General features: G+C 33.5%; 6 protein-coding genes across 7 annotated transcripts; 3 read left to right on the top strand and 3 right to left on the bottom strand.

Annotated features, from left to right (window-relative positions):
• Positions 1 to 13415: 13415 nt before the first annotated feature.
• LOC133680119 (zinc finger CCCH domain-containing protein 24) lies at positions 13416 to 22115 on the bottom strand. Its single transcript, XM_062102940.1, has 14 exons — positions 21457 to 22115; positions 21219 to 21311; positions 20800 to 21129; positions 20626 to 20698; positions 20249 to 20381; positions 20018 to 20171; positions 19755 to 19838; positions 19417 to 19539; positions 17208 to 17381; positions 17003 to 17137; positions 16604 to 16699; positions 16128 to 16460; positions 14093 to 14136; positions 13416 to 14010 (listed from the first exon to the last, which is right to left on the bottom strand). The coding sequence occupies exons 1-14, from the start codon at positions 22057 to 22059 to the stop codon at positions 13767 to 13769; spliced, it is 2619 nt and encodes an 872-aa protein (XP_061958924.1). The 5' UTR covers positions 22060 to 22115; the 3' UTR covers positions 13416 to 13766.
• Positions 22116 to 25227: 3112 nt separating this feature from the next.
• Positions 25228 to 32192, bottom strand: LOC133680356 (serine/threonine-protein kinase GRIK2). 2 transcript variants are annotated; one of them, XM_062103255.1, is made up of 11 exons: positions 31379 to 32192; positions 31159 to 31233; positions 31025 to 31069; positions 30665 to 30739; positions 28484 to 28571; positions 28216 to 28340; positions 27078 to 27173; positions 26264 to 26330; positions 26050 to 26165; positions 25868 to 25946; positions 25228 to 25719 (listed from the first exon to the last, which is right to left on the bottom strand). In XM_062103255.1, the coding sequence occupies exons 1-11, from the start codon at positions 31733 to 31735 to the stop codon at positions 25541 to 25543; spliced, it is 1302 nt and encodes a 433-aa protein (XP_061959239.1). In that variant the 5' UTR covers positions 31736 to 32192; the 3' UTR covers positions 25228 to 25540. The 2 variants fall into 2 exon arrangements, with proteins under 2 accessions (XP_061959239.1, XP_061959238.1); XM_062103254.1 differs by having other exon boundaries at positions 25228 to 25725; positions 31379 to 32191.
• Positions 32193 to 40123: 7931 nt separating this feature from the next.
• Positions 40124 to 44650, top strand: LOC133679108 (probable pyridoxal 5'-phosphate synthase subunit PDX2). Its single transcript, XM_062101618.1, has 7 exons — positions 40124 to 40314; positions 40402 to 40529; positions 40635 to 40722; positions 40841 to 40914; positions 41533 to 41724; positions 44116 to 44213; positions 44287 to 44650. The coding sequence occupies exons 1-7, from the start codon at positions 40260 to 40262 to the stop codon at positions 44414 to 44416; spliced, it is 765 nt and encodes a 254-aa protein (XP_061957602.1). The 5' UTR covers positions 40124 to 40259; the 3' UTR covers positions 44417 to 44650.
• Positions 44651 to 46811: 2161 nt separating this feature from the next.
• Positions 46812 to 48386, top strand: LOC133680565 (putative RNA-binding protein involved in heterochromatin assembly). The gene is made up of 2 exons (XM_062103579.1): positions 46812 to 47396; positions 47498 to 48386. The coding sequence occupies exons 1-2, from the start codon at positions 46964 to 46966 to the stop codon at positions 48223 to 48225; spliced, it is 1161 nt and encodes a 386-aa protein (XP_061959563.1). The 5' UTR covers positions 46812 to 46963; the 3' UTR covers positions 48226 to 48386.
• A 3223-nt stretch (positions 48387 to 51609) lies between these two features.
• On the top strand, positions 51610 to 53120 carry LOC133679648 (uncharacterized). Its single transcript, XM_062102307.1, has 2 exons — positions 51610 to 52129; positions 52247 to 53120. The coding sequence occupies exons 1-2, from the start codon at positions 51820 to 51822 to the stop codon at positions 52966 to 52968; spliced, it is 1032 nt and encodes a 343-aa protein (XP_061958291.1). The 5' UTR covers positions 51610 to 51819; the 3' UTR covers positions 52969 to 53120.
• Positions 52998 to 61543, bottom strand: LOC133679647 (beta-galactosidase 8). Its single transcript, XM_062102306.1, has 19 exons — positions 60874 to 61543; positions 60707 to 60802; positions 60467 to 60579; positions 60310 to 60376; positions 60116 to 60208; positions 59701 to 59844; positions 59427 to 59515; positions 59225 to 59330; positions 59006 to 59093; positions 58695 to 58813; positions 57944 to 58105; positions 56282 to 56481; positions 56032 to 56141; positions 55782 to 55891; positions 55360 to 55473; positions 55077 to 55175; positions 53878 to 54086; positions 53464 to 53800; positions 52998 to 53375 (listed from the first exon to the last, which is right to left on the bottom strand). The coding sequence occupies exons 1-19, from the start codon at positions 61054 to 61056 to the stop codon at positions 53268 to 53270; spliced, it is 2547 nt and encodes an 848-aa protein (XP_061958290.1). The 5' UTR covers positions 61057 to 61543; the 3' UTR covers positions 52998 to 53267.
• Between the last annotated feature and the right edge of the window lie 10330 nt (positions 61544 to 71873).

Raw genomic sequence — 71873 nt, 5'->3', positions numbered from 1 at the left:
TCAAGGACTAGAGGGTTGGTGCCCGCTCACTAGGAAACCTTTGGTTACCCAAGGCTCTTATGGATAACGGGGATAGTACCCAGACTACTAAACATATACTAAAGGTCAACTGCCTACAAGGAAGGGATTATCTAGCCCAATTCCCTATTAGATAAAAAAAGGTTTAGTAAATAATCCAGGGGTGCTCGTAATGGTTTACATGAAATAACAGCCTTTATACCATGTTTGAGTTAGGATATACCTTTCCTCTATGAGGGATATGTTTTTCCATTATAGTTTATGTGTTGGCCAACTTCATCCTAATAGATGGGTTTTAGTCAAAGTTTTTCAAGAGTATTTAGCAACTATAGGGGTGAGCCAAACCTAGATATATTTAGATATTGTTATACACCAAATTGTTGTCCTCAAAGAGGCCATGTTGTTCATTGGTTCTTCACCTTTATCGGTCACCCTAAAAGTCCTATAAAGAACATGTTAGAGGGTAAGATCTCTAATATGAAGGATTGATGTGCGAAATGTTTAATTATAAGGAGTAACAGACAGCCTATCCCAGGCCAAGTGCAAGAGTTGTGGGGTTACCTTTATTTTTAAAGAACTTTTCATCTAGATGCCAGTGAAAAACCAAGTCTTGGTAACTTTAACCGAGTGTGTGTTTAAATATGGTGAGGTCTTCCCTTCACTGTAACATCAACTGGTTGGCTAAAGGACAATACCAGGTGAAGAGGTAAGGTATGTAAGAATTTATACTTTGTATAATTTGATATATTTATCACGTTTTAACTTTGTTTTATTTTAGATTCATAGTCTCAGGGGGAGGATAGTGAATGAAGTGTTGAGGTTGAGGGGACATCCAACTCTTGGATTGTAGGGATGGAAGAGATTCGTCAAGAGATGGATATCACTACTAACACTAAGTCTCTATCCTAGCTTACCCCTTATTATGAGAAGTCAATCACCTACCTCTGGGAGAGAAGGGAAATTGTTTCCCCTAATGTTCTTTTCAAAGCAACTAGGAGGGCTAGAGTGAAAAAAATAATAGTGTTTGCTTCACAGGATGATGCGAACCTCATGATCACGTAACCCACAATAAAGATTGAGATCTGATCCTGGAAAGCTGAAAGAGGATTGATATGTATGTGACACAATGAAAACCTACCCCAATGCATCAACATTATTGGAATGAAGTCGAATGACGCCACAAAACTAGTTAATCTTTGATAAGTCAGACTCAGCTCATTCAAGAACCAAAGAATGGTAGAATCTCTCTCACGCGTCAAACTAAAAAGTTCATAAGTGTCATACTTCAAAAGTCAGTGAAACTTAAGCTTACAAAAGTTTAAATGCTTCTAAAAAATTAACCCTAATAGATCTACCATTGTGGGCTGAATTGATCCACTTACAAAACTAACTCAAAACCTATACTAAAACCCAAACCCTGATCCAAACAAGTCTTGTATCCTAGCTAAAAAAAGTATTAATTAAACCTAAAAAACCCTTAGGTTATAGCTGAAATAATAATAATATAACTTATAAGTTAATTCTTTATGCTATTATGAGAAGAGAAGAAGAAAAAAAAATGATACAAGTCTGATATAAAGCTTATTTATAGCCTATAATGCTGCCCAATGATCTTAAAAACCAATTTGTCATTAAATACCACCAGCTCACATTTCCTTATGTAGCTAGGGTGAATAAGGAATCCTCATAAAAAAAGGATTTTGAAGCATTGATGAATCATTGTCACACTTGAAATTATATTGTGGCCTATTAAATATCCTTGTAGAACTAGGAAATCTAAAAAAAAAGCCATCACATCCTTTTAGGAAAAGGATCATTGCCAAATAGAAAGTCCACAAGTCAAAAGAACGTAAATACTAAAATTTATACATTTTGTTCTGACCTTTATTGCAATGCCTTTTTGAACTTCGATTCACCTAAAAGTTTTTCCCAACATAGAAAAATACCTCTAGAATCCAACAGTTTGATTTAAAGTTATACTAAAAAATGTAAAACTAGACGGTATGAAATTTTAACATAAAATTCGATTATGACCTTGCTTGGATCATATCACAAGGGCTTTATTTTGTTGATGGAGGAGTAACACCCATGCCCGTGACTTAACACCATTTCCAACCCCTTCTTAAGTGGTCAAAGCTACAAAGGATTTTGTTGAAGTTCCTACACCCTAAGTTGTTGTTAAGGGTTTTACATCTCAGATTGGACCGTCTAATCCTGGAGCAAGTTCTTCTTATGTTGGACCATGGATTGGCTTTGCAATTCATTCTCTACTATCCTTGTCTAAAGAGAAGAGGAACATTTTGCAACACTTCATAGGGGAAATAACATTGTGTTGGGATCTGATGGCATAACAATGATGGATATGATAGACAGGTTATAAGATCTCCCTTTTGATGTTGATCAGCTATCTGATCAGATTTTTGCTCCTCACCTAACTCTTATTGGACAATTTCTACTCCATGTGAGCCTTTTATCTAGTATACCTTGTTATATGTACTTGGTTCTTGTTTTTTTATTAATATCATTGTTTTATTCAAAGTTCCCTATTGAATGCCCATTCTCGAAGATGTTGGACTACCAAGAAGGCTCATATAAAGGCAACCTTGGCTTGATTAAAAGGAAACCAGGAAGAAGTACGAAGCCTTTATGAGGCAAAACCAGAAACTTAGTTAAGGGATATCAGGGAGGTCTATGACATTTATGTCCATGATTCTCAAGAAGTTGAATGAGATAAAGATCATCAGGCTTCTAATATGAGTGTTGCCCTGGAAAGAGTTTGTTTGTCTAAGGAGGCATCATCCTTCCTAGTAAAGTCCTATTGGGTTTTAAAAGTAGAGATTGTAGCTTTGAAAACCGAGATGGTTATGACTAAGGCTAAGGCAAGGGCTTCTAAAGAGGAATGTGCTCGTCTGTGCCTGTTGAGGTACTTGTATGATGAGTTCTTGACAATGTTTGGGGGATCTCAAGCCTTGGATATATTTATTAGAGATAAGATATTCCAGGTTATGCCCAACCTTCACTTTTATCATTTGTTGAGGGGAATAATAATGGACTTCTTAATGGCATTCGACCTCAACCTTGTTCCTGATTTTATTGACATATATCCAACTTGGGTGGTTATTGCAACCTGTGGTAAGTACTTGGCTAAGAAGCTAACGAGTGATGAGAGTCTCTCAATCGAGAGCGATAGTTTTTAGGAGTTATTATCCTTGGTCTCATGGGCTTTCTATGGTTGTATGTAAGATATTGAAAGTATTAATATATATTTATGATTCCTTGTTATGTTTAATAGTTTTCATATTTATTATGCTTTAGATTAAATAGGGTCCAAATCCCCAAGTATAACCAAGGTCTTATACCTTTCCAGGTGAGGGAGTCGATCCATATTATTAATCCTTATCAATCCTTGGTATAAATCATGCTTAGGACAATGAGTTTCTATGTAGAGGTTCAATATTGATGTATAGCCTTATCACATGATGTCACGCCAATCATTTAAAAATTTGTTAAAAAATTATAAATGTCTTTGGGGTGAAGTAATCTTTGTTATTGTACTATCAGTCACCTAACTGGAACTTAAAGGAAACTCTTAATTGCAATTGGCTTTTGGTGTAGCCTAGCTAGTGAGGGCTTAGGACTCTCACAGCTAGAGAGTAGTTATATTGGAGAGTAGGGAGCCTATGGCCTTCCTACATTCTTATGGGATGTATGGCATACCCCACGTGAAAGTAGTCTTACCAGAGTGAGAGGCTTGAAGCCTCTTTGGTTATGGTGTGTGTCATAAATTTTAGGTTTCTCCTAAATTTTCTTTTTCTTTCAAAAATATAAAAAAATGAAAAAAGACCGATAACTTAGCAAAAACAAGCCGAGAAAGGAACCAGACTGAGATTTTGGACGAAACTGGGAACCAAATTGTACCCAAGATTGAAAGATAATACAGATTTAGGGTTAAACTAAATGATTATTGGGTGCATTTGCATAAATATTAAGTCTGAAGACTTAATAAGATTTTTAATAGACTAATTTAATTTAATCACATACCTAATTAAAGATTTAATTAAGTTTAAGAATTAATTTGGGTTTTTAATAAGTCAAATTAATTTTATTAGGGGGTTAATTGGTGAAAAGTTAAGTTTAGAAACCTAATCTGGGCTTAATTGAGAAGATTGAAATTTTAAAGGACTAAATTTATTTTTTAGAAAGTCAATTTGGTGAAATCAGGAACAAAATTGCAAGAAAATCAAAGCTCGGAGGTCAATTAAGGGTCAAATTGAAAAATTCACAACTAAAAACCTTTTTGAAAACTTTGCCTGTGAATTTGGGGACTTAATTTGTTGAAAACATAGGTAAAATTGAAGAAATTAAAAGTTGAAGGTCAATTAGGGTCAAAATTGAAAATATCCAAGACCAAGGACCAAAATGAAAAACATGTTGAAATCATAGGGTCATTTTAAAGCTTGGCAAAGGTGAAATTGAATTGATTTTTAAAATTAAAATTCAATTAAGGATCTAATTGAATAAACCAAAAGATTGAAGGCTGAAATAGAAAGAGAAGATTTGAACCTAATTTAAACCCAAAGCGCCAAAATGACCAGATTCTAAAAACATTTCATGCATATTTTCTAAAAAAATAAAAATGTATTTTTATCATGTTTTAAATGTACAAAGTGAATATCATAACCAATTTATGATTATCCATTAAGATTTGGTCAAAATTTCAAAAATACCATAAAAATTAATTTGTTTAATTATATTTGGGATATAAATTTTACAACGTAATGCATACTTATGTTATTAAATTAAATGAATTAATAGCAATGAACAATAGGAATTAATTGTTTGTAGGAAATAAGTGCAATGCTAAAATTTAGGCCTTGAAATAGTTAGGATTTAATCTGATAAAGTAGAGACTTTCTCATGAAAGGGGATTTGCCTTAAACCTTGATAAGACCAATGAATAGAAACACGGCTTAAAATAACAATCAATCAATAATGTAACTCACATTGGGTAAGGTGCATTGGGGGTGATGCATCTTCCCCTTACATAACTAGTTCTCTTACCCAGACTCTCGCAAACCAATAGGTTTTCTAGTGACCATAATACTAGGTAACGACTCTCTCAAATCATAACTTAATGATTAAACCCAAACACCCTTCAATCCAGAAGGCAAATCCATCATTCGATATTATGCACGTCACGACAATATGGAGTCTGGAAGTTCTCTATTGACAAATTGCATAATTTCAGGACTGTATTGGACAGTGGGAGGCCCAAGACCATCCTCAGCGATGGTGTGAGGCTTGAAAGCCCTACTAGATTTTGATGTCAGTCCGAGATTGCATTAGAAAGTATGAGGCCCCGAGCCATCCTTGGCAACGGTATAAGGGTCGAAAGCCCCACTAAAGTGTCATGCTAGTCCGTAAGGTTGTCAAAAATGTTTTTTTGACACGACACATAACATACAATACGAACTCGAATCGTAAAATCACAAGTAAAATATTTTAACTAAATTACATGTTATGTCACGGATCATTAAATCAGTGATTCATGTCAATAGCTCAATTGGATCTTATAATTGTTTTTAATACATTTATGTTTCACCTAAATAAAAATAAAAAAGAATAAAATAAAAAAAAACTCATCAACAAGCCCAAATACATTAGGTCGTCAAGCCAAATATTTAATTTTATTGATGTTGATTCAAAGTTTGTGGCTATATCAATTAAATATGTATAGTTATCTTTAAAAATGATATATATATGTTTTATTTACTAAGCATAATGAGATAAAAATATAATATTTTATCAAATATTTTTAAATAATATTATTATGTACAAATCTTTTAATTAAGATGCTAATTTATTTATTTAAAAAAAACCCACATTTAGATCCTTTGCCAAACCATGTCATGCCATTTAGGCATCAATCAGATAGGAGCTTCATAATGAAAAATTATCTGGAGAGCAAGTGAAGCATGTGGCTCAGGATGCAAGTGACTTTGTAAAGCATTTGGTTTAGAACTCAAATGTGTTTTTTTTTCCTTTCGATTTTGTTTTTCCTTCACTATTCCATCAAAAGTACATATCAATGCAAATATAAGAGCTATTTTTTAATTCAAGCGCCTCTCTCACAGCGACGTATATGAAAATAATTTCTTGCTGGTGAATTCTTTTTTTCCTTTAAGCCTAAAATGCTTTTTGTGCTACGAAAATCACGTAAAGCAAAAAATAAAAGTAATTCTAATCTCTTTGTTTAATGACAATTTGTCATGCATGAAAATGACAAGCATAACAACAAATACAGGAGACTGTTTTTTCCAAAATTAAAACCCCTTGGGAAGAGAAAGGGGAAAGGGGGTGAGTTAGTGGGTGGAGTGTCAGGCGGCGGGGGAGTGGGGCTAATGGGAAAAGAGGAGTGTTAACTCAGCAGTTAGCATTCAGCAGTTTTGATAATTTTTACAGTGAAATCGTAAAATCAGTCCGTTTTTAACGATTTTAACGTGCTGGACCGATTTTATGCGAGTTTGATCGGGTTTGATCGATTTTATGCGAGTTTGATCGGGTTTGACTAGTTTTAGAGTTTTTAACCCAATTTTACACATTTTATATGTTTTGACTTATAAAATCATACAATTTTACGAGTCAAAACGCGTTTTTAATAGCATTGCCAGTCCGAGATTGCAGTAGAGAGTGGTAATCCAGAGGTCATCTCTAGCGATAGTGTAAGGCTCAAATGCCTCATTGGAGTGTTATGTCAGTCCAAGACTGCACTGAAGAATGAGAGGGAATATATAATAAAAATACAACATATATTTCTGCAAAAGTTACATTCCTATCTATGATATATTTAGAGATGATCTGAGTTCAAGCATGATGGAGATTCTTGCCTTCCATATCTTAAAGGTGGTAAATGTTGGATTTGACTACCTTAAACACTATAAAAGAACCATCCCATTTTTGTGCTAGTTTGTCTTTGCTCTCCCTATTATCGGTTGCCTCTAACTTTCAGAGTACTAAGTCTTCAAATTTAAAACTCTTGTTTTTTACCTTGGCATTATGATATCTAGTGATTTGATGTTGATAAACTTTTTTTCTTATTGTCGTTGTCAACCAGGATTCTTCAAAAAGATCTAGATTAGCTCTCAATCATTGCTCATTATTTTCTGGGCAGTAATGGGTTGCCCTAGGACTTAGACACCTATTTTTTATAGGTATCATAGTTTTAATACCATACATGAGAAGAAAATGAGTTTCCTCGGTTGATGTTTTTTAGGTTGTTTAATTGGCCCATTAAATTTTATTTAAAAGTTCTATCCATTCTAACTTGGCCTCGTTCATCTTCTTTTGAGACCATTAATTTGGACTCTATGGTGAGCTCGTCTTGGGTTTGGCAATATGATACTAAATAAAATTGATGGTTTATATAGAGTTTTTAACATTGTTCTCTTATTTTATGGTTATCAAATTATGTTCCATTATCGGTTATCAAGATTTTAGTAAGTCCAAAACAACATATAATGTTCTTCCAAATGAAAAAGACTACTTTGTTGGCGATTATGTTTGCCAATGTCTCAATCTCTACCTATTTTATGAAGACTGTTACCAAGACAATTTGTATGTTACTTGTGGCCTTAGGGAAAAGACCCAAGATATCCATCCTTCAATAAAAGAAAGGTCATGAAAAGGCTATAACTGTCATCTTCGTCGAATGTTAGTAGGAGACCGAAGTGTATCTTTCACTTATGTCACATCGTCTAGCCAATTTAGTGAAATCATAAAGTATAGTTGGCCAGTAGAAATCTATTCAAGTAGCTTTGGCGGTGAGAGCTCTTAAACCAATATGGAGACCATATATCCCTTCATGAAGTTCTTTCAAAATATATGTTGTCTTCTGCCAATAGGCATTTCATGAAAGGAGCTAGGGTGGATCTTCTATACAAGACATCATTAATTAAGCAATATTTATCTCCTCACCCAATCAACCGGATGGCCTCGGTTCTATCAAAAGATATTTCTCTTATGAGAAAATAATGCCTAATAAGGGTTCTTTAATCTTCATTGAGGGCGACTAGGGCAATCACTAGTCCTTCTTCACTTACACTTGACTTCTTTAAAGTTTGAATCCATAGTTTTGGAGGGAGCTCTGCTAAGTTGAAGCTTTCAAGTTTGGATAAAAAGTTTTTCTAGTGATTGGCTTTCCTAAGCATACAAATGATTGTGATATCCTTACCTTCATTTTTTTTTGGAAAGATAATTTTGAACTTTCTAAGGATATTTTAGCATGGTTGCCTTCCTGGCCTCATATAATCCTTGATATTGGTCTACAACCAACTGAGAGTCCTTATGAATGTGGAGGGGATACCCATATAAGGTCTCTATAAGCCCTAATCATACCAAAAAACTTTATACTCTACTACATTATTAACAGCTGGGAATCCAAAACAAACCTCGTAGGTATAATCTTGTCCTTCTAGACTTGTGAGCATTATCCCCATTTCACCGCCTTTGTATTAGAGGACCCATCCATAAATAACTATTATGTAGGGTTGACATGGTGGGTTCTAAGAAAGTTGTTAAAGTTGGTCCCTTTATAGTAGGTTTAGGTTGGTATTGGAGATCAAACTCTCGTAACTCAATTTCCCACCTCACTAGGTGTCCTAACATGTGTTGTGAAGAATTTGTCGGAGGGGTTGATATATCAAGATGGTGATTTAGTGAGCCTAGAAGTAAGGCCTCAACTTTCTAAAGGCATTAGTCATAGTCAAAGTTATCTTCTCTATTTTTAAATATCTTGTTTCATCATCTTGAAGGGTCTTGCTAAAGTAGTAAATCAGGCATTGAATTTCATTCTTTTCTTTTACTAGCACTACACTGCCAAGTCTGTTATGCCCAAATAAAGAAAGAGCTTCTCATATTTTTTTAGTTGGGATAAAACCTTGGGAGATGAAAGGTATACTTTGATTCCTTTAAAGGCTTCTTAACACTCAGATGTCCATTCAAAGTTAGAAGTATTTCTCAAGATTTTAAAGAACGATAGTTTACGCTTTCTAAAATGAGAAATAAATCTATTAAGGGTAGTCAACCTCCTTGTGAGACGTTGAACTTCTCCACTGACTACGAAGGAGTCATCTCTAACATGGCTTGGATTTTCTTGAGGTTGGGCTCTATCCAATTGCTACTTACTAGAAACCTCACAAACTTCTCTCCCCTGATGGAAAATACACAATTTAAGGGATTGAGCTTCATTTGATATTGATTTAGCAAAGAAAAAACCTATTATAGGTCTAAAAAAATGTTGCTTAAATGTCATGCTCTTCACCAATATATCATCCATATAGCCTTTTATAATCCTCCTCAACTGATGCTTGAAGACTTTGTTCACCATCTACTGGTAGGTGGCTCTTGTATTTTTTAGTCCGAAAGGCATAACCCTGTAACAATATGTCCTTTCCTCAATTATAAATGATGTCTTCTCATCAACATCCATGTGCAAAGGGATTTGATGATACCTAAAGTTAGCATCGATAGAACTGAGAAATTCAAAACCTACTATGAAATCCACCAATGTATCAATTTTAAGAAGAGAAAAATTATCTTTTAAGTAGACCTTGTTCAAATATGTAAAGTCCACATACATTTGCCATTTTCTGGTGGTTTTCATCACCATTACCACATTTCTTAACTAATCAGAGTACATCTCGTGGATAAGTCAGGTGGCAAGTAACTTTCTCGCCTTTCTGTTATTGCTCTTTGTCTCTTACCCCCAAAACTTCTTTTCTTCTAACGAATAAAGGAAAAGGTTGGGTTAACCTTTAATTGATTTGTTGCCACCTTAGGGCTCATCCTGGGCATGTATGAGTGTTTAAAAGCAAAATTAGTTTTTTAGATGGTGAGGAGCTTTGTCAAGGCTTATTCTTGACTTGGCTTCAAGGTAGATCCCATCTTCGTGGTCACTTCCTCTTTCCTAAGAGGTACATTCTTTAACTCTTTGATGATCTCTATCATTGCTTCCACACATTCATTCTCAAGACCTTATTAGTCCACTACCAAGGCCTTCTTGCCCTTTAAACATGAAAAAGGCATATTGTATAGATGTTTGGTTACCCATATCATGTCCACACCCTTATAAGTAGGGAATTTCAAAGTCAAGTATTTAGTATTGATAAATGCATTGATTTGGTGTAAAAGAGGTCTTTCTAGGATGGTGTTATAAGCCAAACTCATGTCAATGACAATAAAGTCTGTTGGAGAGTTAGACATTTGGAATAAGTACCGTTAGTGACAAGGATCTCCAATGCGCCTTTCACCAACATGCCTATACATGTAATCCCAATAAAAGGAGTATTTATAAGAATTAATCTTAAGGGATCAATCCCCATTTGTGTCATCACGTCACTAGAGAGAATATTGATCATATTACCATCGTTCATTAATATCCTATAGACAAAGTCATTTGCCAAGACAGTTGAGATGACCAGAGCATCTTTAAGTGTAAAAGTTATCCCATCCCTGTCTTCTAAGGTAAATATGATAAGTTCATGCCACATATTTATAAGGACTTGTTTCCTATATTTCTTTTTTCCACTTTCACTATCACCTATTGCTGAGGTTCCATCCAAAATCACATTGATCTCTAACAATACTTGGTTGGGTTGACTAGACTCTTCTCTACCTTATTCAATATGGGTATCCCTCTTTACAATCTTTTGGATATAATGTTTGGTTATCAACCGCTCAATCTCTTTATTCAAGGCATAGCATTATTCAATATCATGTCTCCTGCCCTAATGGAACATGTAATACTTATTGAAGGTGCATGTATAGGGAGTGACTTTCATTGGTGGAGGATAATAATAAACAAATTCTTTACTCTTAATAATGATATATACTTCAATGATAGTGGTATTCAAAGGAGTGGACAACCTTTCAAAATATGGCAACCGGTCATGGGATAGCTCTTTCTTGTTGTTTCTTAAGGTCAAGTTCTGAATAGGGGAATGATTCCACCTAAGAGGTCCCTCAGGTTGACTATCCTTATAAAAGTAGAGGTTCATGTGGCAACTTATTTGCCTCTTCCACCCATATATAATTCTCCATGACTTGATTCACCTTAAGAAAGCTTATTAGTTGTGATATAGTCATCCCCACACTTGATGAGGGCTATATGCATCTTCTTGGATATGCTCAAAGGTTGACCTCATTTTGATCTTTTATCTACTCGGCTTTGGGGAGCTTGAGTATTCTGATACGGAATGATGGGATTGCCAATTATTATCCACCCATGATAATGAGAAAGAGCACGCCTCAAATGCCCACTTTGTGCAAAGGTATTATAGAGAGTGATTCCTTATGGGACTTTATGAACATCAAGGCAAGACATTGTCTCGAATGTTGTTTTGCCCAGACTCCTCAGAGTAGTGTAATTTCCTATAGGTGTTGGGAATAGCCTATTACGGTGTCATCAGGACCTCTGGTTTTGTCGAGGGTGTTGAGACTTGTTATGGCAACAAAGCTCAATTCTTCTCTTGAGTAGCTAACATCGCTTGAGTCATAAGTTGTACTTGATTGATGAGTTATTGGAAGTCTGGCTGGGTAGAAGTACTCACGATAACAAGTAGATTTGTTATGTGTCTAGGTCTAGATGTGTCTTGATTATCTGCTATGGAATGATCTGGAAACGTCAAAAACAAGTTGTAGAAAGAAATTTGGGCTTTTTTTTGTTTTTTCACAGACGGTGCCAATTGATGATATTCCAAAATCCAATATGCTTAGAAATAAGGTTTTACGATGATTGGATTGTGGGTTAATTAAATGTTCATTTAAATAACTCCTTCAAAGTAATGGAAACTGTTTCTTGATAAATGCCTCTAAATACCTACAAAAAGTCTTCTTTTAGAAGATTTAAAGACTCTTAGATGGTAAAGTCGATAATTTTATAGGAAAAAAAAAGAGTAATAAATATGCTAGAGAGCATTAAATTCTAAAAATAACGTTGTTCTTATGTTGAGATAGATATGTTTTTTAATGTAAAATATTAAACATGTGGGTAGTTCAAGAGCTATTTAGAGCTCATAAACCTTGTTGTTTTTTTTAGTTGAGGGATTGGAAAGTCATTTTATCCTGATAACATTAATGAGAGATAAAAATCTCTTACACTTGTATTGATGAAGGAGGATATCTCTTCCACGTGCATTAATGAAGGAAAAAATAATTGGGCTTAAGACACTCGTGGAGTCTATAAACATTATGTCATGTTATTGAGCTCAAGATTGAGGCTAGGGCCAACGGGGATTGGGCACATGCCTAGCGGCTGGGCTCGAGCACACAACCCGAGCCCAAAAGGTAATAGGTGCTCACCTAGCACTTAGGCCTAGGTGCACAACCCGATCATAAAGGGTGTTAAGCTCCCCCCCTAAAAAAAAAAAGTCCAACACCTAGGCTTGGGTACGTAGCTCGAGCCCACGAGGTCCTGGGTGCTCACCCAACACCTAGACTCAAGCGTGTTATCTGAGCCCAAAGGACGCTCAATAAAGGCCCAGTAATTAGACCCATGACTATTCTTGTAACTCATTATAGGCTTGTACCAAAAATAAACATCTTTCTATCAAATATTAAAAAATATGAATAAATCTAGGTCATCACTGTCCTTAATATATAAGTGTATAACATTTATAATTTTTCTATTTAATTCATATACTTGTCTTAAATATGGTTATATTTTTTTATTTTATATTAAATAATAAATGATATTGTAATGATAGATATCAGAATAAATATTACTCAATAAATAGGTTGGATAAAAGACACAAATTGGTTTGAAAATATTTTTTATTGTTAGAAAGAAAAAAAAATACATGGACAGGATATTGGTAAAATCCCAAATCCTCAATTGCCAGTCTCGTGGACCGTGTGAAATAAATTCGTCTGGAGTAGGGTGGGCCAAGTGATCGTGCATCCCGCGGTATTAGAATGGACAGAACCTAAGTCAAATTTTTGGTTCCGAGTCCGACCATTATTATTATTATTTTGTGGTATCAGATAAACTATATAACATAATTAATTTGCATAAAAGAAAATCTTATCGACAATTATGTTTTGGCCCACCAAAACCATATTCGTGAATGGCTTGAAAGCGGCCTGCAATTTCCAACTGGGGTTGACTCTCAAGTCTCCTTGCATTTGTCATCCACTATATTCTCTTGTTGGTAGGCAAAATGGGTAGGCTGACATATACTCCATACAAAACCTTACCTTGTGTTTTCACATCCATTTATATTTGGAAAGATCCTTGACATGTTCCTATTGGAATCCCAGTTCAGAAGATTTCCATGAACAAGTTGAATAAGATATACTATTTTCATCATAAGAGAAAATCACAACTAAAACAATCAGTACTATAAAAGGAAAATGAAGGCCAATAATGGCTTTCCAACCAATAATCAAAACAAAATGTTTAAACAAGGCTTCGTGTAACAGTAATGCAACTTTTGCGATCTTTAATTGTTGTTGGTAAACAAATTCCGCAGGGAAAAGAGTACCTTATGAGGATGAAGAACATTCGTTTTTACTCCAAATTACATCATAAAAACCTAAACAAGTAGAACAATGACTGACAAAATTGACCAAAAATTGGAACAATCAGAAGGAATCTACCAAAATCTTGGTTCGCAACAGGACTCAACAGAGCCTTTTATCGATTCTGTTAGGGTTTGCCATACAATCAGCTGTCCGACATTCAGAAGTTCTACTTACCTCTCCAGAAGCATCACCATTTCGCAATGTGAGGTATGTGGGAAAAGATCAACAGCCACGGCTTTTACAGGTCGGAAAGGCTCTGAAATGGGCATAGACTTGACTCTGTGCCGTGCCAAACCAGCGCTGCTCATCTTCCTCCATGCCCTGTTTCCATTCCCTTTTTCAACTTTCTCAGGAGAAGGGGTGCAGAGCTCAATAGCATTGGCCACTAAGGTTTCAGGATTGCAAGAAATGTAACTACAAAACACCCAACAAGGTAAGTCAAACTTTCACGAAAGTATATGTATGTGTGTTAAAGGAAGCAGGGTGTGGCACTAACACAAGTCTCCGTACACGTGAATGAGTTCTCAGAACTTTAATCACCTGCATTTTGACCAAACAGCCATCAGTAATGCTTTGAATGACATATTTATCAACTTGGTGATCAAACAGATATTCTGAATACTTGCAAGGGCACCATTCAACTCAAAGACAGATGTGAAGGAAATTATGGGAGAATAACTTCCAAATTAAATAGTCATAAATGCTGTGAGTATGCAAATACTCATTTGCAATTGATGCAGTTACTAAGTTTTGAGCGCTTCCATCATAAGCATATATTATCATCAAACCATTAGGAACAACTTTTGAAAAGGAAAAGGTGGATTCAGCGGGGAAGTATGCAGCATGACCAATTTCAACATTGATTTGCCAATCTATTAATACACTTATATTTTATTCACTGAACCAGTTCAATTAATGTAATATGCATATTGTGAAAATGCAGCATGCCCTAAGCTTTCATAAACCTAAGTTTCATTATCATATAAAAACCCAATAACAACCCTTCTTGAGCAGCAGAACAAGCGCTACTTTTCCAGTACCATAGCCAAGATAAAGCTTTTCGATGGCATCAACAGCTGGACCAATTGAAAGAGTGGAAAAAACAATAAAATGCAATTGATAGTTGTCTTTCTCAATTAAAACCATTTTCCTGATCCAGTTTGTGGATACTATTTAGGTTCAAAGTAGAACCTTCAACTTCTTGACCTTATGGTTGGACTGTGACAACCATCATCATTATCAAGCTGTGTAATGAAATTTGAGAGCTAACAAACACGGTAAGCTACCCTTTGGCTGGGTCAAAGCTGTTAGGGAAAGCATAAAAACAGTGCACATCCCACAAAAGCTAAAATTCCATGTGAAATAATCACGAAAAAACAAGGGGCCAATGACTAAAGGCACCTACTGTAGGTCAAACCATTAGTGAAGGTGCTCAAGAAAATAGAAGCCAAAAAAACTTAAACAAGGGTATAGCTTAACATGAAACCTCAAGCCAGTAATATAGGGAACATAACTGACTGAACTCTGCAATTCAGTTTCAAATGATTAACGAATAGAATAACCACCATGCCAATTTGGACAAGGCTAAACCAAAAGTTTCCCCTCTATGTGGTCCCCAATCAATCAGTTTAGCCCCTGTGTTAATAATCGAGTCAGGTGAACCCTTATAATACAATTCTAGTCAAATATGGCCAATTAGCAAAATTTTGAAGGTTGAGGACTGGTTTGTTAATGAACATATTGATAGGGAACTATCTACTTGATCATTATCCATTTATTTATTTTTTAAACATATTCATTAATATGTTACATATGATATTGACTAATCTCATATGCATGTTTATATAAATTCATTTTTTAACAAAATGAAACTTGTAAAAGATTAATTGATAGCTAAAGGCTTTTTCTAAGTTGCAATGCTAGCTTTGCAATTTATCCATGATATATACAGTTAAAACAAAGATAGAAATCTTCATTTCAATTAAAATTATTTTTGATATCATTCTTTTAGTTATCAAGTAAAGGAAATGCTAGAAAAAAGAATTGTATGTCATTTTACTTTTTATTTATCGTTATAACTAAATTAACTGATAATTTTATGTTATTCAAAGATAATATAGATTTAAATATACATATATTTATGCAACCATCATATTTTATGATTACATATGCAAGAAACGTGTTTAAATATGAAGTAGCTCAAATTAATGAAGGCAAAGTAAAAGGTTATTTATTTGTCAATCAACAAAATAAAATTTTCCATTTACATTTTTTTTAGTCGAAGATCAATTAGATAGCCCCAATATATGCTCATTAGCATATAGATAGCTATCCTTCAAAATCTTGCTAATTAGCTCAACTGACCTTGTTGACTGCAACTATATAATACGAGGTTAAATTGACTCAATAGTATGAGCTAAGTTGGCAGACTTAGAATGACAGAGAGAATAATTAGGTTTTCCCATTTGACAGATGGAAAATTTTGGTACAAAGACAATCACATGCATATAACATAAGGAGACAACACTCACAGTGGGATGCAGCCCGCCACGGGGAGGATCAACAATGGCAACAACATTTTTAAAATGCAACATTGAAGAACTCCCTTCTTTTGATGTGCAACTCTTCTGAAGTTGACTTTGGATTTCTTGTCCATCATTTTCTGAATGCCCAGAAGCACCTTCACCATTTCCAAGATCATGGCTTGGGTTCTTGCTAGAGTCTAGGACATCATCCATGGGAGCATTGTTAACTTCAACAATTGCTATTTCTTTATCCCTGATTTCAGATGCATTCAGCTGTTCACCTTCTTTCTGAGGCACATCTAGATACTCCTTCAATAAAGACCCAATCACATCCTCTGCCTGTTACCTCACCATTAATGGAAATGATAATTAAGTGATTGAAAGGAGACGTTAAGAAATTAGACTGTATTATCTTGATAAAGGCCATCTAATTGGTGTTGCATATAGTAACCAAGTCAAAAAGGGATAAAACCAAATGTCACCTTTGCACAAACAAATCTACAGTTTTTTATGCCATTAATTTCAGCATTCCGATGAGCATCTGAAACTGCAGAAGCATTCATTTCAATGCCAACAACCTGGAGAAATTTCGACATGAAAATAAGTTCAGTCGCATATTTATCACAGAGAGAAGGGTTAAGAAAATAAGAGAGGGGGAGGGAGGGAGAGTCAAATCTACTAATTTCTAAGTATAATGGACATAATGTACCCACTTATAACAACTTCAAAAAGCCTCCAGAAGTCGAGTGTTTTTAAAAAAGATTATATTTAACAAAACTGCAGTTATACGTGCAACAGGCCAGTGAATGATAAAAAATCCCAATCACAGTGTGGCTACTTTAAAACAAGAAAGCATACAAAGAAAGGCGTACGATTATTACCATACCAACACGATCTGCTAAAGTGAGGCCAATTGTTCCTGTCCCACAGCATATATCAAATAGCAAGCTATCTGGACCCAGACCAGCCCAATCTCCAGCAAGAGAGTATAGTTTCTCTGCAGCAAGGGTGTTAACCTGCAACGTGATTGCTAAGAAGAAATTCAATTTCACCATCCAAGAAAGATAAGAAATACGAGTTCCTCACCTGGAAAAAAGCTGTTGGTGATATAGAGAACCGAAGATTACTTATATAATCATGAATTCTTGCTTCAGCAACATTACTGGTTGCTTGAACCTCGGAACCACCATTTGCGTTTGGAAGGAGTAGCGTGCGCAATGGAGCATCAGCTGGTGCAACATTTGATAGTCCTTGGTGATCCTAAAATGAAACAGTCAACATTTAAGGATTTAGCGAGCGAATTATGGGATCATGAACCTAAGGGAAAATATAGTACATCCAGATTTTGCAGCAAGGTTTAAAGCATCAAGTATATCCAAAAAACATACACAACAATCATACAAATAAAGAGAGCATTATCATAGTAAAATTCTCCAGCTGCAGCTAGAATTGAAAGAATTGACCCATGTTTGTCAAATTGAGATTGACTTGTAAATCGTAAAGCTCATTTCTTGAATCATGAATCATGAGATTCAGTAACAAGTTTAAAAAACCTTTCAAAGGATATGTTTATCAAATACAAAAAGAAAATCATTATGATTCAGTTTGCAACTCCTTCATCTCTTTATTTTTTTCTCCCAAATACTGGAATTCCCTAATTTCCAAATCTGTTTTCTTTTTTCTTTTTTTTGTAAGGGGAGCACTAAAACAATCGTACAATACTTCCAATTCAATACACGAATTGTGAGATTCATGATTCTTGTACATGTCAATTCATGCACCTAATAGAAACGATTGATGCTTGAATCGTATAATTCCAACAACCATGAACCAACCTACAGAGCTAGCCCATTTTGTTATCCAATCCTAACATATTCAACTCAGTAATGCAGCATTTAATATATGTTCATGATGAATCCAATCCCATGCGACTTTACTAGTCAAATTTTATGCTTTCTGATTTCCAAATAACCCACTGAATGGTCAGGCCCAACTGGAACAGTTATGGGCTGCCTATTCAGACCATGCAAAGACCATATTGCCTAAAAACACATATAAAGTAAAGATGATGTGGGATAACAAAGGCCATTGGCAAGGCCACATACATTTGAGGGGGTCAGTTGAGCTGCATTCCAACTCCCACTTCCCCATTCTTCCATTGATCCATGAATTCCTTGAAGAGGTGGACACGGCCTTTTTTTTCCCTTCACTTTTAAAATTCCAAGGACTCTAAAATTTCTTCTTTTCTAACTTTCTTTCTGAGTGAGGCAAAACTCTTTTTTCTTTGTTGTCAATTCTCTTTCCTCGATCCATTAAAAATAACAACTTATTTTATCTCCTTTAATTCTTATGTTATTTCAAGAATTCAAGTCTCTCTTCATTTCTATCAAATTTTCAGTATTTTAATCTCCATTAACAATATAAGCCTATAAAGTCTAATAAGTTTGGTAATTTAATTTTTAAATATTTTGTATTTTATTGATTGATTTATTTATTATTAATTAAATTTATTTAAATAGAAAAAAGCTCAAGTCTATCCTTATGTATAATTTTTTATAGGTATTCTCAGAATGTCTCATCCAAATTAACAAAATTTAACATGTGCCTGTGCTTTATAGATAAATCATTAATATAATTTCTACGACTAAACTGAAAAAACAAGAACGATTAAATTCATCTGTTTGTTTCATTCTACTTTATCATTCAATAAAGTAGTATTAGTATGAAAATAATCAATATAATTTTTTAAAAGACAGTAATTATAAATTAAACTTGATGAAGAAAATCTTGGTTACGCCACTGACAAGGGACCTAAATCTACAACCTCTCCATTGTTCTCCGACCTCAATCTATCCCAATCAATCATGCTTCAACTATATATGCTTCCATATACAGTCCTTGCCAAATTTTATATGAATTACACAAAGAAACGTAGAGTATTTTAATCAATACAAGGACATAGATGTACATAGTATATAAGAACTAGTCTGCACGAATTAAAGCAATTAGCAAAACAGAACTAAATAAATCAAATGTTCTTTTAACGCAAGTAATGCCATTGTCATCTCCAGATGATAGCAAGATCTATCAGAAACTATACAGTATTATTTGGTTGATCACACAGAATATTGTGAGAAGTTTCTGTTTTTATGGGTTATGTTTTGGTCAATTCAATTATGTGAGATAATGAGACGGAAACACAGAAGCTGCTGACAACCACACTGATTTTCAGTGCAGACAGCTGTTCATCAAGTTCAGCTCAGTAAAAATAATGAACACTGCAATGAACTGGTACCTGAATAACCAAGGCTGTTAAAGGCAAAGGTGGAGCACTTCCAGCAGCTCCAGTGGTAAATGCATGAGCCAACCCCCTTAGTTCAATGGTTATCATGTCATCATCAAAGCCCACAGAGGAGACCTAAGTAATCAAATAACCGGAAAAAAATTGTAAACAGTAACCCAACATTCTATGCAAAGAAGCATTGCCAATTGACAAAGAAAACTTGAATTCGATCATTTGATTTGTGAAAAGTATACCAAAGTGAACAAAACTTAGTTATGCTGCCTGTCCTTCATCATGACATATTATCACTTTAACAAAGAAACACTTACAAAAAATCTTTAAATACAAACCTGAACAATAAGCATGACCTCTGATATGTGGGCCTCGGGAATTGCAATATCAGCAGCTTTCCTTGGTAATCTTCCTTCTCGAACCTTATAAGACATATTAAGATATAGAATGCTAGATGAGACAAATGAACTTTAGTTTCAGACATATTTCAACACAAGATTACAAAATTTATCGGAGTTGCAAGAGAGCAACAGGAAGGAAGCAGCAGCAATGCTATTAGTTGAACTTCTTCCATTGCCTCTACATGCTCTGCAACACATACCGTTAATTGACGCCAGAATCCAGTATTCTTAAATCTATTCCAAATTGGCAAGCCAGATTGTTGCAAAAATTCCTGAAAGATTGACGCATACTTGCAGGCAACACTAGAAACATTGGGGCAGCCAAGAGGTTCTTCTACAGCTGTCACACCTTCCCTGGAAAACAAATATTAGCATTTTCAAAACAATCCCCATGCCAACAAGTACCTAAAAAACAAGTGAATATGAAATACCTAAAGTTTCCTAGCATAAAACCCACAGTAGGTTTTCCTTGAAGAGAATATCCAACAGAAAACTCGCATTTATTACGATATCCATTTCTAAGTGGTGATTCAAGTATACCCTCTAGTTCACATGGAAGACCACCTGCACGGATCAGGGAAAAAAAAAAGCAGCTGTGAGAATCCATAAGAGTCTCGTGCAGCCTTGAAGTGGAATGAGAAGTAAATACAGACAGTTAGTAAAAATGTTATGACATATATGGGAGTCTTATTATTTCATGAGGAAACCCTTTGTTCCTTCCTCAAGCTTTCAGACCAACATTGTTGTAAGAAAGAAAGTAATTCTCCTGGAGTGATAATATATGCAAAGATTGAAAGGAAAACAATACCAATTTCTCTAGATCTGAGAATCCATTCTGGAAGAGAAACTCCATTAGGACAAGCTTTGCGTGCATTTCTTGTCTGTCCCAAAAAAAAATGTAGCAGTTCAGTTTGCTGAGGCGCCACATTGCAGCATATAGTACTTTACAAATATAAAGTGAAACAGAAAAAGTGTTCCTAACAAGTTTTTTGAGCATTTGCATGATAGAGTTCTTCTTGTGCTCCAATTGATCATCATAAGGCATATGAGCAAGAGGTGTTGCGACATCACGGGCACATTTGGCCTGAGAGCTTGAACCATCTTGTGTTGAATTGTCATTATTCCCATCACCATCCCCAATAGCATCTGAAGGTCTAGAGATCCCAGCATTTTCTCCTTCCAATGCAGGTTCCATTGTCTGCGGAATGTTTTGAGGGGCAGCCATTGCTGATTTGATTTTCTGCTCAAATTGTCGGGGAATGACATCGGCAACCTTTATATTCTTGTTTCCAATAGATCTTCCTTCCAGCTCCTACCACGTTCAAGTTTTCAGATACCAACCACTACAGAGTGCTAGCTACTTATTTTGAGTTCATGGGGTATATACAATATTTGGAGTACCTCGATTGCTTTTTTCAATTGCTCAGCATCCTCGAAACTTAGGAAACCCACGGACATGCCTTTCTTTTTCTTAGCAGATTTGAAAAGAATCCCCTGAAAAAACAGAGACGTTGTAATGAAAGCTTGAAATAATTCCTAGTTACATTTGATAATGACATACCACAGATAACAATCGATTATTAGGAAAACCACAAAACTTAATAAGAACAAAAAAAAAATGAAAAAAAGTAAAACGCACTTGATCACTTAGAAACTTCCTCAAATGATCAGAAAGCCACTTGCGGGGCAAATGTACCAAGCATTTACTAAGCCCAGTATCCAAACAACCCCCATCACCATCACCGTCAGCAGCAATATCAGTCATCATGATCTCCTCATCTTCATCTTCTTCCTTACTATCATTATTATTGGTGGTGTCCAGCTTGATAGCTTTCTTGGCACGCTCCGAGGTAGGATCCCAGGTGTTATCCGGGCGGGGCCTCAACTCCTCTTCGCCGTGCGCGTACTTGCACGCACTGCCGTGGCTACAGGAGGCCCCCATGTGCCGCCTGAAGTAGGAACAGAGCGAGGTTTTATAGAATGGATTGAGTGAAGGGTCTGTTTCTGTTTCTGCTTCTGCTTCTGCTTCTGTCGTTGTTGTTGTTGTCTTCTCTCGCTTTCGCTTCTCCCCAGTTGTGGTGGCGGTGTCATCTTGGTTGCTGGACGGCTGGATTTGTTGCTCAGGGGGGATGGGTGAATCTTGGGCGTTCATTGGGTTGGTCTGGGTAAGGGAAGTTTCGGTCGGGAGGTTTAGGGTTTCGGAAGAAGAAGAGAGTTGGTTCTTTGGAGATGACGATGCCATGAGTCGAGTCTGTTTTAGTCCCGGCACCCTCGTCCTTTGGTTCTTTCTTTCATTCTTTTTTTTAAGTAAACTATGTTATTTATTTTTTAAAATATTTTTTATTTAAAACAATATCAAAATAATTTTTTATTTTTTAACATTTATTTATAATATAGTCTAAAAACACTAAATATTTAATTTAAAACTAAAAATTTAAAAAAAAACAATTAAACTGTAATATCAAACACATTCATCCTGCTTGAAAATTTAAAAAAAAAACTCAAACTTAAAGAAATGTTTGTTTTCGTCATATAATCTGTTTTTTAAATTAGTTTTTATTTAAAAAATATTAAAATTATATATTTTTATTATTTAAACATATTAATATCAAAAAAAAAATATAAAATATATTATTTTAATATATTTTTATAAAAATATAATTACAAAAGCCAAGCCACACTTGTGCAAAAATATACAAAACAACAGTGGCAACTGGCAAGGGGCTGGGCAGGTTTTTATGCAGCCACACCCGATAGGATAGGGTATAATGGTATATTCATAATCATTATCCGTATCTAGTCGGGTTGGATAAAGGGTCTTTTTCACCTAACCATGTACCCACCCACCTGACCTTATTTTTTTACATATTTTTTTTTAACTTCTCTTTAATATTTGTGTAACACCTCATAATATATATATATATACATATATATATATATATATATATAAAAGTTGGTTTCAATATTACTTTTCCAGTAAAACATTTATACATTATAAGAAATTTAATATATATATATATATATATAATAATTCGGGTTATAGTCTCAACCAATTAAATAAATTGAATTTATTTAAATTATATGGGAAAAAAAGGGTAACAAACAAACAGAAAAACATATATATATATAAAAAACAAGGATCAAAATTGAAGGAAAAAAATAATGCACTATCAAGTTCGATTGAAAGATAAAATTAAAAATAATAAAATTTTTATAAAAGAGTTAAGGAAAAAAATCATAAAAATAAGGATTAAATTGAAAACACCAGAATTTGATAAAAAAAACTTGAACATGTAGAGTTTTTCAACGTGTTTTTTTACATAAAAAAATCATAAATATAGATAAAAAAAGCTATGCACGCTTCCAATTAAATAATTCATGAATCACCCTATAAATAAACAAAAAAGTAATTAACGATTAAAAAAAGATAACTGGAAAAATCAAGATATTTAATATCTCAATACAGATCATTAATCAGATTGTATTAAATAAATTTATTTATTAAAATTAATTTATAATAGAGATTGATACACATAAAATTTATTAAAAGAAATAAAAGGGAAAAAATAGTATTCAAGGTTACACATATTAAAATTATTGTAAAAAATAAATATTTAATCTATATAAAATAAAAAAATAAAGATAAATTATACCAACCCCATAAAAAATTAAACATATCTAATATAATTAAAAAATAAATTATTCAGCGAAGGATTAAAAACCCAAGAAATCATAAAGAAATAGTATTAATTAAAACATAAACTTAACAATCATTTTTTAAAAAAAAAAACACACACACACACACACAAAAAGCCATTAATATAAAAAAAATGAACAAAAAGAGAGAGAAATGAGACCAGCCACAAGTGGGCTTTTTATTTTTAAAATAAAAAAAGAGCATTAATTAAAACATAAACTTAAAAATCATTTTAAAAAACACACACAAAAAGCCATTAATATATATAAAAAGAGAAAGAAATGAGGCAAGCCGCGGGTGGGCCTTTTATTTTTTAAAAAAGTTTAATGTGGCGTGTTGTTCATCTCAGCTGGTTATAACAAAAAATAGACATTTAATTTGTTAATCCTAGAATATGGCCACTGATTTGACAGGAAAATGGGGTTTTTTTTTATTTAAAAAATCATTTTCAACCCATTTGTTTTACCAAAAATATATGGGGAACACCCTATAAATCTTGTTAAACCAATCCATGACCTCTAAAACATACAAAAACCGGTCAAAAACTCAAAATCACCTGGAACTATAAATCTTCTTGAGCTCATATGTGTTTTTTTAGGTGTTTTGAAGGTTTAAAAAACATTTAATAAAAACTTTATTATCATATGAAATCATTTGACACAAAAATCAACTGTTTTGGTGGCTTAAATCTTCTCCAACAACTTTTTCTCTTTAAACCATAATCCAACGACCTCTCTCCCTTATCCATGAAAAAAAGAATTAAAAAAATAAAAAAATAAAGTTGCATATCCAAAATCTATTTTTTAAAAATTAGAAGGACCGATTATCTAATAGTTTAATAAAAAGAGGATGAAAATGAACTTTCTAAGTATGTTACACATATTTTACTTTGATTTTTTATTTTTCAATTCAACTCTCCCAACAAAAAAAAAAAGCATTTAAGGTCTAATTTTAGCTCAAAAAAGCTTAATTCTACAAAATAAAAAATTAAAAATAAAATTAAAATTTATAAAAAATCATAATATTACAGTTCATCGTAAAATATAAGAGAGTAAACAATAATAATGTATAAAGTAAGAAAAGTCACACGCTTTATATTTTCTTATAATAATCTTAAAAAAAAAAAAAATATGATGCATGTCTCTTGTGCCTATCATTTTTACTTGATTATTATATTTATTTTTGCTCTAGTATTAGGTTTAAACTTTTAACGTCACGCAATCAACAAGATAAACCTAAAAAACTCTATTAATTTATTTATACTGACTTGCTTGCATTTGTTGCCAACATTTACCTCTCTCTCTCTCTTTGATATAAATACGTTGTTTTAAATCTTTACTATTCTTATAAAAAAATTATAATTTTTTTAAAAAAAGGTTATTCTGAGTTTTTATAATAAATATAAATATGAACTTCGTATTTTATAACTATCAATATTTTGTAATTATCAATAAAAAATACCACATATAATTGAATAATTCAGGTGTGAAGGGCTAAGTAACCTAGAAAGGAAAAGAACAAGATCAGAAGAAATCCAAAGGGCATCAAGTAAAGTTTTTTAAATCTGTAAAAACATCATTTAAGAACCCCCTGCACAGCAATTCCGAGAGACAAAGGGAGTTTTAAATGGTGATTAGTGGTTGCAATCTGGGAAGAAAGAAAAGGGATTAGTTCAAACAACTGAGATAATTTGAGTTGAAGAACACAAATACATAAATATAATCTAAACTCACTAAAACTGCATGAAGGAAAAATCGAATGTCTTTCAGTTGAAAACACTAAACTCAAGAATCATATTCCCGCTATTGGGTCGGAAGTTAGGATATTACTACATATAATCCTGACAGCTTGTCCCAAAAGCCTACATCTTTCTTGTCTCTTATTTTTCTGATTTTTTTTTCTTCAAAATCCCAACCACAGCTCACATCCTTTTTTCACAAGATATTATGGCACTCCGGCCAATCACATACGGGGAGTTCAAATGATAAACCAAAATCAAAGGAGAAACTGGAATTCCTACTATACATTATACAATTTTGCCGAACTCGCTACCATTTGATTCGGTGTGGTTGCGAATACCATTGTCGTTCCCATCAGATGGTTCCCTGCTACTGCGCTTGCACCAACACAAAAACTGAGGAATCGGCCCATTATCCCCAATAACCCAGGTATGATTTGCGACAGCATCCAGTGTCATCCTCTGAGCTGGGTCTTAACAGGACAATTTTCAAGTCAAAACAGGATATACGAGGGATAAATATAAAAGGAAACGTGTTTACCCAGTAGGGGAGCTTGCAAAGCCTATGCCCTAGCTGGAAAGGCCAAATGTTGACAACAAATAGATTTTACTCACCTTTGCAAAGAAGTCCCTCGAGTAATTCCTTCAGCTGCGAGTTCAATTCATCAGGGAGCACCAAGGGGTTGTTGACAATCTGGGAAAGAGGAAAACACAAAATCACTTGTTTAGAAATTTGTAAAGCAGGAGGCTTAAATAAGCAGAGAAGATAAAATGGAAATGATAGTTAGTTTGCTTGCCTTGTCATATGTATCCTGGAGTGTTTCTCCGAGAAATGGGTATTGCCCGAGTATCATACAGTACAAAGTCACTCCCACTGCCCACGTGTCTGCAGCTTTGCCATGGTAAGTTAGACCTGTTCAATCAGAAGGCAAATCCAGGCACAGATGTAAGCTGATCTCATGTCCTGTTAGCTTAAGCATTACAGATTTCTCAGCTTAACAAAACACCTACCAAGACAGCACTCAGGCGCTGTGAAAACAGGAGTCCCAGGAGATCTACGAAGTTCATCGTTATCATCCTACCAAACCAAATAAGGCAGTTATAAAAAACAAAAGTACTTCTAATATGGAGAAAAAGAGTGTAAAGTGGTGTCATATCACAATATCCATTTTTTGCCAGCACATAGCAAGCAATAATTTTACCATTCTAAGGTGCTGGACCAGAAAATATGCACACTTCATATAGTACTAATGCTTTCTGCATGACCACAAATGATTGTGAAGAGCCAAGGTCAACAATAGCGATGCATGTAATCTAATTTGTGTGCCAGTAGCTATTACAGGTTAAATATTAAAAAATCCCGATAAGTTGTAAATTTAACAACTCTTCCATTTTAGATACAAATAAAATCTCATACTTGATTTCTATAAAGCACTCAAATGATCTTAGCTTATACAGAGCTGCTGAAAGATAATCGACATCTTTACAAGTTGAACTTCAAGGAGTACCCCAGCAAGGTAGACGAGGAAAAGGGAGGATTCAAACAAGCAGATGCAAGCGCAAAATTCTGACTGTTCAGGATAGAAATGATATTTACAAGTACAACATTCATCAAGGCCAGCATTGTACAATTTAAACCTTTCCTTTATAAACTTTCAGTACCAAAAAACATATCCCCCATGGAATAACTCATATCTACCACCACAACAAAAAAAGAGACGGAACATCTTACAGTCTACTTTAAAATCATAGAATTTTGTCACTAGCTCTTCTTCCATAAAAGAAACTAACTGGAACTAAACCTGTGTTGAAGCAATATCATTACCTCAACTACCTGGCTGACACTGAAATCTCCTATCTTCACTGTACCGGAGCGAGTAACCAACAAATTGTCAGGTTTGATATCCCCATGCACTATATTCTGTTTAACACAAGAAGAAAAGTTCACTATAGAAGAGATATTTGTATATTGAAAGGAAATGCACACACAGCATCCATAAAACATCTTGATAAAATCAAAGAGAATACAAAGCTAATTCACATTAATTCCATAGAATCCCATTCATGTAACAAAAACTACAATGTTAATTCACATAACTTCCATAGAATCCCATTCATGTAACAAAGTTCAAGAAATCAATGCAAGGATAAATACTGTCTGCTTGGACTTTCCTCTTGTTTGTCAGTTATCTTTTCTTTTTTGGGGAAAGCTCATATTGAATTACATCAGAGTTCTGGTGGAGTGAAAACTACTAATATTGTGAATGCTAAAATCAAAAGGAGATCAAAACTAGATCTCGTATCCCAATTAGAATGCGATTAAAATAACAAGAACAAGCAAAACCAATGGTCAAAGATTTGCTTTGGCTAAAATTACCTATTGAAGTCACCATCTTCTAACTATTAGTACTGAGCAAGTCAGACTATATATACAGAGAAGATAACAAGCAGTAGTTTGAAGTTTCAAAAAGATATTCAAAATGATCTGGATTAATATCAACTATCAAATGTGAATGTAATAATTCGTCATAATCATCAAGACTAGCAGGCAGTAAATTTTCTTTTCTTCTTGTGATGAGTAAGACAATGGCAAACATTTTTAGAGACCAAATGTTTAAATAACAAGCTTGTAGTACCAGCAACCACATTGTCATTCTAGCATTCAAACATGCAGGGAAAGGAAGTTACAGAAATACCAGTGAGCTTTAAACCATTATTTTCAAATCTACTAGGCCAATTACTGTTAGTATAATAGTGCTACATGAAAAATAATGATAATATGTCTGAGTGCACGCAAGTCAGTTTGGTTATGGATAACTTGATAAGAAATACTGAAAGTGGAAGATCAAAACACAAAAATGATTCTTATAGCAATAGACAAAGAAAATAAAATAGATGAGAGAATAATCAGTTGAACATACTAACAAAACAATATCCAAGAAATTGAGCTATCAAGAACATACATGAGCATGAAGATACATCAGCCCAGATACAATATCCCGCAAATACTTTCTAGCAGTATCTTCACCAATTCCACCAGGAGGACCGGATCCTTCCCACACCCATTTTCCATCCACATATTCCAGAACTGAGAAAAGAAAAGAAATTTCCAGTCAATTAAGAAGCTGTCCATCCTACTTAATAAACATGTATTCAACACAAAATCACAATCACGAGATTGAGCACACTCAAATTGAAACGATAAGGAAAAAGAATGTGGTTACGAAATACCCATGTAGAAGTGATCTGTATTTGGGTCATCAATCACCTCAATGAGATTGACAATATTAGGATGGTCCAACATTTTCATGATTTGAACCTGCAAGGGAAAAAGAAATAACAACTTGTGTTACTTCATCCAACAGTACTTCATGGCAAATAGCTAAACAGATCAATTAATACTATAAACATGCAAAGGGCCAATCAAGTATAATGAGCACCAGGTTATTACAAAATACAAATGGAATGTTCACTCAAATGGCTACATCTGGTTCCATTAGTCTTTTGTAAGCTGTTGTGATGCTAGATCATTTTTCATCACTTCAACTCATCATCTTTTGTCCACCACCCTCCCCCCTCTTAATACTTCAATTTGATTACTCTTCCTCACCAGGGCATCATAGATCAAATAGATCAACATAGGAATAGACAAACCATCTAGAATAACTCTCCTGAATCGGGTATCACCTGCACCTTCTCATAAATGTACTCATTTCTTCCTCAATCCTTGTGCTTCCACGCATACATCATAACATCTCAAACTATACTCATTTTATGAACATTTTGATATTCACTTCCACCAATCACTTTCCTTCATCCAAGTTTTGAATTTTGTCAATTGCAACACTCTGATACAATTTCGATAAGAACCACCCTGATTACAAATAACATTTGATTCAATGAATGGCTCCCATAAGTAGTCACACTACAGCATCTTGACCAATAACAATCCCCCTTGGTAGAACAATCATCATTTGATCTATATCACAGAAAAAAAGAACAAGGAAAACATATAGAAAAGGGACAAATTACTAGAATCCACTGGACTAAACCCTTGAACTCACATGAAACTTTGTGTTTTTGCGATCCACAAGAACAAACAATTATGCAAAATCATAATACTCAAATTCATTCATCAAATGGCTTCTTGAAAAAACATTGTGTAAATGTGATTATTTAGGCAAAGAAACCCTAAAAGAAGGAAATATATTAACACCCGTAATCAATAATAACTGCTTAATATGAAATAAGATAATTTTCTGAAGATAAAAATGCTGAATAACAATTTACAATATTGAAAGAATTAAGAAAATGAGTTCATAACACATCTTCTTCTTACACTCATCACCAACTCTATATCCAATATTGCTGAAATTACAATGTATGTACTCTGTTGATGTTTTGGTAGTCTATAACTAGAGAATTCTAAGAGTTTTCTTCCATAACTCCAATTTTTTTTTGGTCCTAGTTCTAGTTTCATACTTCAAAAGTATATGATTTGCAAATAGCACACACCATTCAATATCATCTTGATACAACTTTTCAGTTCATTCACAAACAGGGCAAAAATACATTTGGACTCAAGGCTGCGCCTTGGTCCTAGTTGACTGTAATAGGAAATTCATTTGTCACCACCAGGAAATTCTCTTCATACCTACACTTTCTCACATTTAGTACCAAGTAGAATCACTCCCCTTTTCTTCAGCACCCATTGAAGGACTTTTCTTAGTACCCTGTCAAAAACCTTCTTAAAATCAATTAGGACCATGTGGAGGAGGTTTCTTTTCTTTCTGTTTCTCTCCATTAAACTCCAGAGAAGAAAGATAACCTCCATAGTCAGATCTCCCAGGAACAAAACCAAACTGATTTTCCAATTAGAAGATCTATGCTCCATCTCTCCTCATAGGTACATCAACTGATAAATAAGCTCACTGCCTCAATAGTACATGAAACTTAAGTATCACTCTTGAACTCGTATAGCAAAACAAAGGACCTTTTCTAATCATCCAGTACCTTCTTCGATATTCCGTCAACAGCTTTATCAAGCACATGACTTCCACAACTATTCATCGCAAAACTTCAATGGCAATTTTGTTAAGCCTGCAAGATTTTTGAATCTTAATTCCTTCAGAATCTCAATACGTCTGAAACCCAAATCCCATGTATATACTTAAGGTATATGCACTTTAAAGAACCTTATGCAAGCTATTGTAGACATTACAATAACCACACCACTGTAAATACAGTATGGTCTAATAAGTAAGGTGATGCAACCCCGCCAACCAATGAGCTTAAAAATAATAATTTTGTTAGGATAAAGCTAGAGCATTTTCCCAAAGGTTCAGATGTTGGTATTGCAAATTGTGAAAGCACTCGAGACCACAAAACAAGAGAGTAAGTAGAAGCAGATACCTCACGAAGAACATCAGTCATTGCAGTCTCTGAAGGAGCAACCCGCAGCTTCAACAAATGAGACTTATGAAAGGCCTGCAATTGATGAAAAAAATTGCACATGTTTACAAGAAATAAGAAGAGTTGTATGCTACTTTAACTGAGAGTTAATCTCACTTTCTTACTTATAAAAAAATTTCAAAAGGGAATAGAAAAGAGAATTCTCTACAAAAAAAAAATTAAAACTAATCCATCCAAGTAAGTTTCATAAAAAAAGATGTGACTACTCTCTCTAAGTTGTTGGTACTTCTTTTGATAAACAGTTGTTCCTACTTTATCCACCACAAAAAGAAGCATTCGGATTCAGAGAGAAAACACTACCTTAATTGCACAAAGCTTTCCATCTATACTGCTTTGATATAAAACCTGTTGCAGAAACAAGGTTGATAAAAAGCTAACAGACCAATTTCTTAACCAAGACGAGCAAAAAGAATGTCTCCCCACATTATGCTTACCACTTTGCCATAGCTACCAGCACCAATCTTATACTGGCGAACATATTCATTGATCATCTTATTACCATCTTCATCCTGGAAAGCATTCAACCAAACAATGAAACAAGAACCCCTACTCGGAACTGTAAGTTGTATGCACAAAAATAATACCCAGGAGATACAAATGGATTATAAGCAAATTCCATGTTAAAATGCAAATTCAAATGAAAAAAACGATTACCTCAGAGCGAACGAGTAGATGGGTTTCCTTGACAGGAGATTTCCTGCAAACCAATCCATTCAGTTCCCTAAGTCTTAAATTCTCTTCAGAGCGTTTGGCACGATTCGGCAACTCGGCATAATCACAATAACTAGTGCCCGTAATGTCACCATTAAAAGAACCATCATCCTCCCCACCATCATCATCAATTTCACTATCTAATAATAATTCCTGGGAGAGATGATTATTATTATTGTGGTGATGATAATTTCTCCCGCCGCTAGAAATGGGCACGGGTCTTCGCTTGGGCTTCCTAAGGAAGCCAAAACAGCTACAACAACCCATTGCTCGAGCAAACGAATAGCTCTTATGTATCATTCTCAATAGAAAAACCCTAAAATTCAGAGCCAGGAAAATAAAGAATCAAAAGGCTAGAAAAAGAAGACAGAAAAGGGAACAGAAGAGATGATCGGATTTGGGATTATTCCAAAGGATGCCATTCAGCCAAATGAAAACGAAGATAGCTTAAACTAAAAATAATATTGAATAACCAACCAAACATCGTCCTGATTGTGACTCCACTACAACACCAACATAAAACAATCAAATATCAAAATGGAGTTTTCAGAGAAACCCTACTTTTGGATACAATTTTTAGGGGTTTATTTGGTGAGATTTGAAGATTGTCAGAGAGAGAGAGATATGACACTTTATACATGAGAGAGAAAATACAATCAAATAAATAGAGCATATATGGAGCTGAAATAATGTTTTGGCTGTTGGAGACAAAAATAGGTTTTTCTTTCAAAAAAAAAAAAAAACAAGAGGAAGCGTGTCCGGAGAAGCTGTATGTTTGGTACTCCTCCACTACTATTATTAACGTTTGGAGAAGCTGGTTTTATTTATGCAATTATTATTAAAAATCTCCTATTTTTAGTGAGGAAATACCATGTATATCAATTGCAGTAATTTACTAATTAACTTAAAATATAAATATAAAATCGAGATAATATTATAAAAAATAAAAGCTAAGTCTTATAATAATTTATGATAAAAATTTTAAAAAATAATTTAAAAAAAAAGTTAAAGAAAAATATTTAAATCACCAAAATTAAAATTTAAAAAAACACAAAGCAAAAATCAAAGTTAAATCAATAAAAAAAATTCTAGTCTTCCCACATTAACTTGACTAATAATTTAATATCAAATTATAAAAGTAAAAAAAATTATTTAAAATAAATGTTATAACAAGAAAAAAACTAGAGTTAACATGGGTTAACTCAACTATTATTACTCAGGATATAAGATATAACTAACCCTACAAAGAGAAAAGCAAAACAAATAATGAAACTTAAGATCTAATAATTTAATGTTGAGTGATGAAAACAACAAATAAATTAATTTGTAAAAAATAAATTGAAAAAATTAATTAAATCAGACAAATATTTAAAATCAATTATCCAAGTCATGAGACCAAAATTAATCTCTAGAAGGCAAACAAAAAAACAAGACAAAACTCTTAATCACAAAATATTAAAAAAAAACAAATAAATAATAATCGAATCAATGAGGATCAAATTTAATATAAAAACTAAATGAAATAAAATAATTATGAGCTAAATTGAAAAAAAATAAAAAAATTAAAATTAAAATAATGATGATCAAAATTAGAATAAATAAATAAATAAAATATTGAGAGAAAAAAAACTAGAAAATATTAAAAAAACAATAATTAAAGAAATAAGTACCATGTTGAAAATAAAAACTAAATAAAATAAAAGACCATGAAGCCCCGTTAATAAAGCAATTGTTTTTTATTTTAAAGATAGATTAGTAATTTATTTTAGAAATATTAATTGAACCCGTGAAGATATCATTTTATCATTGCTTGACTTGCATTAAAAAGAATAAAAACATCAATTCATTGTAGTAATTCATGATAAAATAAATCTTTCTCCACAATATTTTACAGGTCTTTTAATTTTTTTTATAACATAAATCTAGTAAATATAAATTATTTTATATTGACATAACAAGTCATTTTACTACCGACTCGAATAACCAAAAAAAAATCAAAATATTACATGTTTGTTATTTTTTTATTATTATTCAAAGTGTTTCTAAAATTTCTACATTTTCTTCCTCCTGCCGTCATTTCTATCTTCTTCTTTCTTCACTCACCATTTTTTTCAATTTTTTTTAATCTCAATATCAATTGACAATTACATAAACACCCTTAAACATCGATGTATTATTTTATTTATTCATTTTTTTTTAACTTTAAAACCAAAACCATCCACTAATTTTTTTAACATGAAGTTGCTGTCTGAATTTGTGTTCCTAGCAAAGATTTTTTTTTTATGTTGGTGGGTTATTTATTTATTTATTTTATTTTTATTAACATGGGTGTTGGGGTTAGCTTGCGTTTACTTTGACTAATCTCAAGAGTCCTAAAATTAACGATCATATAATTATTCAATAATTATCATATTAGCAACCACAGTGTTTGAACTTGAAACTACAAATATTGGTGGGTTATTAATACACAGAGATGTGTTTATATTTTCATTTTTATTTTAAATGAGCATTCATATAAAATATAATTTATGAAAAATTATATTTGGAATTAATTTACAAGGTTAAATTAATTTTTGTATCTAAAATCTTTTCAAGGGTATGGAAATGAAATTTGATTCATAAAAAATGTGCAATAACAAATCAGACGAGAGACTTTCTGATATAAAATAATTCCATATGGATTTGACATTAAAACAACATTTAAAAAAAAAAAACCCTTAGCAACGAAAACCCTATTTTTTTAACAAAACTCCCCCACCATCTCTTGCCTTCTCGTATTCCAGCCATCGTCGTCTCTTTCCCTCTCCTATTCTAACCCCACCATCAAAGGGCTTTGTTATTGATCATAAGAAGAACACAAATGGTGTTGGGGCGTATTTCTTCCGAGAACCCTTTGCACATCTTTTTTTTTAATTGTTTGAGAATGCGGTTTAAATCGTGTTTTTTTAATTTTAAAAAAATTATTAAAAATTATTTTTTATATATATTTTTAAATTATTTTGATGTGTTAATTTCAAAAATAATTTTAAAAAATAAAAAAAAATATTATTTTAATGTATTTTTAAACAAAAAATACTTTAAACTACAATCACTGCCACAATCCCAAATAAGCTCTTTATCTTCCTATCCTTGCTCTAAGTCACATGTAAAAATAACTATAAATATATGTTTTTAAAGTGTTTTGGAATACTAGATCCCTTACTAGTTTATTCTATACATGTTTTAAGACTCCGTTTTATTTTACGTTTCAAAAATAATTTTAAAAAATAATTTTTTTATTCTTTTCTTTACTTAAAATTAATTTTTTTGGTGTTTCAATGTGCTAATATGAAAAATAAAAATTTTAAAATAAAAATACATATTATTTTGATGTATTTCTGATCAAAAAATATTTTAAAAAATAACCGCTACTACACTTCCAAACACTCAAAAAAACACTAAAAAGAAACATATTGACTATAACTAAAATGAATCAGTGTTTTACTGTAAACTGAGTTACTATGAACTGTGAGTGCTTTCACTGTAGATTGTATTGTTTGATATTGTAGAGTAAATTACTAGAGACTATGAGTTATTTCACTATGGATTACACTGTTTGGTAAGGCATAGTGAGGTTGTAGACCCGCTCCCCTGGGTCTGCAGACCCCGCAATGAATAATAACAAATTTGTTTGGTGGGGCATAATAAGGTTGGATCTACATACCCACTCTGTAGACCCTCATAGGGGTTGAAGACCCGTGCAGCTGGGTCTGCACAGAAGAAAAATGAAAAAAAGAATACAATAACAATTATTATTGTTAATAGTTAATAATTTTTTTAAAAAAAATTGTTACTATAAAAACTTTGGCCAGACAAGTTTAATATTATTATTAATATGATAAATATTATTATTTTTACCGTAAATATTATTATCTTTATTATAATTAAAAGTATTATTATTAAGAATATTATTATTGTGATATAAATATTGTGATTTTTATTATAATTAATATTAAAAATACCATTATTTTTATTATAAATATTATAATTTTGATTATATTTATTATTATTCATGTGATAATTAATAAATTTGTAGAAAATATTATAAATATTGAAAATAAAAAATAGATTTGATTTGTAAGGTAAAATTAAAAATTAATATTACTATTGTTGTTGTTGTAATCATCTAAGTCCGCGTACCCTGGACATGGTAGCCTGCCAGGTCCACGTGTACTGTGGACAAGGTTGTTGCCAAGTCCAGGTGTACCTTGGACTTGGTTGTTGCCAAGTCCATGTTCCCCTGGATTTGATTGCCTGTCAAGTCCACGTGTCCATCGTCCGAACCCATATGTAATGGGTCCATCATCCCGACCCAAATGCAACGGGTCCATCTTCGGGACCCAAATGCAATGGGTCCTGCGTCTATACTCACCTTTCTTGGGTATGTGCAGGATCCAAGGTTGATGGGTCCATAGATAGGGCCGGACCCAAGAGAGGTGGGTACAGACACTGGACCTAGGTATTTTTGATGTTGCGTCAAGATCTAATTTTATTGGGTCTGACATCATAACCCAAGGCTAAGGGGTCCTGTTGACTGGACCAGAGCTAATGAGTTCTGCAGTCTGACTCAATTCTCTTGGGTCTAGAACATATTAGCCTAAACCATACACATGTGTTCGGCAATCCCAGGAGCCTGTGTTCTACATCCTCACGCGCATAGGTCTCTCTTGACCCGTTAGACCTAACAACACTTCAAAAATGGTTGAGTCTGACTGCCCTGCCAGACTACCGATCTTAGGTCTGACTAGGCAGCTGAAGCCAATATCATTGTATTGTAAATATTAAAAATATTATTATTTGTATAAGAAATATTGTTATTTTTATTCTAATTAATATTGTTAATATAAAAAAAGTATTTATCTTATAAATATTATTATTTTATTATAATTAATATTATTAATAAAAATATAATTTTGAAAAAAATTATTATCAACATGAAAAAAAAACATAGAATTGATTTGAAGGGTAAAATGAAAAATTATTATTATTATTATTATCATTAATAAATTTTTAAAAAATATTATTGCTATTGAAGAAAAACCATATATTTGATTTCAAGAGATTAAAATTTATAAGAACTTGGTCATGCAAGTTTAATACTATAATTAATACTATAAATATTATTTTTATTTTTATTCTAATTAATATTTTTAATATCAAAAAAATTATTATTTATCTTATAAAAATTATTATTTTATTATAATTAATATTATTAATAAAAATATAATTTTGAAAAAAATTATTATCAATATGAAAAAAAAACATAGAATTGATTTGAAGGGTAAAATGAAAAATTATTATTATTATTATTATCATTAATAAATTAAAAAAAATATTATTGCGATTGAAGAAAAACCATATATTTGATTTCAAGAGATTAAAAATTATAAGAACTTGGTCATGCAAGTTTAATACTATAATTAATACTATAAATATTATTGTTGTTGTTGTTGTTGTTGTTGTTGTTGTTGTTATTATCATTAATAGATTTAAAAAAACTATTATTCATATCTAAGAAAAACCATAAATTTTTTTAAAGATTAAAAATATAAAAATTTGAGTGCACAAGTTAAATATTATTATTAATACTATAGATATTATTATCAAGTCAGACATTGCAGCCAGACTCCACCGAATCCAGGTACCCTGAACTTGGCCGCTGCCACGTTTATATTCCCCTGGATTTGGTCGCCTGCCAAGTCCACATGTCCTGTGGACTTGGACACCTGCCAAGTCCAGTTGTCCCGTGGACTTGGACGCTGCCAAGTCTTGGTTCTATGGAGATGGCTGTCTGCCAAGTCCACGTGTTTCTTAGCTACCAGGTTTATGTGTCTCTTGGACTTGCCCGACTCCAAAGTGCATGTGCCTTGGACTAGGCTACCTGTCAAGTTTAACTACTTTGGACTTGACCACTGCCATGTTCAGAGTAGTGGTTTTGGCATGCGTGTTTGACCACCGCTACCTTGAACTTGACCCACTTAAAAAAACATGGATGCAATTTAAAGGTTAAAATCAATTTTTATTAATATTATTTTTATAATCATTAATATTATTAATATAATCATTAATAAATTTAAAAGAAATATTATTGATAATTTCATTTGAAGGGTAGAATCAAATAAAAACCATAAATATTTTTTTAAAATATTAAAAAATATAAGAACTTGGGCAGAAAAGTTAAATATTATTATTAATATTATTAAAAAAAATTTAAAAATATTATTACTATAAGAACTATAAAATTTTGGACGAGACAAGTTTAATAATATTAATAATATGATAAATATTATTATTTGTATTATAATGTTATTATAGTTAATATTGTTACTATAATAATTAATAAATTTAAATGGGTCTTGCCACAAGACCCATTAGCCCTGCATCTTGAAGCAGGATAAATTAGACATGGGTCCGGACTGCGAGCCCAAAAGAACTAGATCTTGCCGTAGGACCCATTAGAGCTGGGTTCTATAATGGACCCATTCGCCATGGGTACTAATGGGTCCAGCACACGACCTAATTTTATAGGGTCTGGATGTCGTACCTAATTTTTTTTTGTCAAGACTCAAGGCTAATGGGTTCATCGTTAGGACCCATTCTCCTGAGTCTGACGTTAGGTCCTAAGGCTAATGGGTCCTAGCATTTAGACCTACGTTGATGGGTCCTGTAATACGACTCAATTCTCTTGGGTTTGCGACAAAACCTAATTTTTTTAGATCTTAAATTTTAATAATATTTTTTATATAAATAAAAGATGAACCTCCACGATGTAGCACAGATCACCTAAAAACATGGTATTGTGGTGATAACATCCTTTTTCATACTTGAAAAGAAATCCTTTTTGATTTTGGGTTTAGGTATACTTTCTGCGATCCTGTAAAGAAGTAAAAAATAAATGTGTTTTTAAAAAACAATACTGAATATAAATTGGAAGCTTTCTTTTTATAATAGCTAGGTCATGACATTTGTATATCATAGAAATCCAGGCCAGTAGAAAACAATATTTACAATATTAGTAAAAACAATATTAGTGTGTTATATATATTTTTTCAATTATTATTTACATCTCCATGTCAAAGCTATAAAAAAAAGTAAAAAAAACAAATTAATTTAATACTTTTAGGTTAAAAACAATTTGAAAAAAAATAGAGCATAACGCTTAATTGAGCCTGGTCAACCTTCATGATCTACTTGATTACAATAGCATTTAGTAGTTTAGCCAATAACAGAAGATGAGTGTGCTACACGATAGCATTTGATTAAATACAGGAGTTAAATTATTAACAAGAATGAGTCAAGAAAAAAATGGGTTGGTAGTAATATATTATTCAAGTTATAATTAATATTTATATAATCGTGTCAAATTTATTTTATATTAATTTGATCAATTTTTTGTTAACAAATATATAATTTCATTTGTTTAATAAATAATTAATATGGTGTAAGTCTATTTTCATATTCTTTAAAATGTTTATATTCCATGCCATTTTAAATAAATAAAAGGGTTCTTGTAACAAAAATAAATGATTTCTGAATCTAGAACAAGATAGTTAAAATTGCTAATTTATTTTATTTCTAAATGTATTCTAAATAGTTAATTGGATTCAATTACGTGATTTAATATTTTATTTAAGACATCAAAATTATAATAGGTAATTAAATTCAATTTCTTGTGTGATGTAGTTCTAAATAGAAAAAAATTAGTTATTTTTTTAATTAATTTTCCTTTATTTGTTTATTTTATGTTGTTCATATTTTTTTATATTTTTGTATGGTGAGATGATATCTATTGAATTATTATTACTAAAAACTATTGTATCTTTATGAGTTAAAATTATGTTAGTTATTAACTAGTATATTTGGTAATGTGATTTGCGTTGGTTTAATATTTATTTTATTTAAATTTAATTTGTGCAAAATATTAGAATTTTTATTAGAATGCTTATATAATTTGTTTTCCTCAACATTTTAATGAATATATTAATTTGATTGACTTTTTATAACAAATATATATTTTTATTTTTAAATAAATAATTAATATGACATGGGTCTATTTACACATTATTTAAAATTAACATGTATCATTTACTTTTTTAAATTAAATTTTTTTTAAAAACTTAATCATGCATGGAGGAATGAGTTCTACCTAACATACTAGAATTCAAATGCATGGTTATAAAATTCAACTTGAAATTAATATCGAAACAAGCTTTAATTACATGTTAAGAGTATCAACTTTTATTAAATTAATTATTTTTAAAGGATTAAAGCCATATATTTTTTACTATAATTTATTTTTTTAAATTAAAGGATCAGGTTTTATTTTAGATCGATTTAGATTTTTAATTAAGTCAGATCATATCACTCTTTTTATTTTTTCAACTCGGATTAATCCAGGCTAGGAGTTACTGAGATACTGAGTCAACCGCTGACAAATCCGAGTTTTATAAATAGTATGATTTTAGATTAAAAATATAAAAAATTCATTCCGCCATCAAACCTAGTAATTGACGAGCCTAAAAATGGCAATACTGAAAGAAACGGGCAGTTTGGGCCTACAACATTGTGTGGGCTCGAAAACTGCAAAATTGGGCTATGAAAGAAATAGTAATAACACTGAAAAAATAAAATAAAGAAATGAAAAAGCAAAAAACAAGAGGTGGCGGCGCTGGTCCAGTCCACTCTTTAGCGCCATAGAAAAGGAAAACAAGTGTTCCCAAATTTTACAAGTCTCTCTCTCTGTATCTCTAAGAAAATAGAAGGGAGCCGCCGTGTTTGCACAAGGATGGCCGCCGTTGGCGTTCTCGCTTTACAGGGTTCTTTCAACGAACACATTGCAGGCACTTTTTTCTTACATAAACCTAGTTTTGTATCTGTTTTTTGATGTTTGTTTAGTTACTCGAAAACAAGTTTGTGTGTTTTGACAGCGCTTGCCAGATTGGGAGTTAAGGGAATGGAGATAAGGAAGCCAGAACAGCTTCAAAATGTCACCTCTCTTATTATTCCGGGTGGTGAAAGCACTACTATGGCTAAACTCGCTGAGTTTCACAACCTGGTCTCTACTCGCTTTTGTTTTTCCTTTTTTTTGTTGATTTATTTATTGATTATATAAATGGGATTTGTTTTTTGTCTAATGGTCCTTTTCATTTCTTAATTGCAGTTTCCTGCTTTACGTGAGTTTGTTCAAATGGGAAAGCCTGTATGGGGGACCTGTGCAGGTCTTATCTTCTTGGCAAACAAGGCAATTGGTGGGTATTTCTTTCTCTCCTCCTTTTCCTGTATCCAGTTTGGATTTCTCTTTTTAAGTTAATGCCTTTATGGTTTTGTTTTCAATATAAAATGACAGACGTAATTATTTTTTTGCAGGTCAGAAAACTGGAGGACAAGAACTGGTCGGTGGCCTAGATTGCACTGTTCATAGAAATTATTTCGGCAGTCAGGTATGTGTGCTTTAGGGTTTCCTTCCGTTAATGGTATCCGCTGTGTAGGTGTGTATATATATATATTTGTTCTTCTCAGTTCAAGAGTGGCAAAAGTTTTGAGTTGGCTTACTAAGGAAAACTTGGTGAAAAAGGCATGGAGATACAATGCATTTTAATTCAAGTTTCATCTCATAATAATGGATTAAAGCCTTTCAAAGTATAAGGGTTTCTAGTTCTGAGGTGGTATGACAGGCTTCACAATCTAGAGAAATGTTGCTTTTCATCTTTGTAATATGTTTCCAGAGATTGCTCCTATTTCTGGTTCTATCCTCAATCCTCATTTTATATTATGTTATCTCCTATATGGGCACTTGCATTAATGCTACCCGATCAAATTTGTAGAGCAGAGTAGAATTAATACTCCTCTTTTCAACTGTTTTTATCGTTTTCATTAAAGCAAAATAAAACATAAATAACAAGGTCAGTTATAGGTGTAGGCGTCATATAACTCACTGCTTTCTGGCAAAAGAAATTATAACTAACTATAGGGACACATTATATAAACTTTTGAGATTAGCTTCTTCTTCTTCTTCTTCTTTTTTTTTTTTTTAAAATTTAACATAATAACGTCCACAGATTCAAAGTTTTGAAGCGGAGCTTACAGTTCCAGAACTTGCGTGTAAGGAAGGTGGCCCTGAAACGTTCCGTGGAGTTTTCATCCGTGCTCCTGCCATCCTTGAAGTCGGGCCTGGAGTTGATGTGCTGGCTGAGTGTCCTGTTCCATCTACCAATGTATTATATTCAAGTTCTGCTGTTCAAATCCAAGAGGTTTGTACATGTTTCATTCTTGAATGGAGATCTTGTGTGTAACACTGCCTGTCCCTTGGAGTGATATCGGCTGTTTTCTTCTCTGTTTGCTGAATATGCATGCATGTATTTTTTTTTGTTATTACAAGCCATGCGGTTCTGATTTCCATTAGAATGGCAGACAACAGGAAAAAAAAAAACAAGATTGAGTAGAATATGGCTTTATGCCAATATGTCTTACGTGTAAAGTGAAATTCCTCTGCCATTGTAATTAGTATTTGCAAGGGGTTTCTTTGGTTAAAATGCAATTAGTTTTTCTTGCCTTATTTTTAATGCCATCAGGAATTTCAAATTTCAGCTGGTTTTTTTTCTATCCGAACTTGACTTTGACTGTTGCCTTATTTAATTTTTATTCATGTAAAAATGCATAAAATTGTAAAAATCAAAATTTTACCACACACACTCACCAGTATAAAGTATATTGCAATACATTTTCTACGTGCATTTGTAGGTGTCTGATGCATACATTCTTTTGTCTTCAATTTCCCATTTGCTTTTCTTAGGTCTGTCTGATAATTGTGAAAAGCATTCAACAGAGGGTCTGCTATTTCATGTTTGATAAGATGATATGATCTTTAAGATTTTCGACAAAGACTTTGGATAAATATGAGACTGCAATTAGTTGCTTCGTAAAATAATCCAATTATATGGATCTCATCAGGCTATTACTGATATTGTCCCCTTGAAGTATGTTTGGGCAGAAACGCAATGTAGTTGACCTGCTCTTCAGCATTTTTTATGTAGTGATCCTCTCAGGACTTCAATCTATGCCTCTATGTTTATTCGCACCATATTATGATGCTCTTGTTTTGGATGTGTATCTTTAACATTTTATATTTGCCAAATTTAAATAATAAATTGCCTATTTATGAGCATTTTTAGCAGGCCTTGGCATAGATCACACATGATTGATGGAAATTTTGACTTTCTAAAAGGAATTAAAGTATATTTTCTATTTATGAGAATTTAATATTGAAAGTTACTCCATTCCTATTTCTACATAGCTCATTTTGACAATCAGTACTTGAGATGGTTCACTTAGGTTGACTTTGTATTGATACTTTGGAAGCAGTGCGAGTCAGGCTACTAGTTACTCCCATCCAAATTCCAGGGAATTTCTGCATGAATGCATCCCATCTGGGATTACATGTCAGGTTAGACTGTTGGAAGTTCAATTGTGTACCAAAGTCTGCATTGAAGAAATACCAAGTCATATAGATTCAACATGTGGTTGGCCAATAATTGACAGAACTTTTGGATTAGATTAGATGCCGTTTCTAATCTAGCATGCGGAATCCCTGTCCTATTTTAGCTGGGCCAATTCCTACAGTTGCAGGAATAATCTTTGAGTGTCGCAAGTCTTATGTGCTCCCTTCTAAATTATTGAAAATCATGCGTCTGGATTTGCTTTCACTGTCCAGTTTTTCTAAGCTTGTAGAGGGCTACTCTGTGATGATGATTGGTCACAAATACAATGATGCACAAATGGAATTGATATTTACAGATCAAATAAGGTGCATGTCCACCAGACACTCAAAATCTGTCCATGTAGGTCTAAGTGGATTGAAGTGTGTTCTGCTGCAAATATTTTGTTACATCATCTTCTCCCTTAATTCATATATTTTGCCAAAGATAATGCAGTGTTGTTAACAATCTTCAATAATCAATCAGTGAATTGACCACTTAACCATCATCTATGGATGAAGAGGTGTCATGGTTAATGATTTTTGACTAGGGAATTCTCTTGATGGCTTATTGGAAGATACACACAGAGCTCAGTCAGGACTTCAAGCAATGGGTATCTGTGAAAGAGAGTTTGAATGACGTGTTCTGCTTTTGAAGTAGTCTGATCATCTACATTGTCAATTATTAATTGATTGGCTATGTTGTCATGATAAAAGATATAGGAGATATGGATGGGGTGGCAGATGTTTTGGTTGCTTTGCTTTGATTGTTTTTTCTTTCCTTTTCTGATGAACTTCTTCATCTAATTTCCATTGATTTTTTTTGGGTTAATTTTCTTATAGAAAAAAAAAAAACGAGGATGCAACCAGGCTGTTTGAAAAAACTGTAGCATATGTTAAGTATTGGCGCATCATATGTCACTGAAAAAGTAACACCATCCGTTTGATCTTCTGTCAGTGCCTTGTCCTACTAACAAGGGAAAGGTCTATACAAACAAACTTTTATACATAATTTTGGTACAAATTTGATTTGGCAAATGATGTATAGCGCCACCACTTGCCATACAAGTAGGATGATATCATTTTTCCTTGAGCACTACTACTCTTCGTCAGATTTTGCTGTATGTTTTATTTCAAAGATTACACATAATACATGTTTGATATTCAGGAAAATTCCGTGCCAGAAGAGAAAGTTATTGTAGCTATAAAGCAGAGGAATTTGCTAGGGACTGCTTTTCATCCTGAACTGACAGCTGATACTAGATGGTATATTGGTTTTTCAGCCACGAGTTGTCATTGTAGTCTTGTGTAAGATTCTCAGAGTGTGCTTCTTCTGCAGGCATAGCTACTTCTTGAAGATGGCAAGCGAGGCTGGAGAAGCAACCTCTGGAAGCATTGTCCCAGCTGGAGGAGTGGATCTAAGCAGCTATGACGGAAAACCACGGATTGATCTCCCTATATTTCAATAGTCTCAGTGAGATGATTAATGGAAGTTTCTTTTCATCTTTTCAGTTATTTTGTTTTTCCTTCTGAGCTGCGCAAGAAAATAATTGCTCCTTTGCCCATTGTTATCTTATACCTGGATCATGTTAGACACGACTAAGAGGTTAGTTTATCTCTTAGGCTTGGATTTCAACTTACAGTCAAGCATCCGCCCATGTACATATTATTATATTAAATGTTCAGCGGAAGTTTACGTTTTATTTTTTTAGAAATATGTGACATTTGAAATTCATCGTGTGTTTTATAGAAAGGCAATACCACGCCCCTGCGTACAAATCAAGATTGTTACTTTCTTTGCCTGGCTCGAGCCACCGTCCTTTTTCTCCTGGTATTCATATATGAAGTATAAACGCAACTTAACAGTCTGGCAGGACGTGCTTGACTTTATTTGTTTATTTAAAGGAGATCATGTTTCAACAATGCTGTTGATCGAAGCCATCGAAAAAGGGGGTCGAATTAGTTTACCTTGCCCCTACAAAGAACTTGAGATTACAGGCCAGTAAATACACGAAGATGTATAGGTAAGGGCGGGGACAGAAATTTTTCTTGTTTTGGGCTATTAAATAAATATATAATTTTTTTAAGATAAATTATTAACTCTTGTACACAGTAAAATATTAATTCAAATATACTATTTAAAATATTAAAAAATAAATTTGAAAGTAGATAAATTTGAAGTGAAAGTAAAAATAAATTCACTGTTGAAATTACATTTTTTGATATTTTATGGAATATAATATAATTCATCTATAATCAAATCTGAATCGATATTATAACAACCCCTCAATCGGGATAAAATAATAATCTCATGTCAACTGAAAAAAAAAAGTAATTAAATTTTTTCCCTCTCTCAATTCCTCTTTCATTCACTTGATTCTTTCTTATATTACTATTTTATAAGTTGGACTTTGTAAGTTTATAATGTTATATTCTTACTTTTTTTTTTTCCTTGGATATTTTTATGTTTTTCCCTTACTTTTCTTTCCTTTTCTCTCGCCTTATCTTTTCTTTCTTTTTCTAGTTTGTTTCTGCCCAATCGGCAACATATAAAAGGAAAGAAGAACTACTTTATTTTATTTTTTAAAGGCAAATAACCATTTTACTTTTAATGAGTCGTTTTGCTTTTATTTGACGGTTTTTTTTTGTTAGTATTACCAAACTCTGTTCATTCTAAAATTTTAACTAGATTTTATTCAATATATTTTAAGATCCCTTGTAAAATTTCAACTCAATCTCATGGTCGGATTAAAAATTACACCCAATAACGTAAAACTGGTCAAATTTTGATTTTTTTTATCAAATTTCTGAATCTCTCCAAAAATTCTGAAATTTTAACCTAAGCTAAAACATTATATTAGAAGGCTCAATGCAAATTTTCAGAATTTTTTGATACCCCAATCAAGAATTATAAATTCTTTTTATATAAAACTAGTCAAAAAATCTTGACCTGAACTAGAGCCTGCCCGAGCCCTTACTTGCCTCCGCCCTTGTGTACATAGGTGAAAACTAATGATTTCTTAAGGCAGTATTATATTCTTGCTGGGCACATATTGAAGAAATACTCATGGGATATGGACTTTGGAGGTATCTGCAAAGATAAAAGTTGCGTATATGTATATGTTAATTGTATCGAAAGTCACAAAATAAAGCTATAAATTGTTATATGGGTTTCCCCAAGCTAGTAAGGTATGTGAGGGCTCAAATGAGATGGGTTAGAATATTTTCCAATCCAATTTAACAACGCGTAACCAAAAAGTTAGCTGTTAATAGTTGTATAAAAATGATCTGTGGCTCTGTGCTGGTTTTAGGGGATCCATGATTGCAGGGTAAGCAAGCTCGACCATCTAAAATGAAGGCGCCTGGATTGTTGCTTCCATAATTTTTAATCCAAGTGAGGCTTTTGCGTGATCATGCATGTAGCTAAATGCCTTGTTGACTTTCTTGAAATGATACCGTACTTGCGTAGGAATTGCTGATTTCATCACTATTGATAAATGCAACCAATTCTGACACTTGAAATATTGATAATTGCTGAGAGGCATTCATGACTGTTGACGAAGTTGTTTATGATTCGAAATCCAAATATATATATATATAAATAATGCAAATATGATTCGAAATCCAAATAATGTAAAGATAAATATATAGAAGAACCATCTTTCAATTCTTGAAGCAAGCAAGCCATGGATCATACATACATGTCCACGACACTAATTAACCCCCAGAACATTACCTGTTTACAAGTAGTTTGAGCTCCTTCACGATAAACTGAAGCAAACACAACTTTAAGGTTTCAAAGATTGAATTTGAAGAAATAAACTGCTTTACTTGGCCAGCTACGTATGTTTATTTCACAGAAGGAAGCAAAGATTCATGGAGTATTATGCCACCCTAAGGCGGTGTTTACTTCTTATAAATATATGCCTTTGCAACTCTATTTTTTCATCTCATATAATCCAGTATTAGTTTTGCAGCACTTAGGGATCAACAAAAGATAGTACAAACTAAGATTTATGGCTAAAATGAAGTCATATATTTTGGTAGCGGTTTTCGTTGTGTTAATTGCTACACAAGGCATGGTTGTTCAAGGCAGTAGCAATGGCAATGGGAGCGCAAACAATGGCAATAACAATGGAAATGGAAATAATGGAAATACCAATGGCAATGGGAACCACGGCAACAGCAATGGTAATAACAACGACGGCAATGATAATGGAAATGGAAACAACGGCAACGGCAACGGTAATGACAACGGCAATGAAGACCACGATGACTTGACACCTCTTGGGAGTGGACAGGAACGAGCTCAATGCAAGGCGAAGGGGCATTGTAAAAACAAGATCGTAGTCTGTCCAGCTCAGTGCCCAGAGAAGAAGCCCAAGAAGAACAAGAAGCACAAGGCATGCTTTATTGACTGCAGCAGCAAGTGTGAGGTGACTTGCAAGTGTAAGTACATATTACATATTTATTAGTTATAATTAAGCAACTATTTAATAATTTGACAGTAGTATCTCTAAATTCATTAATTAATGTGAATCCACTTGCAGATAGGAAACCTAATTGTAATGGATATGGCTCTCTCTGTTATGATCCTCGGTTTGTTGGTGGTGATGGTGTGATGTTCTATTTCCATGGAGCAAAGGGTGGTAACTTTGCCATTGTCTCTGATGATAACCTCCAAATTAATGCCCACTTCATTGGAAGCAGACCTCAAGGAAGGACTCGGGACTTCACCTGGGTACAAGCACTCTCAGTCATGTTTGATTCACACAATCTTATCATTGCTGCAAACAAGGTATCACACTGGGATGACAATGTCGATTCACTCAATGTGAGATGGGACGGGGAAGCAATTAACATTCCTACTGATGGAGAAGCTGAATGGAGGAGTGACAGCGAAGAAAGACAAGTTGTAGTGGAAAGAACTGATGACACCAACGCCATGAAAGTGACTGTTGCTGGTCTACTGGAGATGGATATAAAGGTAAGGCCTATCGGGAAACATGAAAACAAAGTTCACAACTACCAGTTGCCGGACAACGATGCATTTGCTCACTTGGAGACACAGTTTAGGTTTAAAAACTTAACCGATCTCGTGGAAGGTGTTTTGGGAAAGACATACAGACCAGACTATGTTAGTCCTGTCAAGACAGGGGTGCCCATGCCAATGATGGGGGGAGAGGACAAGTACCAAACTCCATCTCTCTTGTCTCCCCTCTGCAGGCTTTGCAGGTTTCAGGGCGCATCAGCTGGGAATGGGATCGCCACGATCTAATTGATTAAGTTGCCTTCTCAGCTCAACATTAATGAACTTGATTAAGAAAATAAAATCACGTCTTTCAATTCTTTGTAAACCCAATACCAGCGAAGGAAACGCTGTATCATCAAGGTTCTTTTTTCTTGAATATTTATATAAAAATAATAATGTTATGAAAAGCGCCCATTGATTACAAATAGTTAATGTCTTGAAGAAACAGACCAGCTAGTATTTGAAAATTAGCCAGCATCCATGCACACAGAGCAGCGATATTAAAAATAGAAATCTAGAGGTGGGCTGCTAGCTAAAAAGGCTCAAGAATCAATGCTGCAATTCCACTGCCAGCTTGAGCTAGCTGGGGCCACATTAGTTTCTTAACTTCTTCCATTGATGATAGCCATGCACAGGGTTAATTTACTGGATAATTATTACGTATACTTACCATTGTCGTCAGTCTAAGATCTTGGAAATCAAGTCTTGAGTAGTTCAAGCCATGTGAGCAGCATTTTGTCTGGGATAGTCCATTAATTTGAACTCAACAGATCTCTGATCAAGTCTCAACAAGATTGATCTACAATGGCATGGTATGATGTTGCTCACACAATATATAAATGAGGGTTAAAGTTGAATTCCTTGGCTATTCTCACTTATGAATGTAAGCGTAAACATGTTAATTGGTATAGGAATCTTGCTTTCACAACACCTTCAGTACTAAGACGCAGGAACTCCATCGTATTGTGCTAGCTGAAACTGATTAAAACTTGCGATATTTTCATAACCAAGGATATATAAAAGGAATACATGTATATATTATTTTATAATTTCACAAACAAAATTCAGACCTAGTCTAAGGTAATTAATATTTCATATATCATACCAAAGACTGGATTTATTTTTTTCTATGCACTTTTGAAGAGGTTCTATCCTTATTTTCCTCATTAATAAAATAACTATTGTTGGTTCAAGTGGTTCATATTTATTTTTTTTAAACAAGATTTTGAGTTTGAGTTTTGTGAATAGAACACATCATCGCTAGAATAATTTTATCTCTTAGTGGGCTGACCCGACTCGACCGGATTGATCGGGGTTCAGTGAGCTTCTAAATAATGATATTTAGACAAAAAAATAATAATAATATAAAAACTATACAATAGTCATTCCATAAGAGCCAATCAAATATAGTATCCCTAAAGTTACAACACATGTATTGTTGTAACATGACACAAATTCTAATCCTAATTGTATAAGACATTGAAAACCTTATAGGCTTAGAACTTGTTGTGGCTAGCATGGGACATTTTGTGAGATTAGGACCGTGACCAGTTCTCTACCCATTAGGACTAAGACATATTCCTTATAAATGCATGCTTAGACATGTTTTTCTAACATGTCAAATTATGCCTTGCCTGTGCTGCAATGATGCTGCTAGCTCCTTTTATTAGAAGTATATTTGATGAAGGATCTTAAATTGCTTTTAATTAGAAGTATAACAAACCTGTAAAGTACAGAGACCATACATGATTTTTTAAATCTAATTGTGAAATAATTTACAATTATGTAATCTTAATTAAAAGTATATAATATTATCATAAAATTAAATAAAAATAATTTACAAAAACAATAATGTTATTAAACTCCATAACCTAAGTCGCAAGATGATTAAGGTTGATCCGATCTAACATCGTCTCAATATAAAAACAATTGTTGTTTTAAAGTTTTTGTAAAGGCTATATATCATGTTTTTACTAGTCATCAAAGTTATTTTTGAACCCAATAAATTAAATAATTTATTTTGAATAAGTTCCTACGCATTTTAATTTGAAACTCGAGTTAGACAAGAAGCCGGGTTGACAGGTTTCAAGATCGAGCTATTTAATTAAATTTAATGATACTCATAAAAATAATGAGTTGGTGAGAGAGTAACACTAAAGAATTTGATAAAGTTAAATGTTATTATTTTCCGGTGAACAAATTGTGCAATAATATCATGCAAGATTAACACCGATCATTAGTGAAATGGCCAATTTATGTATTAAAAATTACATTAATCTTGGCACTTCACTTTAATAACATAGGAACTTTTTTTTTATATATTAATATGGGTGTCCGGGCCAGCTTGCACATACCTCGATTAATCTTACAGGCCTTAAAATTAACGACCATGTAAGCTTCCAGTGGCTCTGAGGTTTGTGAGAATCGAATTAGTGATATTTAAAAAGCAAATCAAGAATCTAACTAGTTGAACTACACCCCTCAAGAATAACAAATGAACTTATTTTGAAAAAAGGAACTAGTTTTGAAATGCCCTAGCATGTGACTTCCCAGGAAAAAAAGCAGTAAGCAGAAGACTGCATATTAGCATAATGTTCTCCAATCAATGCTGCATCAAATCTGTAAACATCAAGCCCTTTGGGATCCAAAAAACACTTTTTTGTAAAGTATAATTCGAAAAGGTTGGCAAATATACACTAGAATTGTATTGCGGGCAACAAATCTAGTATATATTAATTATGAGAGGAAAAAGTGGTACCATTTTATTCAGGATATTAATATTTTAGATGATATTGTTGTGAAGAATATTGTTACTACAAATAATCAATCTGAAATATTGACAAAGTCATTTTTATTGTCAAGGTTCAAGCATTACTTGGAATTAATTTCGATAACCAATTAATAGCACCACCAAGGATTATCTCTAATTATAGGCTTGATAGCGAATGTGAAGAGTTTTGGCTACTAAATAAATTTAAGTTAAGGTGAAGATCATTTGTTATGATGTAAAATAAATTCTAATCCTAATCGTATAATAACTTGACAATGAAATTCATTGGTTTAGGATTGGTTTTGTCTAGCATTAAATACTTTAATAGTGTTCGGTAGCACGTTTCGATGTGTTTTTTTTTTAAATTAATTTATTTTAGTTTAAATTAATTTTTTTAGTTATTTTTGTATTATTTTAATCTACTAATATTAAAAATAAACTTTTAAAAAATTTAAAAAATATTATTTCAATATATTTTTAAATAAAAAATACTTTAAATGTCAAAACACACACGGAATATAATATAATTCTGAATAATTCTCTACCCATTGGTAATATGACATCTTTTCTATAAATACATGCTTATACCATTTTTTTAGCGTGTGAAATCACGTGTTCTTGTGAGCTGTTGTGTACTTTTAAGATTGAGTGCATTTAGGGTTTGGTTTGAAGGTTCACCGAGGTGTGTTTATATTAATTTCTTGTAGCGTGTGAATTCTCTAAACATTTATCGGGAGTCTTTACAATTGCAAGTTGGAGAAAACTTGGCCATGAAACTCAAGCAAACGAAAGTAATCGTAGCAAAAACTTAAATTAACAGCCAGCAATGGATCCATTAGACCCTCTAACCAGAGGGCAGACCCATAGAATTTTAGCACAAATAACGCTTCTCAACTCTTTGCTCAAGGGAAGAAGCAAATTTACTAGAATTAAGCCGAACACCAAGGCCGAGCTAGCTAGCTGCACCTCATATCAACCTACAACTCTTCTCTATATATTTACCCTTTAAAACCCTATCGTTCCCATCTCTTCTCTCTCTCTCTCTCTCTCGACATTGCTCGGTTGCAGACATGGATATTAAAAGAAAGTCATGCATTCTAGTAGCGTTCTTTCTTGTATATGTTTCAAGGAAAGCCTACTCTGTTCAAGGTGCTAACAGCAAAGCCAAGAAGTCACCCTTTGACGCAGCAATAACACATTACTCCATGTTGTCGCCATCACCTTCAGGAAATGAAAGAGCTTTCTGCCAAGCAAGGGGGGCCTGCCGAAGCAAGACGCTTGTGTGTCCAGATCAATGCAAGGTGAGGAAGCCCGTGAAAAACAAGAAGCAGAAGGGATGCTTCATTGACTGCAGCAGCAAATGTGAAGTTACTTGCAAGTGTAAGTTATATTTTGTTCCTGCTGCTGTTAGTTTGTTATAAATTATTTGGCTACAGCTTCTAAAACTAATAACTAGTCCGTCGTATTTCTACTTTATACCATGTCTTTGGCATGCAGTTAGAAGACCAAACTGCAATGGATATGGCTCCCTCTGCTATGATCCTCGCTTCGTTGGTGGCGACGGAGTGATGTTCTACTTCCATGGTGCAAAGGGAGGAAACTTCGCTATTGTCTCTGACGATAACCTCCAAATCAATGCACACTTCATTGGAACTCGACCGAAAGGCAGGACTCGCGATTTCACTTGGGTGCAAGCCCTCTCCATCATGTTCGACACTCATACACTAGTCATCGCAGCAAAGCGAGTCTCAAAATGGGACGATAACTTTGATGCTCTCACGGTGAAGTGGAATGGCCAGACAGTCGACAATATTCCCACTGATGGAGACGCCGAGTGGAGAGCTAACGGCGAAGAAAGAGAGGTGGTGGTGGAACGAACTGATGATACTAACACTGTAAGAGTACAGGTTGCCAACCTGGTCGAATTAAATATAAAGGTGAGGCCTATTGGGAAGGAAGAAAACAGGGCACACAACTACCAGCTACCAGAAAACGATGCTTTTGCTCATTTGGAAACACAGTTCAAATTCTTTAACCTTACAGATCTCGTCGAAGGTGTCTTGGGAAAGACTTACAGGCCAGGTTATGTTAGCCCTGTCAAGATAGGGGTTCCAATGCCGATGATGGGAGGAGAGGACAAGTACCAGACTCCCTCCCTCTACTCCCCTCTTTGCAATGCTTGCAGGTTTCAACCACAGTCTGGCACCGCAACCATTTAATTAGGAGTATCCCAATACTGGTAACAAACTGAAGAAATAAAAATTGTATTCGTACCCTTTTGACTAAAAATTGTATGCTGTTTGGTAAGTTTTGTCTTTGGATTGAAATGATAAATAATAGCAGGAAATTTGCTCGTCTTTAATTTACTAAATGCTTTGCTTTTCTTTTCTTTCCTTTTTCCTTTTTCCTGTCTGTTTATTAAATCACATTTTTGTTGCACAAGATGGATAGTAAAAACCAACATCCATGAGTTGCATTTTCTGAGCCACTTGAATAGCTTGTCCCAACAAGCAAAATCTTATGCGCAGGAAGCTTCAACTGCTAAACTCTTTGCTAGTCCTTTGCATGGGTCACCAAATGTACTAGCTGAAGCTCCAATGCTGCAACTCTTTGATCCGATGCAAGCCTGTAAAAAATAGCATTTGTCGGTACAAAACAGCACAAGTTTTAGATATATGCATAGAACCCTATTCAAAGAAAGAGCAGAGTCGCACCTTCTGTACAATAGAAAGGGCCCTAGTGCTTTTGCACTGGCCGTGACTGAAACTCCCACAAGTTCCACGAGGGGTTCCAAAGCTTGCAAATTTGATTGAAGAAATGACCTGATTAGGGAAGGGGCACTCCAATGATAGTACTGGCCCTGCTTTTCTTGCTGCTTCTGAATTTGAGCTCCACATGTCTACCGGTAATGGGTGAGACTCTGACACGTGAGAGCACAAACTTGCGCTCTGTTTTGTAGCGAAAGCTATCTGAGTTGGATCCCCTCCAATTTCCTCAAACAACACAAGAGTGTTGCCACTTGATTCCACCCATGAACGGGGCACATGGTATCTGCAACATTACTAAATATCACAACCAAAAACTTTGAAACGTTCCAAACACTTCCCATTAGATTCTTGAGCACTTACAATGTCTGAGAAGGCTTTGCACAGTTCTTGAGACATTTGCTTGAACTGTAAGATCCTCTGTAATTGCAGCTGGAGCAACCACTACTAGGAGACACCTTGGTAGGCCAATAACGTCCAATGCTTTGTCCATTCACCCATGCCTCACCCTTCCCCATCCCCGAGAAATCAATTGCAATTGGGTCATTTCCAGCAGGGGCATTGAAACTGGTCTGGAACATGATTACCAGAAGTTAGTTTTAAAAAATCAATTCCGCAGCATTCAGAACAGCCAAATGGTGACACCGACCACCTGCAATTCTGGTGACTTGCAAAGCTATCCAATTAAAACAAGCGAATAAGGAAACCAATTTGAGTGTTCAAAACATCCGAACACATGTAAATGTACAAACAAAATGAAATTAGTGTGAAATTTTCCATGTTTAACCACATGGAAAGACCAGAAGCATATATAACTCGAGATATGACAAACGGTCACATGAAGAAGCCGTGAGTTAATCTCTCCGGTTGTTATAAGAAATCACAAAATATCACGCAGGTAAAAAATCTCACAAAAATTTACTCCGGTGTGCTGGATCAGCTGCTTCTAATACCTCTTACGGTTGTGTTATATATATGAATCCTCATGTCCATCTATTATCTATGCAGGCAACATGAATGGGAAATAATAAGATCCTCTTTTCCTACAAAATCAGCATATTTTATTTTTATTTTTTATTTGGAGGGGTGAGAGGGAGAATGTTTCCATCCTAATCTAATTAGACATGAACACCAGAGTTTTGAGCTGGTTAGTTTCATCCCCTTTTAATTTTTTTTTTCAATAAGCTCAAAATCCCATGGCCCGTGGATCGTTATGAGCTGAGCTCAGGTTCAGTAGCAGGCCTGAATGATCAGGCCGCTCTGGGCCCAGGCCTAGCAAAATTAGCAGGGGGATGAGCTGCCCCGGCCCATGAAAAGGTCTGCTATTGACCTAGCATAGTCTGAAGAACAGCTGGTTCCAAAGTTTATTTCAGTCTAAATCTCCTTTATAATCTAATATCAGAAAAATTCATGCGCTTAGAAAATTGTCTCAGCCTGCAACGAATTGTTGACCAAACTCCAATATCACAGTAAAACTGGAAGGATCATAGCAGCATATGGCTTGATTATATTATGGATTCCATATTTAATTAAACCTAGATCATCAAAAACCAACTACTTACCTTGTACCAGATCAAAGGCTGCTTCGTGGGCAAGGCAGGTTGTGTAACCCATTGAGAATTTCCACTAGACAGGCCTAATTCTTCACCTTTAAGTCCAATCTGCATTCTCGATTTAAAAGATGAAGGAAGGAAATTTAAGAACGCTGCATTCATTCTTTTGGCTACACGCTCTACTTATTAAGGAAAGTAAACAGGAAAATGTTCTAAGAAAATATCCAAAGTATTCATCATTTTCTAGTATCAACTGCATTATCTGTCAGATTGTCGGAAAACAAAGACTGACCTGATATGTCCACTGCAATGAAGAAAGGTCAACAGTAGTGCCATTTTTCAGGCCTTCCAGTTTTACTGGACCAGTTATCCCTGCACCCTTTAACTCAAAAAAAGCTCCATAGTTCTGATAGAAAACACAGATTTCCATCAATTTGCATCACATCTAGTTATAAAACCAGGGTGGTTCCAACAAAATTGTAATACCAGCGGCCAATCACTTCTGTATCACTGGGCTTAATTTACGTACCTAAGATCTCCCACCTTGACAACTTATGCGAAACTTGGGACATGACACTAATTGTATTTGAATGGTGGGATTTATTCATCCAGAAGATATCATATTCTTTCAAAATTGAAAATTAATGCATCCAAATATTAAGGTCTTTTCCATAAAATAAAAAATTGCATGAATCTTAGCGAGGAAAGTCGAACCTGAAGTCCTGCAGTCAAACTAAGGAGATCGATAGTGTTCTTCCCAGGTAAGAGTGTGACAGGAATCTCCACTGCAACCTTAGCATTGCCAGCATTTCCTGTTCCACTACCTGTAAATGCTCCAATAGTTATATTAACATAACAAACGAAGATGAGCACTTTTGCCAAAACGGAAACTACACAGCAGCCTTCTTCCATCTATGACAACAAGAAGATGCAAATCCTCGGTTCGTTGTTTATTTTCCATTACCTGCAAGCTTTCCATTAACAAAAGCATGAAGGGCGTGGCCAAGAGACTCCACATGAAGAACAGTTTGAGATCCATCTTCAAGAAAAGGCTCATTATCTTTGATAACAGTACTGTGACAAGATAACCAGAGAGGTTTTACATTCGCAACAATTAATCATAAATTTAGACATCGAACACATCAACGTAGTAGATTGAAGAAGCAAACAGACCATGCCTTCTTAAAGATATTGGAAGTAATACACTGACGTACCTCAGTGAGTACCATAAGTAGTCACTTTTATCAGCTGTAGTATTTATCTGCTCCAATAGTCCAGGTTTCACGAATGCTTTCTTTGAGATACCTACTGGTTCATATATCCAACTCCAGCTAGAGCCAAGTGTATCAGCAGAATCCGCATCTCCTTTTAGAGATTGATGTACAAAGCTTGGAATCACTGTCATAGAGTTAATCTGTCATGAGGAAGTTAAGATATTTTGGTTACTCGGCTAGCAGAATGTTGTGAAGGGCTAAACCACAAGAAAGAAAGAAAAACCTTCTATCTGCTAAATAGCTTTAAAAGACAAAACCTTTTATTTTTGGGAAATCCATGACAATGCAAATGGAATTATTGTCAACAAAAATGCAAACTGGTATTACTTACCAGACAGGAATGGTTAGGAAAAATCACACTGAAAGTTTCAATACATTGCATTTACATATTTTAAACAGCACAACTATTAGCTAGTGCCTCCATAGCTCTCATGTATCAGTGTGCAATAAAGCGATTCACATGCAGGAAGTTTAAATGAAGCTACATACAAAAGTTGGAAAATAATTTTACCCTTTATAGCATCCCAAGACATTCAGCATTTTCTAATTACTGAATTAATGTGCAATTCTTTAAGTCGTTAGATGCATAAGAGTAATTCTGATGTCATTCACAAAGAAATGGAAAAACAAACCCTTTAACGACCAGCTCCATCTGTGCATCTAAATTTGCCAATGCAAGTAGAGACGCATAGCATGAATGGAAAGAACTGCCAAATAATATTTGACCAATTGGATTGCAGTCAAATATGGTCAGTTATGTATCCTAAAAAATTCCTCAAACTTCAGAAAAGACACCCTCAATGGACCCAAACTAGAACAATTGAAAATATTAAGCCAGCATTTAGCAATACCATAATACATTTCATACAAACTGTCCCAAGTGGAATCTTCTTACAGAGTTTGAAAGGATATAGGTTTAGAAAAAAGCAAAAATGAAGACAAATACTGAAATTTGACGAGTAACTTCAGCAAAAACATATTGCCACCCAGCTGGGGAAAAGAGCATAGGTAATAAGGCATGTATGAGTATTAGCTGAAGGTCTCTGTTATTGCTGAAATATGTAAATTTTTCCATATGGAGGTAGCAGAACATTGACCACGACTTTTACCCAAAAAAAGTGATTGTGGAAACTTGTCTCAAAGATATGCCTTTCAGCATAAAATAGAGAAAATAACAATTAATAATAATGGTGAATATTGCCAGGTCTTCAAGATATCAATAAGACTACGCAAACACAGATTACGCAACCAAGGATCTACATATTTACCAAATTATTGAACAATCTAGCAAGTGCTAAATAAATAAATAAATTTAAGACACACTAATGAGGCTAACCTTTGCTGTATTAAGAGCTACATTCTTGCAGTCTGGTAAGACATACTAACCAAGGATCCACATATTTACCAAATTATTGAACAATCTAGCAAGTGCTAAATAAGTAAATTTAAGACATACTAATGAGGCTAACCTTTGCTGTATTAAGAGCTACATTCTTGCAGTCTGGTAAGACATACTAACCAAGGATCCACATATTTACCAAATTATTGAACAATCTAGCAAGTGCTAAATAAGTAAATATAAGACATACTAATGAGGCTAACCTTTGCTGTATTAAGAGCTACATTCTTGCAGTCTGGTAAGATGCTCACAGACCAACCAGGCAAGTTGTATGAATTGCCATTGAAATTTACAGTTTTGTCAGATGTGCCAAAATTGGCTAGAAAAGCAGAGCATAGCCCAGTTCCGGTTTTATAAACAGTAGCCTGAAAGGAAAATACATCAAAAGAAATTATAGATTAACTTTCTGCAAGCATGGAAAGCACATCAAAAGTTGAAGGACTAGCAATGCATGAACTTATTTTGGAATCCAGTATCTTCTAAAAATATCTACATTAATTTCCAGAAAACAAAAAGGACCAAACCACGCATTTTTTACCTGTAATCAGTGAGCAAAATATAAAAAATTCTTAGAAAGGGCACAAATGTTACTACAGTATCATGACTTTTTAATGTAAAAGGTTGTGTAATCAAGCGGATAAAGTTCCCATTCATATTGAAAATCAAAATAAACATGGTCAACAAGCTATAGGAATTTCATGGCAAACCTTTTGTTTCTCTGAATTTGAGGCGTGAGTGCTTAACAGAGTTGGTGAACAGATGGACTAAACAACATGAAACCTCCCCAGAGGTAGGTCAACTTAAATAATTTTAACTACGCCATATTAGTTCTTACAGAATCGTAGTACTTTGAGTCCTCAAAGAAGTGTATCTAAGAATTCTATTCGTTCACACATACAGAAATTGATGTTTCCAATGTGAAGCGAAATAACTAATTCATTAAATGGGATGTACCTCCAAGTTTTGACCTAGAGATGAAGTTACTGGATCAGTCGCCACCAATGCTTCTTCACAAAGCTTTATGGACTTGTGCAAATCCTTCAGATGACCCCACTTAGGTTGTCTTGTAAGTCCTGCAATACATGTCAAATATGGCATATCCTCTTGTAGATGGATGTTGAAAAATTCTCAGAGCAAATATGGGTTAATTCCCATAATAAACCATTAGCTAATTGCAAGTGGTACAGTATCATTACAACATCATGTCGACAATAAACATTAAGTTTCACGCAATTGTTAAGCTAATAGGTAGATAATAGACATACCGTATTCATCAAGAGGAGCATCGTAATCATAACTTGTAGAAATAAAAGGTCCACCAGTACTCCGGCCAAAGTTAGTCCCACCATGGTACTGGAGTTGAGAAATAAAAATCAGATTTGATACATCAATTTACATTTTTTGGTTTGTAAGATTGTTTTATGCCAGATGGGATAACATGGGAATGCTCAAATGTCATGGACCCCTCAGTATCATTGCAGTACCATATAATAGTTTTGAAAAGTCCCCCCTAGCTGGTAAAACCGTGCCACAGCGAATGCAAGGTCTTCAACAGGTCTATAGGGAACAGCACCGCCAAAGGAAAGGAACCTATCATTTTTAAAATATTGAGAATGATGTAAGTGATTAGGCTTCTTATATCATCCAAACTATCACGATTGTTAAAGGTTAAAACCAAATCCCTACCATCCACTCCAATTCTCAGTCCACATCTTGGGTTTGTTTTTAGAATTGGGGGTGAACTGGTCACAGTAGAATCCATTGCAGGTGTTTATCTGGAAGAATTTCAAAAAGATTAAAAAAAAACAAACAGAGAATGTCATATAAGCATGTGTGTGATATTCTAATTGGCAGAAGGCACAAAACAGACTGGAGTCTGTAACTTAAGTTTGATTGTTTTCCACAAACATGCACATGCAGTGATTCTGAGTTGATAAGCCACAAAGTAAAATAAACTCACAATGGGATCAGGAGCATCTGCTTGCTGGCACATAACCCAGGGAACTCCAGTATCCAGAGACACAGCCATGCTTGCTGCCCAATTGATATAGCTTTTAGCAGCAGGTCCATAGGATGAATCAATGTTTCCGTACTCATTTTCAATCTGAAATTCAGGGGGAAAACGTTCATAAAAACCCCACCTTTTCTTTGGAAGAAAAAAAGGAAAAAAAAAAAGCTTTTCTTTATGCTTCTAGAAAACAATAATCCTCAATGAGCGAACGAGTCAATCAGTGACCGATTACGTTAATAGACTAGTGATGCAAGAGAACCTAGAAAAAGAATATGCACAGTTGACTGATGATGCAAAAGAACCTAGAAAAAGAATATGCATAATTGGTCATCAAGAATACTTGAAAACAAATAAAGAAAGAGACCTGCGATAAAATGATGGGCCCTCCTTGAGATGCATAAAGCTTCTCCTGCTTCATCATGTCCACAATCTTGGCCGTAAACCGCTGCATCTCAGCCTGAAAGAGAAAGAGAGGGATCCATTAACCAAAACTTCCCAGAAACAAAACAACAAAAACACCAACAAAACAATAATTAATTATAAGAAATAAAGAAAAACCTTGAATGGCTCGTTATCAGTTCGAAACTTGATTCCCGGTACAAAATGCAACCAAAGAGGAAACCCACTGCTCCCAAGTAAACAAATTAATTAATTAAAAAGAAGAAGAAAGGCTAAGCATCACTTGATAATTCAGCAGCGGCAAAGAATCCCCCACCCATAATTCCACTCTGCGCAGACATACGGACCAATCCGAAGATGAGCATAAAGTCCAGCTTCTCCCACTAACTTGATAAATTTCACCAGATCATATCTTCCTTCAAAATTATACTGTTGTTGAAACATATTTTATTAACATTAATCACTCCCTAATAATAAATACAATGAATCTTCCTCAGCAACGAACCAACCAAACAGAGAGTATCAAGAGAATATGTGAAAGAAAGGAGCAACCTACCTGGTTTTGAACAGGCTCGTGTGCATTCCAGAAAACATAAGTCTCAATAACGTCCAACCCTCCATCTTTAGATTTTTGTATAAGGTCAGCCCACATCTGCAAAATTATCACTACTGCTAAGATTAAATACAAATACAAAAACAAAACATCATATACACACGGCATACCTCGGCTGTACTGCGAGGATAATGAATGGAACCGGAGACCAAGACTCTGCGTTTTCCATCAATCAACAAGGCCCTATGATCGTAAGTCACATTGACTCCATAGGACGTCGTTGCTAATGTTAGAAGCACAGACAAAAACACATACAGGAGCAGCAGCTGAAGAATCTGATCCCTTCCTCTCATTTCCACCTATGCTATATGATATGATTTGATATTCTCGACTTTGTTTATTTTCCAGCTTAATTTTCTTCAAAGGAAGGAATACTAACACACACTAGTGCTAGTACTGGTAGTCCTTCCTAGTGGTTTATCTCTGTTGCTTTGCTTGCTATTTATTTTTTGGTTTTACTTTAACTTAAAACTAGTTTGATTCTGTGTTTTAAGATAGAAGACAAATGCGCCGGAGGAGAAGACACGCCATCTGCTCTTCATCCACAGCACAGTCCGACGTCATCAATGAATCATCATTTGTTTGCTTCTTCTTCCTCCTTATCTTTTTTCCTTTAGTGACTGTGTTTTCCTTTTGTTGGTTTCCCCACCCTCCTCCTCCTCCTCCTCCTCTATGTGGAAGCAAAGTCAATCTGGGTTTCCAATCCACCCCCACTAAGTTTATTCTTGTAGATAAATGATCAGCTGGTGGTGTTGAATCATGTGAAGGTAGTGGTGGAGGATTGTGGGGACAGAAGATCATGCATTCATTTTTTATGCTTCATCTGCCACCAAGTTTTTGTGCATTTCACTTTCTTACTTGCGCGTGTTGAAGTTTTTTTTTTTTTTAAACTTAAAATCTTTAAGTTTTAACTTATGAATTCTAATTTCTATATTTTTTGTATAGAAAAATTGATTTGTATTTTATATTCTATGTCATTTTTGCTAAACATACTACTAAATTAAAATAATTTTATATTTTTTGTTTACAATTTGTAAAAAAAATATTATAAATTATAATTGACATTCAAAAATTATTTTTTATAAATCATATCAAATATATTTTAAGAGACGGTTCATGTTATTTGTTTTTAAATTAATTTTTAATATTATGTTTTATTTTGTTTTATAATGGAATATGCATAAACAAAAAATAATTTATAAGGATTTTATTTACAAATAAATTATAATTGATTTGAATCTTTGATGCGTAGGAATCATAAAACTCATATGCATCAAAAAAAAAAAAAAAGGTTAGTTGTGAGGATCTTTTTTATAAATAAATTATAATAGATCTTAATATTTGATGCGAACATGAAGGGTGAGAATCATTTTCAATATTTTTAGCATATATATTTTTAGATTTTATTTTTTAAAAATATCATTATACTTTCTCTAACTAAAAAGATACTTAAGCATTTGAGAATCCCTAAATCTACAATAATGGATATTTTATAGGTACCAGCCATCCTGATTTATCAGGCACCACCAACTACCAGCTACCAATCACTTGGATTTTTCATATCAGGCCACTAGACACCTTGGCTAGGGAGAATGAATCAGATTGCTTGAAATAAAAGATGAACCAATTATCCAACATATAAGCATTATTCTTAAGCTATTTGGATATTTTAAGACCTCATTATTTGGCACCGTCTGTGGGAACTCATATAAAAAATCCATCAATTGTTCTTCTAAAACTTGTTTTTGGCATTTCCATGTCATTCCAGACATACAACCAAGACACACTTGAGCCAGAATGTCAGACAAATCTACTCGTTACCGCAAACACTTCTACCTAACTAGACCTTCAAGAACTCACCATTCAGACGCGACTCTTTACTCAGGTTGTGCTAGCAATCTAGATGCAAAATAAAACCTTGCCACCCTAACAAGTCTTGACACCCTTAGCAACACACAACTCCTTAGCGCCATAGCCACCGGCCATGCTAGGTGCCCATAGACGATTACATTATCAAGAGGAGACTAGGTAGAATGACATTCATGAGAGTCCCTTAAGGGATTGCTCGTGCCATTGCGATATCCATGTACATAGTCGGTATTCTGAATGCACTCCTCTTAGCTACCGTGAGATAAAAACTAGTTATTGTAACCATTGTTCCATGCTAAACTCCTCGGGATTCCAAGAGCCTAACATACAAAGGACTAAGAGACGGTTTATATATGAGCATACCTAAGAGAATGACTACAACCCCCTATTAGTAGAGGTGTTCTCCATTTTCCTAATGAGTATTGAACATTTGATTATCTAAGGACTATATTTCCATAAAAATAAGCCTGGACAACTATGATGACATAGCCGACCTGAGAGAGCATGTAAAAAACATGCACGGTAGCTTAGAGTTGGTCATCCAAGACAATAACTTAATGTGCAAAATCCTTCTCATAACCTTCTAGGGGTCTGTGTGTGCATGATACAATAATTTAGAGCTAAGCTCTATTGAAGGGTTTAGTGACCTCTGCACCAAGCTAGTGACATGCTTCAGCACCAACATACAGGTCAAGAAAAGCTCCATGTAACTATTTGGTGTTATCTAACAAGAGAGCGAGTCTATACGAGTATATTTAAAAAGGTTCAATAAGAAAATACTTAAGGTATAAGAATTACTTGAGCCATTAGCCTTAGAGGCCTTAATAAGAGGGGTAAAAAAGCATGCTCTTTAGAGGAAAAAAAATTATACCTTACAAGATAGAAGTTTACTCAAGGTGAAGTAAGTTATGAAAAATCATATACGGGTAGAAGGGACTAGTTTACCATGACACAAGCCTCCTTGTTTCTACAAGGACAATCAACATAATGGACCTTTCAAGTGAAATCATTCTCCTAGTATAAATGAAAGATCAAGGAAGAACCATGAGGGACTAACCCATGAGTATTTGATGTATCATAAGGATTTATAACTCTTTTGAATCAAAATAGGATCACCCATTCAAAGTTATTAGGGAAGTCAAATCAAACACCTTGGCTCCACCTCCAAAACATTTTCCTCCTAAAAACCTCGCTTATACCTATCACTTAAATCACCTCATGATGTATAATCCTCAATAAGAATGCAAGTTTATTTTTTGAAATAAAAACAATGTATCTCTAACATTCATTCTCTATCTATAGATCTTTACTAGGGGCTTCTAGATACTTTCCAATGAAGGTTGACTTGGTCTTCCTAGAGAAATAACCCTATAATCTTCAAGGGATAAGTATGAGGTCTCTTTATTGCAATAACATTATTATTTAGTTGATGCCTAATAGCCTCTCTAATTCACTAGGGGTTGATTTTGGATCCTCTATTCTCTAGTGCAGTCTCGAATTGACATATTCTCCAGGTGATGTCAAAGAGCCTCTCATTGATTTACCAAGAGCTGATCTCGGATCCCCCATTTTTCAATGTAGTCTTAGTCTGAAATATTATTTTGATGATGCTTAAGGGCCTCTCACTAATTTGATAAGGGTTGATATTAGATCCTTTATTCTCTTGTGTAGTCTTGGACTAAAACATTTTGTGGGTGATGCTAAAACGCCTCTTGCCAATTCATTAATGATTAATCTTGGATCTCCTACCATCTTCAATGCAGTATCGGACTGACATGACTTTCCAATAGAGCTCCTAGGCTTTATATTATCTTCAGGGATGATTTTGGATCTCTGACTCTTAACCTCTTTCCAGTAGGGGCTCACATACCCTATTATATCGTCAAGAAGACCATAGACCACCCACTCTCAGAAAATAATTACTCTATAGTGGAGGGACTCCCATACCTCATGACAATGCTAGGGAAATCACATAACTCCCACACTCTTCAGTGGGAGGCTTCCAAACCCCCACGCTATCATTATGAAAGCTACATATCTCCCACTCTTCTATGAGATGTTTCTATAATTAAAAGCTCTCATACATAATGTCATCCTAGGAAGGTCACATACCTTACACACTCTAATATGACCACTCTTCAAGTGATGAATTTGGTCTTATTGGTTCAATAACACCATCCTTTATAAATCTGACCCCTTCGCCTCTTAAAAATATTTTTAAGTGTAGGAGTTAACACTGATATGTTCCCATAGCCACTTAGAAACTTTTCTAAGTATGAGCGTCAACACGAGTCTGTCCCCTAGCCACTTAGAAGAAACTTTCTAGTATGAGCTCCACCCTCTATAAGTTCCTCTAAGCCTCTTAAAATTTTTTCGAGTATAGGCTTACCCTCAATGAGTTTTTCTTAGCAACTTAGAAATTTTCTAAGTATGAGTTTCTCCATGGTTTTCCTTTATATACTTAAAAATTATTTTTTCAACCATGGCGTATGCCCTTACACACGGGTTCTTTGGTATATTACTTGAAGTTTTCACCCCTCTTCTTATATGAAGAAAACTCGACAAAACTCATTGCATCAAGTATTTTTACAAGTCTTTGTGTATCAATATAACAAAGACTTGGAAGAGTACTGATAAACCTAAATTTAATGGGCTTAAAAAGCCTCTTTAAAAGGACCAAAAACATCTATATGGGTGTTGTTACCCATTTTTAGATCCCACATAAATATACCAAAAAATACAAAATATAAAAAATATAAAAAAATTAAAAAAAAGTTGGAAAAATAAAAACAAATATACATCAATTGGAGGAATATGAAGAATGTCTAGAAAATTGCCAAGTATTGGTTGAGAAGGATCAAAATACCCAAAGTTAAAAAATTGACAGTTTGATTTTTGACTGATGAAAGCCCTATTAACAAGAAAAATCCAATTTGAGAAGACAAATTTAAAATTGGATGTTTTAATAACTCAATTGGGATTTTTATGATTTAATTGAATTTATTGAGAGTTTAATTGCAAGTAAAATTGGTTTTTGAATTCGATTTGGGCTTTAATTGGAAGGAATTGAAGTCTAGGGTTGATTGCAATTTTGAATAGCTAATTTGGTCAAATCAGAGACTTAATTGCATAAATATTGAAGTTTGATAGGTAATTAGGAACTTGATTGAAGAAATTCAAAACCAATGATAAAACTGTAAAAGACATAAGACTTCAGGGACTTAAATCGACAAAATCAGGGGTCAAATTGAAGACAATTAAAAATTTGATGATTAATTAAGGGTTAATTTCCATAAATCAGGAACTAAGGAAAAAATTGAGAAAGGCATTGAACTTTAGGGTTGGCAATTGAGTTTGACAGGGGGAAATTGCATGAAATTAAAATTTGGAAGGCAATTACGGGTGCAATAAAAAAATTATAAGAATAGGGACTAAAGTGAAATTTATAAAATCCCAAATTAAAAACCCTAATTTTTAGGATTTAACGTAGACGACACGTCGTTTGACCACTATTTTATCTTCTTCTTTGATGATTTTGCCTAATCGAGTAGGCATCTTCAACGAATGAATGTGGTGTCTCCAACCACCTTGGGGGTTGTAACTTTCACCATTTGACTGAGAAACACCCCTTTAAAAAAGATCAGCTATTCCTACAAACATTTACATTTTATTTTCTTCAATAAACTTAACAACATCTTGTCCCTGATCAGTTATCACTACATTGACAGAATCTAGTCAATCGAGGTGGCACATTCAAACAAATGAATGTGAAGATACATACCCTCCAAATCTATCAAGGTTGGATTAAAATGAAAGGTGTGCACCCTTTCTACTAACTTCAAGTGGTCTTCAATGATGATGATGTCAGAGTTGCTCCAGTGAAGCCTTGAAAGTGATCAACTCAATCAGCCTTGATTGTGACACCTATTTTGCAAAACCACTTATTTGTTTTGTGTGTTCAATTAAGAGCCGACCACATTTCTCTCAAGATCAAAAGGCTAGAAACAACTCATTGGTCTTCAAGTTTAGCAAAACCGACCACATTTCTCTCAAGATCAAAAGGCTAGAAACAACTCATTGGTCTTCAAGTTTAGCAAAACCACCAAAATCTTCAAAATCAAGTTTGTTACAAAACTATCATTGTAAAACTAGCAAGGTACATAACTTATAACTGTAAAAAGGTATCCAAAACCCTCATATTTGGATTAGAGGGTCAAGCATTGATTAACTATGATTAAACCTTGATCAAAATCCTAGCTTGAAACCCTATAAATACCCCCTGAAAAATCAAGACAAAAAAAAGAGAATAGAGGGGGAGAAAACTTATGCTTGGAGTTCATTAACAATCAAGTTTATTGCTTGACATCTAAGAACTAACGATATAATTTAAAGATAAGCAAAAGATTGGATTTTTGAAGGAAAAAGGGAAGTAACTATTATGATTTTTGAAAAAATATAATTCTTCACTAACTCAGTAGATGATGTCCATGAAGCATACATCTAGGTTGTTTTATATATTTAATGATGTTTTAGAACTTGTTTTAGTGTTTGGTATTTTTTTTAGTTTTGAATTTGATTAATAAGTAAAAATATTGTTTTTATTAAGGCGATTCCATCTATCTTAGTTAAGAAAACTTAAGGAAAATGTTTTTATATTTTGTAAGCTTCACCTCCAAAGCTGTAGATAGTTTTTCAATTAATTTCTTAAAAAACGTTTTCACATTATTAATTTTAAGATGCACATTAAAATTTGATTTGAAAGCAAATTCATTTGAACAAAAGCACTAAATATATAATGAATATGGAATTTAATAAAAGAAAAAAAGAAAATAGGAAGCCAAATACACTAAAATACTATAATAATATTTTAATCAAAATCATGAAAATCATGAAAAATAAAAATCTAAATTTTCGTTAAATTGAATCAATAAAAAAGAATTATATATAACTCGTCTAATTTTAATCTAAACAAAAAAAAAAGCAATTGAACATGTTTTAGATTTTTGGATATCTCGAGTAAATCAATTACATGGTTAATTTATCCAAGTATTATTTTATTTATTGTAAAAGATAAATGAATAGAAAAAAGTAATTACTTTGATGTTGTTCATCATAAATGCTTTGACACCTACTTGTTTGAAACTTACACGACAGTCAGCTCAGGCGATGTAGAGCGGAGCAAGACAAACTCTTCACGTGATGTTTTTGGTCCAAAGTTAAAGAATCGTACGGTGCTCAAATGGTATGAAGGCCGCGAAAGTCACATCTCTGCTTATCCCTTTGAAAATTTCACGCGGAGGCAAGGGATTAGGTTTTTTTCTGGTAAAGAAAGAAAAGAAAAGGACTGTAGATAAATAGATTATGGTTTATTATTATTAGTTATTTAGTTCAGAGTGCCTAACAGCATACGTTGGCCCTAGGCGAGGCAAAGTCCTGTCGGTGGAGACGCAAAGATTCTCTCTGGGAGTGCGGATAAAATAAAATTTCATGATAATTTATATTTTTAAATTATATTGATAGATTAATATTAAAAATAAAAAGATATTGGTATGATATATTTTTAATAAATAAATATTTAAAAAAATAACCATAATTATATTCTCAAACACGTAAGCATATGCGGATATAGTCTAGAGCCGTTCTCAAACATGCATGTATTTTTTTTTATAATTTTTAGTCGGAAAAAAAAATGTATATCAAACTAAGAAAATTAAATTCAGTTTTCTCATCTATAGTGATGAAGTGGACCAATGGCATTGTTTTGGATACATGGATGGTGTTCATAGGCCACATGTCTCAACCCAAAGGAGGGCCAACAATCCTGGCAACAAGTTGTCTTCAATTTTAAAGCATTCTCAATTATAATGGGATATTCCTGAATGCAAGCTCGAAGCTACCTTTGATGGGAAATCTTACTCAATTGTTGTAGCTTTAGGGTTTTTTATTGCGTGATCTTACAAGCTAATTGATGAACTCGACAGATAAGCAGGAAAATCCGTCTGGGTAACAAAAAGGAGCACGACCATCTTCATGTTCACGAATACGTGCTGCCGATAAGGAAAGTGTTGGAGTGAAAAATATAGCTCATGGCTTTCTTAGGGATGCAAAATATGTATTTTCTATAAGAAAAACCATTAATTTGAATGATGTAATTCATTTTTATTTTGCTAATTTTGAATTAAGATGTAAGCTTTTTTATTTTTTTTAAATTAGCACAATAATTTAAAAAATCTTGGCAAAATAACATCATCTGAAAAAGTTTTTGCAAAATAACATATTTTCACTTTGAAGCACGATATTTATTAAATGTTGCTATTTTTAAGCATGATAAGATGATAGTTATGCTTCATAAGCACAACATGTAAAATTTAAATTGATGTTCTTAGCTCTTATCTTTTTAAATACCACATCAATCACTTGTTTTTTTTGCTCTTGAAACACTCAAAAATCAAATTCATCTTAGTCTTCAAGCATTATATAATGTTTTTCTCTTCAAATTTGCCACCACCTTTACTCCTGCCACCTCAACCCTCTTTCTAGTTCTACAAACAAGGTAAACATATTACATTGCTATGAACTTGTGTTTGGTTTAGTTGAAATGAAATAATTGTTTAGGGTTTAAGTTGAATTTAAGATTTGTTTTATGAATCATAAATTAGCTATGAATACCATCAATAGGGTTGATTTGATATAGTTGAACATGAAAATAAGTTAAATTAATTACAAATTAATTATTTCAATTAATTATGTGTTGCCTTGACTTTTGGATAAGTTGCCGAATTAGAAATTTTGTGTAGATTGTTGGAATCAACTAATAATGTTATTAACTATGCTTGATGATTTCATACAATAAACCATGGATGAAGTACAATTATGATGAATTACACGTTGTATTGAATTGTGGATAAGTTGTTGAATTTAGTATTTTTTTAATTGTTTTAATTTGCAATGAATTTGGATTTAATTTAATGCATTTGAGTATAAAATATCAATTAGATTTAATATCATGAATTATTTAATTTAATGCATTTGAGTATAAAATATCAATTAGATTTAATATCATGAATTATGTTTAATTTTAGTCAAGTATGCTTTTGTGTTAAATTTTAGGAATTTGATTGAATTTGCTATGAATTTTGCCAATTAGGATTGTAATGCAATTTAGTTAAAATCACATCCAATTAACTAGAATCTGATTTGTTTATTTTTTTATAGAATATCTTACAACATATTTATGTTATGTTATTATGGTAACACTATTGTTCTTGATGTAAACAGTAATATCACATGCAACGGAAGAAGTAATTTGTTGTTAAATGATAATTTAGGTATGTCATACATGGAAACAAAAAACTATTTGTCATGGACTTGGGTAGAATTATTATGATATTGATGTTGAAATAACTTGAAGGTGTCAAAATAATGAATCTCAATATTATCCTGTACCGATTGTATGTGATGATAGTTTTAAGATAATGATTGATTCTTTCATTTAAAGTTGTTGAACATAGTAGTATTGCATGCGAGTAGTTAACCAAAATTTCTGTGTCCTAACTATTATCGGTCCTTTAAAGTTAGTAAAGGGAAAAATAGTTTATTGTTGGATGATTTGTTACAAGGATTGATGATATTATATTTGACAATTCATTTATTCATAGATTTGACTATTTTGAACCTAGAGAAAATGAAGAAGATGAGATGTTAGACTCGAATGTGACAATAAATATTGATAATAATGTTGATAATGAGGTTAATGACGAAATAACACCTCTTGTTTATGAATTTAGAGATATTTCTAGGTCTACATTTGTTCTCTCATGTTGGGTCACTTAGTTATAGATGTTTTCCAAGAGGCTTTGATTTGGAGGTTGGAGAATTATTTAGCAGTAAAAATAAATTGGTTAATGTAGTTAAATGATGACACATTGCACATTCAATTGAATATTGAATCCAATGGTCAAACTCGACATTTGTTCAATTACAATGTCTATAATACTTAAATATAAATGGTATTTGCATGAAGAATATCATAAGAGATCAAATTAATTTGAGATAACAAAGTTAAAAAGATGACACACATGTACCTCGACCTTTATCTATAAAGACCATTATCAACTCGATGCAAATTTTATTGCTAATATTATGTCAACCCTTGTGATGTATAATCTTTCAATGATGGTTGCAAGTATACAAGATAAAATAAAATTGTATTATAAGTATAAAATATCATATGACAAAGCATGAGTTGCAAAACAGAAGGTGCTTCAACATCTTTTTGGTTCACATGGATACTCTTTTGAAAAATTACCAAGGTTATTATTGCCAATAAAAGAATCAAATCCTAGAAAAGTTTTTGATTGGATGCACAAAGAAAATCTTGATGATAATACATTAGTTTTGTTAGTTTAATATGCCCTGTAGCCAATCGATTGGTTACACGTGGCATTGTTATATTCATGTAACTACCTATTTCTTATTAATAAAGACTTAATTTATCTTTAATATTCAAAGTCCATGAGACAAAAATGATTTGCAAAGAAAATTATAAAGTTGTTATAATTATGTGATTCATATTTTATCAAAGCATTGTTCCTAAAATGTTCCCAGTCGATGCTCTTTTAAATATGAGACTGATATATTATGTTTTTTTTCTTTATGAAAAGAAGTAGTTGTTCTCATAAGCTAAGATATAATGGACACCTAGAACTAATTTGTAGGTGTTTGTCATAACACATATACACTGAATTGACCCGCACATAAATTTCATATGGAGTTATCACTTGTGTTTATGAAAAGGCTCACGTGATGGTTGTGTGAGTGATCCTTAGACTTGAGATCACTAAGTTATCTTATATAAAAAGTGTTATGTTTTGATCCTGTTACATGTTATCTTGGTAAAGGTAACAAATAGGCAGATATTGGATATAACATAAACTTTATGAAGGTATTTGAGTGATCAAGAGATGATTCATCATTCTAGATGAATTAGGAAAAATGTTCCATATGTTCTCAAATAGTATTGATTGTTAAATCCTTACATAAGGTAAAATGAGATTTGAAAAAAGTTTCAAATCTTATTCAAATGATCAATGACTATAATGTTACAAACAAATATGATTTGACATGGCAGACACACTCTATGCTAAAATATCTAAATCAGAATATTATTGAAGAAGAGATAGTAATTACATTGAGAAACTAGTCACTAAAAGATTAAGTCAAACCACATATGACTTTCCTA

The sequence above is a fragment of the Populus nigra genome, chromosome 19 (assembly GCF_951802175.1).
Source record: "Populus nigra chromosome 19, ddPopNigr1.1, whole genome shotgun sequence".
Classification (NCBI taxonomy): domain Eukaryota; kingdom Viridiplantae; phylum Streptophyta; class Magnoliopsida; order Malpighiales; family Salicaceae; genus Populus; species Populus nigra.
Note: the sequence above shows the minus strand (reverse complement) of the source record. Positions and strands in the feature narration are given on the sequence as shown.

Bases quoted from the DNA above. Each gene is read 5' to 3' on its own strand.
- LOC133679648 (XM_062102307.1), top strand. From the start codon at position 51,820: ATGGATATTAAAAGAAAGTCATGCATTCTAGTAGCGTTCTTTCTTGTA. The intron at 52,130-52,246 runs GTAAGTTATATT...TTTGGCATGCAG, and splicing joins ATGTGAAGTTACTTGCAAGT to TTAGAAGACCAAACTGCAAT.
- LOC133680565 (XM_062103579.1), top strand. From the start codon at position 46,964: ATGGCTAAAATGAAGTCATATATTTTGGTAGCGGTTTTCGTTGTGTTA. The intron at 47,397-47,497 runs GTAAGTACATAT...ATCCACTTGCAG, and splicing joins GTGTGAGGTGACTTGCAAGT to ATAGGAAACCTAATTGTAAT.
- LOC133680356 (XM_062103254.1), bottom strand. From the start codon at position 31,735: ATGATACATAAGAGCTATTCGTTTGCTCGAGCAATGGGTTGTTGTAGC. The intron at 31,234-31,378 runs GTAATCGTTTTT...AATGCTTTCCAG, and splicing joins ATCTACTCGTTCGCTCTGAG to GATGAAGATGGTAATAAGAT. The intron at 26,166-26,263 runs GTAGGTGTTTTG...CTGATTGAACAG, and splicing joins AGCGCCTGAGTGCTGTCTTG to GTCTAACTTACCATGGCAAA.
- LOC133680119 (XM_062102940.1), bottom strand. From the start codon at position 22,059: ATGGCATCGTCATCTCCAAAGAACCAACTCTCTTCTTCTTCCGAAACC. The intron at 20,382-20,625 runs GTATTGTTTTCC...TGATCCGTGCAG, and splicing joins TCTCAGATCTAGAGAAATTG to GTGGTCTTCCATGTGAACTA. The intron at 19,839-20,017 runs GTATGTGTTGCA...ATGTCTTATAAG, and splicing joins GATTCTGGCGTCAATTAACG to GTTCGAGAAGGAAGATTACC.
- LOC133679108 (XM_062101618.1), top strand. From the start codon at position 40,260: ATGGCCGCCGTTGGCGTTCTCGCTTTACAGGGTTCTTTCAACGAACAC. The intron at 40,530-40,634 runs GTCTCTACTCGC...TCTTAATTGCAG, and splicing joins TCGCTGAGTTTCACAACCTG to TTTCCTGCTTTACGTGAGTT. The intron at 44,214-44,286 runs GTATATTGGTTT...CTTCTTCTGCAG, and splicing joins CTGACAGCTGATACTAGATG to GCATAGCTACTTCTTGAAGA.
- LOC133679647 (XM_062102306.1), bottom strand. From the start codon at position 61,056: ATGAGAGGAAGGGATCAGATTCTTCAGCTGCTGCTCCTGTATGTGTTT. The intron at 59,516-59,700 runs GTGAGTTTATTT...AAATTCTTCCAG, and splicing joins CAGATGCTCCTGATCCCATT to ATAAACACCTGCAATGGATT. The intron at 55,892-56,031 runs GTAATGGAAAAT...GAGCATTTACAG, and splicing joins TGTTAATGGAAAGCTTGCAG to GTAGTGGAACAGGAAATGCT.